The sequence below is a fragment of the Notolabrus celidotus genome, chromosome 16, assembly GCF_009762535.1.
Source record: "Notolabrus celidotus isolate fNotCel1 chromosome 16, fNotCel1.pri, whole genome shotgun sequence".
Taxonomy (NCBI): Eukaryota; Metazoa; Chordata; class Actinopteri; order Labriformes; family Labridae; genus Notolabrus; species Notolabrus celidotus.
In genome coordinates this window covers 4,413,918-4,474,865 of record NC_048287.1, presented here as the reverse complement: position 1 = coordinate 4,474,865, position 60,948 = coordinate 4,413,918, and the positions used below count along the sequence as shown (strand labels likewise).

The following is a 60,948-nucleotide window of genomic DNA, read 5'->3' as shown; positions in this document are numbered from 1 at the left end:
CACCCCCATCATGCATCAGCTAATTTTAGGTTCATTTAAGTGAAAAGTAAAAGGAAGATAAACGAATGAAACATGAGGAGCATGGAAGGGCTGTAGATTTGTACTCTACACATGTAAGATCAGCATGTTGCCTCAGGGCCAATTCTCAAGAAAGAAAAAGAAGCACATTTCCCAAACACTGAAATTCATCTTGATCACTGTATGTAAGCCATAGACTCTGTGAAACATAAATGTAGTCTCTGATGTCCCCTATTGGTTCCTGGAGAAACTTTTCAAGCCCAAAGATGGCAGGAGCCGCTTTGAAAATAGTGATGCAACCTTGCAATCGACACAGATGTGGAGCTGGGGGATGGGCTGTAACGACCAAATTCCACCAGTTCCGTGTCTGTTCCGTCTCCAATCCGGATCTTCTAGTCAATGTGTTAACTTCCACTGGATCCTCTCAGTTGCGTTCTGGCTGCGTTTCTGATCCGGTAGGTCGGAATCCTCCAGATCAGATACACAAGACTTCTATTTTTGCCAGATGATGGAGCACGACGCATCAATCTCAACAGAGCAGATGGAGCGGGACAGGAAGTCAGATTTCACCAAAACAAAATGAAAACATCCGGTTAATTTTCAGAATAAAACACTCTGTGTTATCACCAGATCGTATTTCACTTAACTACAACAACAAACCGTCATGATGAGCGGAGCCAGGCCTGGAGTCAACAGGTCAGAGGTTTTCAGAGGACCATAAAGACAACATGGATGAGGAGAGGAGGAGGAGAATCCTTGATTCAGAGATTACCACAGAGAAACTTCGGTCACATGACTCCAGATGTCCGGCGGTCCTGCTCCGTGCTGCGTTCTGAAAACACAACCAGTGGGTGTTAACGGACGAGAGAGCACAGAGCCGGACACAGATCTGGTTGAAGTCCCAGGTTAGGCTACACCGTCAAATCGACGCAGAAATATAAACCCGGGTTAAGGCTAGGATCAGGTGTGTGTGAATGTGTGTCTCTGTCTGTGTGTCTGTGTGTGTGTGTATGTGTGTCTGTCTACATGTGTGTGTCTCTGTCTGTCTACATGTGTGTGTGTGTGTGTGTGTGTGTGTCTTTGTCTCTGTGTCTGTATGTCTGTCTGTCTGTATGTGTGTGTGTGTGTGTGTGTGTGTGTGTGTGTGTGTGTGTGTGTGTGTGTGTGTGTGTGTGTGTGTGTGTGTGTGTCTGGAGAGCATGGAGCCGGACCACAGCGGATCTGGTGGAAGTCTGATGTGAGGAAAGAATCTACACAGCCAAAGCAGATTGATTTTTTTTCCAGGCTGTAAACATCTTGTTTTTTCGGCGTCAGCCTCAAGTGGACACTTGAAGAACTGCAGTGTTCATGCACGGCCATATCAGGTTTGTATTTTAAAACTGAAAGTTGTTCCTTGATGGAAACATCAGCCTCCATAAAATGATGCAGGAATTAAAGGAAAATACAAATTGTCATGACCATGTTGTCCCAACTCTGCTCCTGGTCCTAAGTATTTATCCACTCACCTCTCCTCTGCTACTCCCAGCCTGTCGGCCCTGCCCACCTCCTCAAGAAGTGCACCTGAGCACCCAGCTGCAGCTCAGCTGCAATCAAGCCAGTCTTTAAACCTCACCTGTCCACCAACTCTCTGCCAGAACAGATGTTTGAAGAGGAGAGAACAGGAAGGTGGTTTTACAGAATTCAAAGGAAAACTGGTAAAATGAAGAGTACTTTTAGATCGCATAGAGAGGAAATAATAATATCTAGACTACATTTTGGACACGTCAGAATAAGGAAACATGCAACAGGAATATGTGACTTTTGTACAGAAGATGAAACGGTTGAACACATAGTCATTGACTGTCAAAAGTATGATATGGAAAGAAGAGAAATGATGAGGAGGCTGAAAGAGAACAAGATGACATTGGACATATGTGATATTTTACTAAATTCAATGGATGGCTGCTACAGATTTTTGTTTAGTTTTGAATACAACACATTTTAATTATTATTTATTACATGTTTTGGTTTGTGTTTGTTTTGTTTTCTTAATCATTATTGTGTGTGTATGTATGGGTGTATGTATGTGTATATATTTATTCTACTTTATTTTATTTTATTTTAATTTTCTTAGAAAAGGTAGTTAGTAGTTCCTGTCCATAACCCATACCAGTAGGTGGCGGTAATGCACCTAGAAGTTGTTGCCAGCCGCCAATAAAAGCCCAACAACAAGAACTTTTTGCCAGATTGTTCTCAGCTTTCATGCAAGACTTTGGAGCACTCTTTTCTGATTTGATTCCCCAGTTCCAACCGCCTGCCTGTCTTCGACCTGTCTCCTGCCTCATCCCTGGTTGGATTGCTGGTGATAACAGACCAATACCTGATTTTGATCCTGCTGCCTCCTCGACGATGTCCTCTGTCCATTCCCCCACGATACTGTTGCCAAGTTTTTTGAACGGTTGTGTGAGTCTTTCTGAGACGCCTCTGAGCCTCACAGATTTTGTTACAGGGTTTGACTTGGTCAGCCCTGAGACTGTACTCTACTGCTCTTACCGAGGGACTGTACTGAGCTGTTTGTCGATTTGCATTCTGCTGTTGCTAAAGTTTCTATTATTAAAGGAAACAACTTGTACTTTATGTGTTTGTGTGCTGCTTTTGGGTCCAAACACCATCCATTACCCATGCTATTTCCATTTTCCACAGGAAGCGTGTGCATCAGGCTCTGTCACTGCAAAGCTGATCTGTGCTTGTGTAGATATGCTCCTTATTTTTTTTTCATCTGAAAATGTGGGGTTGTTGGAGCTTACTCCAGCTGTTATTGGACAAGAGGCAGTGTACATCCTGGGCCCATATGCACGTCCAGCCATTACACAAACAGGACCATTAGTCTTAATGTACCGTTATGGAATGGCCCATGTGACCATAGTGTTAGCCGCATGCACAACTTCAAATAATTGGCCAAATAACAAATTTTGCCATGAAAGCGAGACTGGTGCAAAACGTTATATGTCCAGGGAACCTCCTGGAAAACCCATATCCAACAAATTCAAACTGTGCATGCCTACTACGCATAAACAACAATAAACATGACGAGCGGTACCGCTGTGACTGAGAGAAGATCAAGAAGAAACAATGTTTCAGAGGAAGAAGAAATGGACATTTGATTAGAAGAATATAGAATGAACAAACAGCTGTTATCAGCAAGTCAATCAAAGTCAAAGATAACAAACAAGGAGAAAGGGAAAGTTTGGCTTCAGATCTTGAACCGGGTCAATGCGTGTGGGGATTCTGAGCGCACAGTAGAAGACCTACAAAATAAAATAAGCTACATGAAAGCAGCTTTGTGCAACAAGCACCGCTACCAACGTGGTCCAGGTGGAGGACCACCTGTCCCCCCACTGAAGGATGAGGACTTGATAACGGAGTTGTTTGGGAAGGATTCACTTCACGTTATTGCTGTTAGGTTACCGAAGAATTATGTTGCGTCTCCTAAATCTAAATTTGCTGTTTATTTTGACATCGTCATACTTTTCCAAAGGATTCGTTCGATCCCTAAATATCTGTTGTCTTCTCATATTTGGTCTTAAATGGTAACACATGAGCACGATGTCCTCCATCCTTTAAACAGCCTAACAGGTGTGGTAATCCTGCTGTTAGCACCTGTAATGGTGGGGTCTACCACCATTCAATTTTATACTTTGTTGGGGCGTTACCCTGGCTCATGCATATCGCTTATCAATTTGTTTTTCATCATTAGTACAAACGGCCCATTTTCATCGCTAAAGGCTGGACATGCATACAGGCCCTGGACACTCACCAGCCTCTCACAGGGCCAACATATAGCCCTACTGGTTGATTTAGAGTGACCCCTTAGCCTAAAAAGCAGGTCTTTGGACTGTGGGTGGCAGTCAGGGATTTCTGGAGCCAAACCTTTTCCTGTCAGTCTGGTTGCTCCTATAAAGTCTGTGATTAATGAAAGTATAAGAATGATATTTTCAGTTCAAAACATTCAAGAGAAGAAGAAGAGTTTCTTTTTTCAAATCAAGGTAATCGTCTGTTTACAAAATGATTAGAATGCTTGATTATACAGACTGTTGCTCAATGTCACTTTACTTATCAATAAGTAATCATTTTTTCCTTCTTCACTGTCAAATCTGCTCTGCATAGATTTTTCACAGTGATTAAGTCCTTCAGACGTCAATGGGAGGAACTGGAGCTGTCACACTGATAAGGAATGAGAGATCAGACTCACATGAACAGTGACAGGATCAATTCAAAAGCCTCTGTGAGGAGTTTTTAACTGGTTACTAAAAAGACTGAAATCAAAGGGATGTCTCTTTATGACGCACAAAAGCAAACAATACCACCAGAGACCAAACTGACCTTTTACACTTAAATTTTTAATGCATACCATCACTGCTGCAGGGGATGTTACACCAGAATGCCGGAGTTTAAAAAAGCCTTTCTTCTTGTTTTCCAGCACTGAGATTAAAAATCAGGGAAACATTAGACAGTAAGCAGAAACTTATTATGAATGTTCAGACCAAGATCAGCAGAGATAAAAAAGTACCTCTTTGTCAAAACATGAATAATAGTAGACTCACATGCATTCAAGCTGAGACTAAGATGAGAACATAAGATCTCAACATTGCAGAGAGCAAAGGCTTCACAAATTCACTACAAGGATAATACACACAGTTCCTCTGAAGCTTCCTCATCGTCATATCGCATCATGGGCCTGATCTACTAAGATCCCAAATAACGAGCGCTAATTTGCGTGTGCAAATAATAATTTTGCACGTGTTATTTCTGGGCGTGTTGCGGGTGATCTACTAAGACTGCGTGCGCAAATGATAACGAGTGCAAAAGTGGTGCGGACCGCCCTATTTTAATGAGGATTTTGCGTGTGCTATCGGCTGTCACCATGTAGAGTTTGAGAGAACAGAGTGGTCTTAAGCGATAAATGAAGTTTGAAGCCATGGAGTTGGAGGTCTTTGTGGAGGAGGGAAATAAACACATCGGTGAACTCCAGCAGAGACATCTCAGCGTTAGAAACGCAATTTGGGAGGCCATCTGTGAAAAGGTGAATGCAATTTGATGAGGCTTAGTCTGCCACTCTTGCTCTAGAAAAGTTAGGCGTCACTTGGATGAAGACAGTCGCCTCACTGTCCCAGGGAGCAACTTTCAGGTGAACGTTTTTAATGTTTGATATCATCATCCAGCAACTGTCCCAAAGATTCACAAGCTTAAATGGAACTGGGAACATGTTTGAGTCAATTCACTCCAACACACTGCTGCAAGCAGGAGATGAGGAGTTACGCAGAGCTGCCTGGCGCAGCTCAGTGAGCGCTCATTCTCCAAGTTAAAACTAACTAAAAACCCCTTGATGAGCACGATGGGACAGAATAGACTGAGTGGACATGTCATGTTATTTATTGAGAATGACAGATCAAAGAAAATGGACATACAGTGCATCGTGGTCAAGTCCGCAGAGCTTAAGGCTCGTCCAGACAGTGGTGAGTAGGCCGAGTACTTCATATTGTTTTTTTGTTTGTATGTGAACATGTGTGACGCTGTGCCAATTTGACTAAACTTTATATCTGTTGATACAGTGACCTACTGTGCTCTCATTATGTGAAAAAGTTAAAGTGGGTGTCAGAATGATGCGGTCGCTATCCGTGGTGCTGAACTGCTTTGAATTTGTGTTGTTTTTTTATTATTATTATTTTTTTTTTGTTCTCTTGGTTTGATTGACTAAAACATTTAGTAATGCTTGTAAGCCCAGCTTTTGTGGGCATGTTGTAAAGCGATGTTATGATGAGCGTTACAGTGACCGCAGCCATGTGTGCGTAACGCTGTGCCAGTTTGCACCTGCCTTTCAAACGTGCTAAATATAGACGCAAATACAGCGCGCGCTATCTGCTTCAGTTTTGATAGATCACATTGCGTGTGCTAAATGATTACATTTGCATCTCCTCCTCCCAGTATTTTGCGCGTTCTGATGATCTACATGTATTCTGCATATTCGTGAAGGCAAACACGCTAAATGATTTGCGAGTGCTATTTTGCTCATTTGACAGACGCAATCCTCGTTGCTCCCGGTTAGTACATCAGCTTTGCGCGCTATCAAGTTTGCACGTGTTTTTAAACACGCAAACCTTTAGTAGATCGGGCCCCATGTGTTTAATCCTTAAAGGAGACGTGTTTAACTTAATTAACACATGTCAGTCTGAGACACCTATGGAGTAGCTCTGCATCATTTGCAGATCAAAAATCTCCTACTGGTGTCTGTGAGCATTCTTAATTCCCATGCTTCGTTTTGGCTGCTCTTCAAGTGATATTCTGTCACCCTGTATTCATGTGATGTCAGACTCACAAGAATAATTAATTCCTGAGTTGGTAAAGGTTTGTAACTGTCTGCTCATGTCAGAATAATTCGGAATCCTTGGAAGGAATTTGGTACCCAGTTTACGGACCTGAATGACTTCCTGCCTCTAGAACTGGGACCAAGCGAGGAGCACATGGTGTAACTTTCCACAAAGCTTTGTAGTTATGGAACGTCTCAAAAGTTCTACCTGCACAGAAAACGTCTGCACCTATGCTAGGTCCCTGTTATATGTTAGCTATTGTTACATAACCCAGTGTTATCAGAATCAGAACCAGAATCAGAAATACTTTATTTATCTAGGGGGAATTCAGTCATTAAAGTTGCTCCTATACACAATAAGTAAGAATATCAAATAATATTAATAGAAGAAACTAATTAATAAGATATAAATACAAACACAATGAAAATAATGATAATAAAAGTATGTACAGAAGGCAAAATAAGCTATGTAGAAAATCCATGGTTGAAGTCCCAGCAGATCAGGAAGAGGGCACTCTGGTGGTCTGTCTGGAGTCTGGCTATGGCAGCGTTGAGAACATTGGACGCCGTAGTCAGGTTGGCAGAGGGGGGATGTAAACAGCTACCAGTATGACATGTGAGATCTCTCTGTGCAGATACTATAGTCGGAGGCCCACAGCGCTCTCAGTGCTATCTCGGTCTGCCTGGACAGTCTGGAAGCCGTCAATGGAGACGTTGTGGTCGGGAATATCCTGATGCAGCCACGTTTCTATGAAGCACACCATGCTACATTCCTGAAACTCCGTCTGACTCCTGGCTAGTCCTGTTAGCTCGTCCATCTTATTATCCAGAGATCTCACGTTGCCCATGATGAGAGAGGAGAGACACGGCTTCTATCTCCTCTCCATAAACCTCCTTCTTCTTACACCAGCTCTCCTCCTCTTAGCTCTATGCCTCCTCTGCCTCTGTGTCCCAAATCTCCAGAGCTCTGCAGGAACATCCAGCGACCCAAGCCGACGAGCCGGCCGGCTTCAGCTCAACCAGCTGAGCATGAGTAAAAACAAAACAGAGCAGGGATGCCGGCAACAGTAATGCGAGTAAAAGTCAAAGTTGGTGATTTCATCATGAAAAACAGTTCACAACTCTCACCAACAGAAGGTCAAAAGAGGTCACAACTTCAACAAACTGCCAGAGAAAAATCCGACAAAGTTTGATGAAGAAAGAGAAGAAAAATTAGAAAGAAGAATGGATGAAGAGGAGCGACTCTAACAGGCTGCATGCATGGTTGGCGCATGCGCACATTCGATGTAGATACATAATTACATTCGATGTTGATACATAATTAGGGATGTTAATAATTAATAAAGTATCAATTTATTGATTGTTAAGAACTTACTTTAACCACGCAATTTTGTTTTCAATTTTCTATCACATGGAACAAACATCATGTATGCTCATATTTCGTTCAACTATCAGGGAGTTGTTTCAAGTTTAAAGCATGTTTTAAAGTGAATCAGCTGGTTAAAGGTGTTGTGCACAGTAGAGACACTTAAACAGGCCATTTCCCTACCTTTGGCGACACCTGGCCACGTACACATGCTTAGTTTTCTCAATGAGGAGTAGACTGAAAACTGGACACTGAGTCTGAAATAGGTTTCTGTTCAGTTTGCTTGTTGCAGCAAAACCACATGTTGTAGTCTGAACCTTCATGTTATGAGACTATGTCCACAGAGAATATTTATAGAAGCCTGATCATTGATAATCAGCGTGTTAAACATGTTGTACCCGTATTCAATACCGTCTGTTATATGCATTTTGTTGCTGTAGAAAATATCATTTAGGGGAAAAACAACATATTTGGCATTGTTTTTGACTGAAGAAAACTCAATGATATTTTATTGGTCAATCGATAATTAATCGTTAACATTTCCAAAGATCAATCATGGGGAATACTTAAAATTGACATCCCTACTTATAATGTTACTCACAGCCTGTGGATAAGAGCATTCGTGAACAGTCTGAGATGCAGATCCAGCTCTTACTGGCCTTTGTTTATAAAGGAGTCACCAGGGAAGTGCAAAGAAAAACATCTGTATTCTGGTGCCTTCGTCTTTGGGAAGGGAAAATAACTGGGACTTTCTTTCACAACCAGAAGAACACTTAAAGCAACTATACACTGAAACTGCAACTGCATACTGAGTCAACAAAGTACAGAGGAAAAAGCCATGCGGTGGACTTACAAACTTCTGGGTGGGCAGAAGAGCCTGACGTGAGGTTCAGGGGCCAAGTCTCGTGAAGTTCTCCGAACAAAATGTTCAGAGAAGCTGGAAAACACATCTGGGGATTCCGCCAACAGTTGAATATAAACTGTGAAATGTGTGTCAAATATGCCATGAAGCGACTCCTCATGATAACAACTTTCCCTACAGAATTCAACGCTGTCAGGATGAGACCTCGGAGCGAAGCACAGGGTGGAGATGTGGCAGCTTGTCTCTGTCACAATCAGACACAAAACTGGAGCAAACTGCTCAGAGGTGCAGAACTTTAGAAGCCTTTCATTAGTGAAATTTACTTTGTGATTTAGATGTTGAGACAGAGCAGGTATCAGGGGAAAATGATGAATAATTCTCTGTGCTATTAGTGGCCACATTCAAATCTTGGAAGCAAAGGGGAAAGTTTGTGAAAGGTCCAAGGGACAGTAAGTGAAAGGTCCTGGGGACAGTTAGTGAACCGGTCCTGGGGAAAGTTAGTGAACCGGTCCTGGGGAAAGTTAGTGAACCGGTCCTGGGGAAAGTTAGTGGACCGCTCCTGGGGAAAGTTAGTGAAAGGTCCTGGGGACAGTTAGTGAACCGGTCCTGGGGAAAGTTAGTGAACCAGTCCTGGGGATAGTTAGTGAAAGGTCCTGGGGACAGTTAGTGAACCGGTCCTGGGGAAAGTTAATGAACCGGTCCTGGGGAAAGTTAGTGAACCGGTCCTGGGGTAAGTTAGTGAACCGGTCCTGGGGACAGTTAGTGAACCGGTCCTGGGGATAGTTAGTGAAAGGTCCTGGGGACAGTTAGTGAACCGGTCCTGGGGAAAGTTAGTGAACCCGTCCTTGGGAAAAGTTAGTGAACCAGTCCTGGGGAAAGTTAGTGAACCGGTCCTGGGGAAAGTTAGTGAACCGGTCCTGGGGTAAGTTAGTGAACCGGTCCTGGGGACAGTTAGTAAACCGGTCCTGGGGAAAGTTAGTGAACCGGTCCTGGGGAAAGTTAGTGAACCGGTCCTGGGGAAAGTTAGTGAACCGGTCCTGGGGATAGTTAGTGAAAGGTCCTGGGGACAGTTAGTGAACCAGTCCTGGGGAAAGTTAGTGAACCGGTCCTGGGGAAAGTTAGTGAACCGGTCCTGGGGTAAGTTAGTGAACCGATCCTGGGGAAAGTTAGTGAACTGGTCCCGGAGAAAGTTAGTGAACCGGTCCTGGGGAAAGTTAGTGAACCGGTCCTGGGGAAAGTTAGTTGACCTATGCGGGACTGCTTTAGCCACTGGGCCGCAGCTCAACTCAACCGCGGCCCCAAAGTTTCCCCAAATCCACCGCAGTCAGGGGAATGTAAGAATGACATCAAGCTGTCATCTTCAGCGGTGGATGTGCAGACAGGGACACACGAGCACAGCGGTGCAAAGAGCAGAGAGACAGCTATACAGACTGATTACAGGGAGTACATGATTAGCAAACAAGCTAACAGCTAAAACAACACTGAGGGGAGCTGGTCTGAGACGTCAGGAGACAGTCTGAGCAGGAGCAGTGTAGTTTTGTTGAACATGTGTGCACGTGACTCAGTGTTTCATTTCTGATTGGTTGGACATTTATTATTTAATAAATATCAGGTTAAACCAGCCCCCTTAAAACCCAGTGTGAAAACATGTTAAAAAACCTAATTGAACATATTTGAAAATGGATCAAAGTTGAGTACTAATATTTGTACATAGTTTAAGTATTTACATATGGTCTGAAATGTCATAGGTAGAACGTTTTTGTTGATTTAGGTTCCCAGAAGCTTTAAAGATAAAAAAAAAACAGGGTAGAGTTCAATAATCAGTGAGTAAAATGAATTCATTAGAAACATAGATTACAGATGTTGCACATGATCAGTGAGGTGAGCCCTCAGGCCTCCACTGACCCTCTTTAAAGGTTGTACACATGCATACATTCATTTTCAATACAAGATGCAGGAGCTACTCAGGATGCATTTAATGCAAAATGTAAAACATGAACTAAGAGTTAAGTGGAAAATGATTCCTTCACTTAGTTCAGCAAATACAGATAAATGTCTTGTTATAGCCTGGAGGTGCTGGAGTCTGGACTGATATCAATTTACAACAGAGACAGATTAAGGCACTGAAGCTTTGTTGTTGTACTAATAAGAAGTCAATGTAAGCATGCCTACATATCACTTCTATTCTATTTTAATATTAATTCTATCAGTTTACCACTATGCTGTTTGACATGTCAGGACTGCAGCTGAAATCTGCACTGAATCAAAAATGCATGCCACTTGAATTCAGTTGCTCTACAAATGAATTTAAAAGGATTAGAGGGAATTATTATAATCAGATCTATCCTAATCTAGTGATGGGACATAAGCTTTATATTATGCACATTCACACTCTTCACAAGTTCTGTCTGCACATTGCAAATGCAGCTCTTCAGATTTCCGGCTGGATTAAACTTTAGAGATTTCACATAACATAACTGGATGTTTGTAAAAGATAAGAAAACTGGGTTGGTAGAAACCAGCCTCATGTGACCACTAAGACCACTAAGTCTGATCTCATTGGTCAGGGTTAGTGGTGCCAGGTTACCAAAAGATACCCAGTGTTTGTTGAACTCACTTCTTAGGGATCATGTTTAGACCAAGCTCTTTGTTATCTTTGTAATGTGTCTGCATGTTGCTGCCTCTCTCTCTCTCTCTTGCTCTTAATAGGTGCGCTTGATCTCGGGGAGGTGACGGGTGTGACTTCAGCTCAGCAGGTGATATCCTGGGTCCCTTTACCAGCCGAGAGGTGATGTCACAGCAGCGGCACGGGAATCCCAGCTCCCTCTTCTCCCAACCAGCAGCATTAGCCTTTTGTTCTCTCATGTATTAGAGTGTTTTTATGCTAGGTTGAGTAGAGATGGAACTGTCACTTTATTTAATTTTTGACCAGAGGAACTTTACCCCTGAACTACATGCATTTCCACCGGTGGAACTAGGGTCTAAATTTAGTTCAGGGGTAGATAATCTCCCTACTAAAAAGCCCCTGCTAGGTGGGTAGGACTTTTGAAAAGTCCCGGGGCTTTTGGGGGGCAGTGCAGCAGGCTCCACATTTCTGATTGGTCCGGCATTTGTAGCGTTTTCATTGGACCTGCCATGTTTAAAACACTGCAAGTCGTGCTGCAGTGTTTACTTCTACTTTTCTATCGAATTCACCATGAGCGAGAAGAGAACCTACGACCGGTGGAGCGACGAGGAGGTGCAGGCCTTGCTTGCAGTGTACTCAGAGGAGGAGATCCAGCGGGACTTGCTTACAGCTGTACGCAACAACAGATTGTACACCAACATCTCCAAAAGACTCACAGATTTGGACATTGTGCACACAGGGAAGCAGGTCCGCGAAAAACTTAAGAAACTGCGGCAAGACGACAAGAAAGTCAAGGACCATAACAACCGTAGCGGGTCTGACCGGAGGACCAGCAAGTGGTTTGACCGCCTGGATGCCTTCCTCGGAACGCGGCCAACCAGCACCACCGAAGTCTGTTGAGTGGATTCGGCCGGCGAGGTGCTGGAGGCCATGTCCGAGGAGGTGGACAGTGAGAGTCGGCTGACTGAAGGTAAATTACTCAATACATGACCCATGTTTAGCTTCGTAGGTGCCGTCAATTTAACTTGTGTTGTTGTTGCCTGTAGCCATAAGCTAACAATTGCTACATGCTAATTGATGTTAATGCTAGCAGTTAAATGTGTATAACCATGTGGAAAACACAGGCTACATTGGTCGTATGTCATCTTATTGAGCCAAAACTTGATGTGTTTTTGTGTTTCATTTTCTTTCCAGTTGAAACTGGCCAAGAGACCTACGGTGAGGCAGCTTTTTAGTATCACGGCCCACGCCTGTGGAACACCCTGCCTGAGGATCTGAGGGCTGCCCAGAGCATAAATATTTCTAAAGGCAAACTCAAGACCTACCTTTTTAGTCTTGCTTTTAACTAAGTTTTATTTTTATTCTTAACAGTTTTATCTATTTATTTATTATCTATTTCAAATTTAGTCACTTTTATTCTACTTTATTTATTTATTTATTTATTTATTTTAAGTCTCACATCTTATTTTCTTTTAATGGTTTAATATTTTAGTCTTTTATTATCTTAGAAATGTATTTTATTTTGGTGAGTTTAATTTCCTGTTTTGAGTTTTAACATCTTATTTTACCTCCAGTGTTTCCTCATTAAGATACCATGAGAGCGTTTCCTCAGTTTGTTTAGCAAATTATTTTGTTTTTTTATTTATTTATTTTATTGTTTTATTACTATTGTTGCATATTGTGTTGTTAACCTTAGGATTGTGGGGTGGGGTCGGGGCTGTGGCTGGGATCTTTTTCTTAATTTATTCTATTTTAAGTTGTTTTTCTTGTACAGCACTTTGTGTTATAATGTCATTGTATGAAAAGCGCTTTATAAATAAAGTCTGATTGATTGATTGATTGATTGATTGATTGATTGATTGATTGAAGAGCTGCCTTCAGGGGACACAGCGGCGATTGTTAGCGTGTTCGCCCCACCAGCCAGCAGCAGCCCTCGTTCTGTGCCCTCAATGGATCGTCGAGGTAAGCACAGCTTCCACATACCACATAAAGTTAAAATACTGCCGCAACGAGTATGTGCTGCAGCCTCACACTTCTATTCGTGTAACATTGTATTTATTTGTGTGCTTCGGTGTCTTTTCTTCGATCCAGGAAAGAGGAAAAGGGATTGAGACACCAGCTTCCTCGACGCCCTGAGGGACATGGAATAGGCGAACCAGGCCGTCACACGGCAGGAGCAGTGTGAACGGCAGATGCAGCTCCTGCTGGAGGGCCAGCTGCAGGACATGGAGCTCAGGAGGCAGGAGCTTGCATTTCTCCAGTCCAAGGCAGAGGAGAACAGGCGCAAACCCCACCGCCCCACCACCGGACTGATAATTACGCCGATAATTGCTACAATTGCACTGCACATTCTAAATATTCAAACATTCAAATAAAAGTATAAAGTAAGCATAAATTTGATTTTGCCTTGTGATATTTGACTTGCATCCCCTGCTACACTCACACTGGTATCAGAAGTAAGGTGTGTAACAATGAGAAATTGTATGTCGCCATAAACATGTAAGAGACTTTCCATTGCTTTTGAAACTAGGTGTTGTCACTCAGCATATAGATATGCATGTTATCTATAGAGATGAGAGATTGACAAGATGAATTAAGTGAATTAATATCCGAGTAAACCCTTCACATTATCCTTTTGCCTAATAGTTACTACTCTATTGATGTGGTACTTATCATATCCTCTGTAGGAGCAATAGATGTTTTGAATTCAACTTTTGGATATGGGTCATTTCTGCAGTGTTCAGACCTATCGCTAGGCTCAACTCATCCTCTGATCCATAAAGTAACTACAATTATTACTCTAGCACCTGTATTACATCCAGAGTACTACAGTGGTGTGTGTGTGTGTGTGTGTGTGTGTGTGTGTGTGTGTGTGTGTGTGTATGAGAGAGAGAGAGAGAGAGAGAGAGAGAGGGGAGACAAAAAAAATGACAGTGTTGTGTGAGAGAGGGAAACGGAAGAAGATAACAGATATCCAGTGGAAAATGTTTTATTGGTCAAAGTTCAAAGGTCAGGACTTCACTTACATTACATTACTTATTTTGTCATGTTTAAATGACGTGTCTCAAAGGCATCTGCGTATTGTGTACATAACAGAGAGCAGTACGTATTCAAATTGTAATTTCTGACAGTGACAAGCAGTATTTGTGTGTATTCCTACATTTACACAAGTGCTACACACAGTCGGGAGCAGGTGTAGATTTTGTGAGTAAGTTACACACAGATCAGCGCTACTAAAAGATTGATGGATGTGGAGATCTGCATACATTTCTGCTGCACACGATTTACACACAAATTCGTGCTGCTCACGTTTCATGAATGAGACCCACTGAACGGGGGGGGAATTTTTTTATAACACTGCAATTTTGGAGATATTTAGATTCTGAGTCTTCCAATAAGAGGCACAGCTGACTTGATTAACAGGTGGAACACTGTAGCTGTTGGCTGGGAGGCTCAAAGCCCGCCTCTTTACATCACACTCGCTCGACAGCAGTTTAGTTGAAAACATATCCAACATGGCTTTAGAAACAGATGGGTGACGTCACGGATACTACGTCTACACTTATAGTAAAAAATGTGTAATAACAGGAATAAAAACACGACACAGAGGTTACAAACACCCTCAGTGCTGTGTGAAGAAGCTCAGCTTATTTTATCAGTGGGTTAACCCTCGCTGCATGGGGCACTGATGAGCCTCTGATCAGACTGACTGCCTGGCTTTGCTGCAGCTGTCGTACACTCTAACATCCTCTCTGCATGCTGAGCTTCAGCCCACATGCTGAGGAATACTAAAAAAAGTGCTCAGGGAGCTCCAGGCTGCTTTATGTAGCCGACTCAGACAGCATTTGTACGCCTGAGGATATTTTCCTAATGCCTGTGGGCTTTGTCATGTCTCTCTCTCTCTTCAGTGTTCAGTGTGGTTAATAGTTGAACAGCTCTTAGTGCCTGCAAAGGTTTATCAATTATTTAACTCTTGATTAAATATTTTTAATCTGCAACATATTCAAAAATGAAAAACACTAGATACAATAAGAGATCTTTGCCTTGGTGTACTGATAAAACAGCGCAAGAGCAGAGCCAGGCAAGCTGTTCCTGATGTTTTCAGTCTTGATGCTTTACCCATGAAGGTCTCAGGGAAAAGATGAAGAGAAGGACTGTTTGCAGCACTTTAATAGAGATGGAGCAGCTAACCATGTGTGCAATTGTTAAAGTATTCAGTCTGTAGTCATATCTAAAATACTATATCTCATGAAACTGCAAAACTCAGGGAAGGAGTGAAATGTCTCTAAAATTGAGGTAGAACCTTCAGTTATCAGGCCCCTCTCCTTTGGAATCATCTACCAGTCAGGGTCCAGGAGGCAGACACCCTCTCTACTAATAAGAGTAGGCTTCAAACTTTCCTTTTTGATAAAGTTTATAGTTAGAGCTGGATCAGGCTTGGACCAGCTATTAGTTATACTGCTATAGGCTGAGACGGCTGGGGGAACTGGCACACTGACACACTGGGATCATATCTCACCCCCTTCCGCCCAACCTTCCCATCACTTACGTAGGTCCCTCTGAGCTGCCGTAGACGTCTTCCTGCTTTGGACGTTCTAGACTCCAGCTGATACGGATGTGCTGGACTCCAGCGGAAACACCTCCCTCTCTCTCTTATTCTCCTCTATCCCTCTTTCTAGACCCAACTTGGTCTCAGCAGATGTGTGTCTAACAGGAGTCTGGTTCTGCTCGAGGTTTCTGCCTGTTAAACTCCACTGTAACTAGCTAAATACTGCGATGTGCAATGCTCATGGTGGATTAAGGTGGGGTCAGACTGAGTCTTATCCTGTCTTGGTGTTGGGTCTCTTTATAATTTGACATTGATTGGTCTAGACCTGCTCTGTTTGTAAAAGCGTCTTGAGCATAGACTCTATAAACACTCCTCTCTGTCTGTTAAAGGTTTATTCCGTCTTTCAAATCCACTTTGTAAACATTTGTTTTTAAAGGTGCTATACAAACAAAAGTTGATAGTATAAAACTGCAGAGCTGGGGCACCAGTTGGTCCAGTGGGGTAAACCATAGACTATATAAAATATGGACGTAGTATCCGTGACGTCACCCATCTGTTTCTGAAGAGCTGTTTTGAGGCCAATCGTCGGGGGCAGCCATATTGCTTCTGTCGAGCCAGTGTGACGTAAAGAGGCGGGCTTTGAGCCTCTTAGCCAACAGCTGCAGTGTTCCCACAGGCAGCTGTGCCTCTCATTGGAAGACTAGTAATCTCAATATCTTCGAAATTGCTGCGTTAGAAAAAAAATTCACCCCCCTCACAGTGAGAGGACATCGAGAAATGATCTACCCAGACTACACTCATCTTTTGTACCAGGCTGTAAACATGTTTATTTCTGCTGTTAAGATCGTCTTTTTCCCATTCATGTGTATGTGACTTCTGGTACTTCCAGAGCCAGCCTCAAGCAGATCCTCAATGAACTGCAGCTTTTAACACTTCTGCATTGGACTCATATTTTAAGACCGGAGGTTGCCGCTTGGTCTTGAGATAACATTTGTTGTGATTTGGCGCTATACAAATAAAGATTGAAATGGTCTTGATGTTGTAAAGCCCTGCAGTGTGAGTTAAAACACATAAAAAAAAAACACAGGTTGCAAAAATGAAACTTAATAATGCATATTGAATTCTGCATTTAATAAACTCGCAGCCTCTTTGAAGGGATCCACTCAGTCATACATTTGGGATTACAACCCAATAATCAGAGCAGCCAACAACGAGGCAGCAAGTGAAGAGCTTTCAAGAGGAGAGCTTTGAAGTGAACCAGCATCTATTAAGTCTTTAGTGCTGTGGATGTGTTATATCACATGTGTTAATTGAGATTAAACAAGGAAGCACACGACAAAGAGGAGGCAGTGAATTAGTCGTCTATGATCATCAGTTTTACATATTCACAGAGTTCAGCCTTTCTTAACCTTCGTTAAAAGTGACATAACTTCTCAGCAGACACCACCTCAGCTCAGCCTTAATACGAACATGTAACCACTTTGTTTTTCTGTTATTCTGGATGATGTTTTTGCACCTTAAGCTTTTTAAAACATCCTGTTTAGTGGGAATCAAAACTCTGTGCACACAGTTTTAATGGGTTTCTGCTTAATTTATTTTCTATTTGCGCCGAGGCTGTCACCCTGTTATAGATTTTGATTTTCAATTAGAATTTTGTTTTTGTTAACTTAGCTTCTTTCTCTTCCTCTGAAATGATTGATGTTTTTTCCTGTCTATGCCACCAAAGCAAGCTCCGTGGAGGAGCCTTTGTTCCAGTGCATTAAGCGTGGTACACATCAAGATAAAGAGGGACGGTTTTGGGCCTGATTCCCGCTTCCAACAAAAGTCAGAAAGCCATGTTTTTCTGATGGTTTCACAGATTGTTTTGTCAGATTTTCCTGTGCGGGGAGGTGTGTTAAAGCCTCTGGTAACCCAAATCAACAAAAAGATTCTACTTATGATACTTATGATATTTATAGTCACACGTACATACTAGTATATATATATAACATATCAGAACTGAACTTTAATCAATTTTTGAAGTATTATCAGTCAAGTTTTTCATTGCGTTCTGACACTAGACATATATATATCGAAAAAAATATCTAACCAATCATAAAGAAAACACTGAGTCACGTGCACACATCCATCCATCCTTCTTCTTCCGCTTATCTGGGTCCGGGTCGCGGGGGCAGCAGTCTCAGCAGGGAAGCCCAGACACTCCAACCCCGGCCACTTCCACCAGCTCTTCTAGGAGGATACTGAGGTGTTCCCAGACCAGCTGAGAGATGTAATCTCGCCAGCGTGTCCTGGGTCTTCCCTGTGGCCTCCCCCCAGACCGACATGCCCGAAGCACCTCCCTAGGTAGATGTCCGGGAGGCATCCTGACCAGATGCCTGAACCACCTCATCTGGCTCCTCTCGATGCAGAGGAGCAGCGGCTCTACTTTGAGCCTCTCCTGGATGTCTGAGCTCCTGACCCTCTCTCTAAGGCTGAGCCCATACACCCTGCAGAGAAAGCTCATTTTGGCCGCTTGTTTTCGTGATCTTGTTCTTTCAGTCACTACTCCCAGCTCATGACCATAGGTGAGGGTTCGATCATAGATTGACATAGATCAGCTCCCTCTTCACCACAACAGACGCTGCCCCGATCTGTCTGTCAATCTTGTGCTCCCTCTTCCCCTCACGTGTGAACAAGAACCCAAGATACTTAAACTCCTCTGCTTGGGGTGAAGACTCTCCTCCGACCCGGAGTGGGCAAGCCACCCTTTTCAGACTGAGCACCATGGCCTCAGACTTGGAGGTCCTGATTCTCATCCCTGCTGCTTCACACTCGGCTGCAAACCAAACCAATCACACATGTTCAACAAAACTACTCTGCTCCTGCTCAGACCGTCTCTGACGTCTCAGCTAGCTCCCCTCAGTGTTGTCTTAGCTGTTAGCTTGTTCGCTAATCATGTACTGTCTGTAATCTGTCTGTATAGCTGTCTCTCTGCTCTTTGCACCACTATGCTTGTGTCCCTGTCTGCACATCCACCACTGAAGATGACATTTGTCATTCTTTTATTTAATTTAGTTCTGCCTTCTTGCCTTTTTTAAAGATTTTTCCCATTGAAATACCATTGTGACAACCAACCCCATAGTGTGTGACAACCAACCCCATAGTGTGTGACAACCAACCCCATAGTGTGTGACAACCAACCCCATAGTGTGTGTCAACCATCCCCGTGATGGGGTTGGTTGTCACAATGTGTCAGAGTGTCTTGGATAATTAATTGCCTTTTTGTTACAATGAGTTGGAAAATGAGAGGGATACACATTTCAAGCCAACACCTTAAGCTTCAATTTAATGTAGGAATGACTATTGAAAGATGTTTTGATGATGAGCAATCATCAAAACAGTAAAAATTGTGACAACCAACCCTTTTCTCCCCTACCAAAAGTTAAACAAAAAGGACCACCATGATGGATCCATCCCGACGTCTGCTATGTTTGTTTACTCCAAAGTCACGTTTGACCACACGTGTTGCTTCCACATTTTAATAAGATAACATCTTATGCTCACACAATAACTATCTTCTGTGCACAAGATTGGGCAACACTCGAGCACACAGTATAAATCAGTCAGACAGCTGACGTTATTTTAAGTTTATTAATGCAGCAGAACAGTGTTTGTGCTTGGAATCTAGGCTCTGAAACTCATTACTTCTCTCAGATTAATTTATCTGCAGAAATGAAAGAGTAATGAGGTAAGACTCACCTCCCATCAGAGCCTGCAGGTGAATACTGGGGAGGAGGTGGGGTATAAAGTGTGCAAGCAGCACTGAAGCAGGGCAGCAGTCGCACTGACAAGGTAGAGGCGGAGACAAGAAGACTTGCAGCTTAAGTTCTACATACTAAGAAGTGAAAGTTGTACCAACTTATTTTTTATTGTTCAGAAAATGTACCTAAATGTTACTGCACGTTACTGCACTGGTGCAAGGTAGCTAGCTAATGTTCAAGGCGGCTAACTATTGGTAATGACCATGCCTTATTAAACTAACTAAACAAATTAAAGTGACAGTAACCGGTAATTAACTCACCATCAACTGACCAACTGTAAAGCTAGAGTTTCAATACAATAGTCAAACAAAGTACTCACCTTTAGGACGATCAAATCCACACAGGACAGGAGAGATGGAGCCACATGTGGGGAATTGAAAGTGTGGATGAAGACCCCTGTAGGTTTGAGTTGGAGACCCCGTTCTTTGCCTGAAGCATACTCAATTAATTCAGCCGAGCCTCAAACCCATCATTTTAAGTTCTGCCAACCTAATTTATGAAATCAGACCAACTTTACACAACACACTTAATACAGGTAGTTGAGATAACTACTCTGATGTAGTTTGAAACAAAATGGAACATTTTCTGTTTGCTTTGAATGTGGTCAACTAAAAAGTATGACCTTATTACTCCAGTTTTAAAATCCCTACACTGGCTTCCTGTCAATCAGAGGATAGATTTATAATTCTCTGTGGCTCAGCACCAAAATACATCTCTGACATGCTTGTGTCATATGAACCCACGAGGACACTACGGACATCTGGGGCTGGCCTACTGACTGTCCTAAGAATCAGAACAAAGCATGGAGAAGCAGCATTTTGTTATTATGCAGCACAGACCTGGAATAACCTCCCAGAGAGTATTAGACAAGCCCCGACTCTGACCACTTTTAAGTCCAGACTAAAAAGGTTTCTCTCTCATGATGCTTACACTGCTCAATAATGGATGCAAAACCATTTTTAACCCTCAAAGACCGAGACGGCCGCCGCCGGCCCCAAATAATGATGCCATCACATTTGGCAGCATTGATTCGTCAAGGAGACCTACGTAGTTTCCCCCTCTGAGCCAATTGGCAATGGTTGTAGATGCTTTGTCTCACCCCTGTGTATCCATTGGTTCAAAATGTAAATGTCCAGCATGCGTTTCTATGGTTTCACCACCAATAAATAGTTTTTATTCAGAAATTTGAACATTAGGAGCAGCAAAAAAGGATGCATCTGTAAACAAATTGAGGACAATCGGTGAGTAATAGCTTATTATTTATTGTTTAGTTTGGATATCAATTATTGCTTTGCTTTTTCAGGACAACGCAGACATAATCTGTACTTTTAATTCTCCGTTAGATATGATTTTAGTAATAGTTTGCCGTTTGTACATAAATAGGTTCAAGACTCAGCAGTGTCATATTATATTTGATGGATAATGTTACCCTTTGTTTCAGTAAAAGGCATGACCAGCCAAATGTTTTGGGCATTGCTTCATCAGATGTGCAATTTTGTAGTTTGTTATAAGGTTGTTTATTTTAGATGCATTGAATCACTATTCTGTTGCTTGTACCTTCAAATTATATATAAATGTAAGCAGGGAGATATAGTGTGTTTCAAATCATAAGATTTGAAGTCTGCTTGAATATTAGCTAAGATGGCAAGTAAATAAAAGCAGAGAAAGTTAAATATATGCATATTTTCTTTTCTTTTTTCTTTTTTTTTCAGTCCTCTCTCAGAGAATGAGGGTCCGTGCTGCTTGTGTTGAGCTGAAGGTGGTTTAGCTCACACCAGTCGACAAAGTCCATGATGACCTCCCTGTACTCCAGCTCGTCCCCCTCAGATACACACCCGACGATGGCTGTGTCATCAGAGAACTTCTGGAGGTGACAGCTCCCAGTTAATTTCGGTGAAGACAAGATCTGTTATGATTCTGTGTCCGGCTGGACAGTAAGACTCTGCAAGTTACAGACTTCAGAACAGAGAAGAGGGCTGATAATTTATAATAATCCCTCCTAATTTAAATAAATAATAAATAAATAACAGTATTTACTATGTATGTTAAGTTACATAAGTACAGAGAGAGAGAGTAGATCCAACGTAACTGGCCGCATATAAAATTTAAATGTTTGAAGTGTTTGCTGTATGCTTTTGTTGATTTTGTAACTCTTTAAAGGACTTTGGATAGCTCTATGTATGAATGGTGCTTTATAAATAAACTTGCATTGCCTTGCCTTGCCTGCTTTACCAAAAAATAATTTTCAGGCTAACAATTTTAAGTTTTCATTTTTACAGTGTAGTTTTCTATTGTATCCACCTGATTGTTCTGCTGTAATCGATGTATGTTATGTTAATATGTGCATTAACCCTCTGCAGCCTGCTTGGTAACATGACAGAGGTTGAGTTATTCTGCGGACATGGGCATGTTAATGGATGGATATATGTTGCAGTGATAAATCACATTATACCTCACAGGCAGTCGTAAATCAACATAAAGAGAGAAAATAGTGTGAAGACAAATGAAGCCATACACACTGATTGATGTGTGCTGCATCCATTGAAACCAGCAGCTCTAATGAAACTCTTTATCATAGCTTAAGGGCTCATGATAAAATCATCAGACTGTGAAGAACTCATTTCTTACCCTTGTCTTCATAGATCAGATGTCGCTGCTAACACAACAGCTATCTACATTAGCGACTAATAGGGACACATTTTCATTAGGGACTATAGGCGGTTAGCTGTTATCAGGGCTGCTGTCATATAGGTAATCCTCACGGGATCATTAGACCCCGTTCTGCTTTGGAAGATTTATATCTCTATAAAGCTAAGCTGAAAATCCCTGTTTAGCATGAGCGCCAGGAATCAGAGCGTGTGGTAATTCAAGATGGGGGCTAAAGCATGAGCTTCATGTAACACAGGTGGTCCAGGTTTAAATCCAAGCCAGGCACTTTGTTTCATGGTATTATCCTCTCTCACTCCTACGCATGGTTTCTGCCTGTCAGGTTTGTTATTTCATTTGATTTCATTTCACTTGAATGTTAATTGTAATTGTCTGCTTGAAAGTATTTCCACATAAGAGCCAAACCCAATACATATTTTTTACACGTTATAAATTTCATACAAACTGAAATGTTCTAATTTATTAAAATAACATTAAATAAGTGACATAAACTGAAAATATCCATACATATCATTCATTTCTGCAGTTTAAAGTATTCTTTTTATTTTCAGTGTTTACCCTTCGTGTAAAGCACTTTGTAAGTGTGTTTTGAAAGGTGGTATATAAATGAAATGGATTATTATTTTTATTATGACAGAAAAAAGCCAAAGTCTTCTAAATGTGGATAAAGCTTCAGAGTCCTGAGCCCATATGCACGTCCAGCCATTACACAAACGAGGCAATTAGTCTTAACGTACCGTTATGGAACGGCCCATTTGGTCGTAGAATTAGCCGCATGCACAACTGCAAATTATTGGCCAATTCACTAATTGCGCCATGAAAGTGAGGCTGGTGCGAAATGTCATATGTCCAGGGAACCTCCTGGAAAACCCCTGAAGTATCTGATAGGAAATAAGTAACTGACGTAAAATAAGTTAAAGAGAAACCTATGTTGCCCCAGCCTTTCAAGGGAATTTTGGTTGAGACCCCCTTCCAATTTAGTGACATGCATGGACAAGTTTTTGTTTTGTAACCCTTAGGCTAGCAGAGCCCAGGAGAGTATAATAAATAACTAGAGGTTAAGATAAGTTTGGGCTTGGTAGTAGGCTATGTCATTGGTTCGCAGACCTATAAAAGTTGCTGGTCAACAGCATTCTGGGAGTCAGCAGATTTGCAGAGCTGTTCTCCCAAGCATTCCGCGGTGCTTGTTCGATACTGGTATTGTTTTCTTGTAATAAACGTATTACTATGCAAGCAAGCCAGTGTCACGAAGATTCCTTCTGCATCTACACATCACGGGCGGTCCAGATACAACACCCCTATCCAACAAATTCAAACTGTGCATGTCTACTACGCATAAACAACAATAAACATGGCGAGTGGTACCGCTGTGACTGAGAGAAGATCAAGAAAAAACAATGTTTCAGAGGAAGAAGAAATGGACATTTGATTAGAAGAATATAGAATGAACAAACAGCTGTTATCAGCAAGTCAATCAAAGTCAAAGATAACAAACAATGAGAAAGGGAAAGTTTGGCTGAAGATCTTGAACTGGGTACATGTGTGTGGTGTTTCTGAGCGCTCAGTAGAAGACCTACAAAATAAAATAAGAGACATGAAAGCAGCTTTGAGCAACAAGCACCGCCACCAATGTGGTCCAGGTGGAGGACCACCTGTCCCCCCATTGAAGGATGAGGACTTGTTAACAGAGTTGTTTGGGAAGGATTCACTTCACGGTATTGCTGGTAGGTTACTGAAGAATTATGTTGCGTCTCCTAAATCTAAATCTGTTGTATATTTCAACATCGTCATACTTTTCCAAAGGATTCTTTCGATCCCTAAATATCTGTTGTCTTCACACATTTGGTCTTAAACTGTAACACATAAGCACGATGTCCTCCATTCTTTAAACAGACTATCAGGTGTGGTAATCCTGCCGTTAGCACCTGTAATGGTGGGGTCTACCTCCATTAAATGTAATGCTTTGTAGGGGCGTTAACCTGGCTCATGCAGACCACAAATTTTTTATCACCATTAGTACAAACATCCCCGTTTTCATCGCTTATGGCTGGACGTGCATACAGGCCCTGGACCATGGACCCCAGCCCTAATTGGACATGGTCATTTCAAAAACTTAGTGTAGCTCACACAAATAATCAAATAATACAATTGAATTCACTGGTTTCACACTTATGTAACGTGAGGGTTTGATGTGTGGTGGTTGGGTCACTCTAATAATAGGATACAGGAGGATGGAGAAGGTAACTTTCTCAATAGCACTTTACTGGCGCCACATTCAGATATCATCAACATTAACACTTCCTTGTAACTTAATCACATGTCGGAACCAACCAATCAGAGGCCAGGATGTCCAAGCATCAGGTAAACAGTACTTCAGAAATTATTTTAATATTATGAATACACAAACTTTCCCAAGGGCCGGTTCACCAACTTCCCCCAGGACTGGTTCGCTAACTTTCCCCAGGACCGCTTCATTAACTTTCCCCAGGACTGGTTCACTAACTTTCCCCAGGACTGGTTCACTAACTTTCCTCATGACCGGTTCACTAACTTTCCCCAGGACTGGTTCACTAACTTTCCTCATGACCGGTTCACTAACTTTCCCCAGGACCGGTTCACTAACTTTCCCCAGGACTGGTTCACTAACTTTCCTCATGACCGGTTCACTAACTCGCCCCAGGACCGGTTCACTAACTTTCCCCAGGACTGGTCCACTAACTCGCCCCAGGACCAGTTCCACTAACATTCCCCAAAACCGCTTCACAAACTATTCCCAGGACCTGTTCACTAACTTTCCCAAAACAGCTCAGAGTGGAGACAAACGGCTCCACCTGACACCAGAGCCGAGCTCCTCTGCGTGCACATACTACAATTCAGCCTCCTCTGCTCCGGGCGTCCCATGGTCCTAATGCCCCGGAGACTACAGAGTGATAAAACTAATGAATGGTAGAAGTCCTGATTCTGAAGTATTTTGTGACTCAGCACTCAGAGACCATTGTAAATGAATAATTTTAAGATTCTGGAGTTTTGATGTCTTTAGATTCAGAGTCAGACGGCTCAAACATGCAGGCTGTGAGCTCTCTCTTGACCTGTCAATCAAAGAGTTAGGCCACGCCCACACAGTCCTGAGAAATGCTCTGACCTGTAAAATAAGATGTTTTTGAACAGAGTTTTTGCAGAGTTGTGGACATTTATTTTCACTCAGAATTTTGTTGAAGCTTGATTACATATTTAATTTTGAAATTCTATGTGAACTCAAGTTCTAAATGGACTTTCCTGTTAAAACTTACACTTATAACAACAAAGAAATCTAGAGTATAACACTTAACTCACAAACCTTGCATAATGATCAAACATAAAAGCACCAGATGTACTTTATCATGTTTCATCCACAGGCAGGGCACAGAGAGGGCTCTCTAACTACAGGACCCACTCCTGGAGCTCTTCTGCAGTATTTTTTGTATATCAGTGCACCAGGAGGGGGGTTAGTATACCACTACCATAAAGTAAAAACAATAACAATGAAATTTAAGAGAAGCTTTACAAAACAATAATGTTTATATTGTATGCTTTCAAGTTGCCATTTGCTAGATAACCTATAATGTAAAACTTTGCCTCTAGCCTAAGTATCTCTGACTCTGGTCTCTGCTACTCGGATAAATTACAGTCATAAAACACAAAAGCAATTATCATGGCTGTTCAAACCTTTATAATGCCCCTGAGGAACAAATAACTGCTCCTCCCTCACATGCATACCATAATCATTTACTGAGATGTAATACATTTAAACCTCTATCTTTGTTTGCTGTTCTTTTTCTGTGTTGTGATCTCACTGGACACACTTTGAGGATAACTTCCACAGGATTTAGTTTACACAAATGATGTGGTGTGATGTGGTGTTATGGTGTGTTAGTCAGGAAGGAGGGAACAGCAAGGATGGGACGTCAGGGTTGGCCTGGTAGAAGAGAGAGGTGGGAGGTTTATAGCATGATGTCATCGGAGGGAGAGGTGTGAGTGCATGGGCAAAGTTTGCAAAAGAGGATGTTGAAGATGTTGCAGTTAAAGCAGGTCAGTTGATTGGGATGAGGACACATGAGAATAGTAACGGGTAAAAAGAAAGCTCCCACTTTCTCTCCGTCTTTCCTCATAAAAATTAGAGGCAAGGCAAGGCAAGGTAAGGCAGCTTTATTTGTATAGCGCATTTCATACACGAGGGCAACTCAATGTGCTTTACATTAAAACATTAAAAGCATTGGAGACATTCAGACAAGCATAAAAGAACACAATTAAAATGACAAATATAATAAAACAGAAAAGAAAAGGAAAATTAGAAATATATTAAAAATTACAATCATATTTTAATTTAAAGTGAGTTAAAATAATCTAAGATAGGAAGGCAGTGGCAAATAAAAAAGTCTTAGTCTTGGATTTAAAAGAGGTGAGAGTTGGAGCAGACCTACAGCTTTCAGGGAGTGTGTTCCAGATATGTGGTGCATAATGACTAAACGCTGCTTCACCATGTTTCGTTCTGACTCTAGGGACTGAAAGCAGACCAGTACCTGAGGACCTCAGAGGTCCAGACGGTTCATACAGTAGCAGCAGATCAGCAATGTATTTTGGGCCTAAACCATTCAGTTTAGATGCTTTATAAACCATCAGCAGGATTTTAAAGTCTATTCTCTGACAGACAGGAAGCCAGTGTAGGGATCTAAGAACTGGAGTGATGTGGTCTACTTTTTTGGTCCTTGTTAGGACCAAATACTTATTTTCCAACATAATTCACAAATAAACTCTTTAAAAATCCTACAATGTGATTTCCTGGATTTTTTTTCTCATGTTGTCTCTCATAGTTGAAGTGTACCTCTGATGAAAATTAAAGACCTCTCTCATCTTTCTAAGTGGGAGAACTTGCAAAATAAGTGGCTGACTAAATACTTTTTTGCCCCACTGTATAGGGGGAGGAGGAACCAGCGAAGGTGAGCTCGAGTCCAAGCATGTCTGCTAGCTCTCTTTATTTTCTCCTCTCTGATTTCCCTCATGATTAAGGGGGGCATAAGGGGAGGTAGAGTAAACAGCCAAAGATAACCCAGCAGGTGTGAGCTCATCAGTCATTCTTACAGGGTTGTTTCATACTGAATGATATCTTAACTTAACAAAACGCAGGTCTAGACTGAACTCTTTATTTTATTCTCACAATGACCGGATATGAAGGGAACGATGGGCAGTGCAGGGTCTACTAAAGGCTGAGTGGTATGGTAGTAGTTTTGACCTGGAGCTCACTTTGACAGACTCTGGGTGTGTTGAAGGTGACAACTGTCTGGGCTGCAGTCGCCTTTGCCTTTGAGGACTTTATTGTAGACAAGTTAATGGATTTAAGATATGAATGTTTACAGAGATGATGTGATATTGAGTTACTGTCAGAGTCTCTTTGGTGCTTTAACTCTAAAGGGAGATCGGGCGATCGAAGAGTGACTGCCCTGAGCTGCAGCTAAATCTATCCCCCTGTGGAGTCCACTGATGGTGGAGCTGCTGGCTGAGGATGTTGTCTGACGCTGATGAGATGATGACGCTGATGAAACTGGTCCTGTAGCTGTGTGCAGCTTTAGACTGGGTGATGTGTTTTTAAAGTGTGGATATGCATTACTTGTGGTCTTGTATAGCCTACTGCATGCTGTGTAAGACTTCAGCCTGATACTGGACAGTGTTTCCCCTACCAATATATTGGGGGCGCACCCGACCCCCTCCTTTTGAAGTCAAATTAATTGTATTTTCTGTATAGCGCCAGATCAAAGCAGAAGTAATTTAAGGTTGCCTCTCTCATAGATCAGGTCTATACCTTGTTCTTTTATTTAACAGACTAAATATCCTCGTGTTATTTATCTTATTTACATGACGGGATGGCATTTCAGTCTCTACATGGTCGTGTGTTCACAATTCAAACACAAACACACACACACAAACACAAGTACACCCACACACACATCCACACACACATCCACACACACACCCACACACACTGTATGAGAGTCACCACAATTGTGTCAGGGTAATTTCCACACTGCTCCCGCTCAGTACAGTCATGAAAAAACATAACATTTCTTATCATTCATATGCAGACGATACACAGTTATATATTTCCTTCTCATCCAGTGATCTCAGTCCTGTCAATAAACTACATAAAGTATATCAACTGTTGGATGTCTTCAAACTTTTCAAAACTTAACTCGGAAAAAACTTGTTGTCTGCCCAAAAACCAAGAGGGAAAAGATCCTACATTTGAGTTCAATTTCTTTAAAACACTGTGAGCAAGTCAGAAATCTTGGTGTAATTTTAAGATTCCAACCTTCACTTTGAATACCACATTACCAATATAACAAGAACATCATTTTACCATTTAAAAAAAATCTCCAAACTCTGATCATTCATATTCCAAACTGATGCCGAGAAATTAGTTCATGCATTCATATCAACCCGGTTAGATTATTGGAATGCACTGTACGCAGGTCTGTCCAAACACTCCATAGGACGGCTTCTACTCATCCAGAACACAGCAGCTAGAATCCTGACACATACAAGGAAATATGACCATATCACCCTGGTTCTCAAAACACCTCACTGGCTCCCCGTTCAATACAGAATCACTTTCAAAATCATATTGTCTGGTGAAGGAGCCTTTAGTTACTGTGGTCCTTCTCTCTGGAACAAACTGCCTGCTGACCTCAGATCCATCACTGCTGTCTCCACTTTTAAAAAAAGACTAAAAACAGATTTATTTTCTGAAGCGTATTAATTAATGATATGATGACTGTTGTGACTGGATGCATGTGCAGCAACAATTGCTGTTTGTTTGATTGCTGTGTTTGATGTATGTTGGGTGTATCTATTGGTTTTCTGTTTATATTTATTCTATTTGGAATTTTTTTATTTTTTTTTATTTTATTCTCCATGTACAGCACATTGAACTTGCGTGTAATGAAATGTGCTTTATAAATAAAATTGCGATTATTATTGCTATTTAACAGTGTAGATGCTCTCACAGTCCAATGAGAAATAAAAAAAATGACCTCAAAGTAAATCTCTTATTATGTACATTTATTGCTAAAACTGAAATGCATCTCTTAATCATAGCCAGCATCAACGAGCTCTGTCACCAGAGGACTATAAATTGAAGGCTGAATCGGCTAATTAGCACCTTTTAAAGTTTCTGCTGACAGCTCATTTTCCACGGTACCAAGAATAACCTCAGAAGGGAGGGTTGTAAATCATCTTAACATACATCATAAAATTAAACAACATAAATCATCATCACGTTATTATTATGCGTTTGGCATTTTCACTGAAGGTATTGTTCACAGCATAGAACATGTGCTGCAGGGTCATGCGTGGGCCGAGAGCAACAAAAAAAAAAAAAACAGGCTGCACACTGTTTCTCATTTTTCTCCGGCCACAGGACGTCGTTGCCTTCACAGTGTTCCCTCTGGCCGAGCCGTAGGGAAAGTATCACCCGGCAGGACATATCAAACCCTGTCAGGCTCCGGCAGCTACATTACCACACGCTCGCGCGGCTCCTGGAAACGATGTTTACCATATATTACCTGCCAACTCTGAGCTGAAAGAGCTCCTCAGTAAGGTGAGAACAAGAGTTCTCACCTTTGACCCTTTCCTTGTTGAAGCTGTGACTGATAATCAGAAAACAAGAGTATGACTCCTGTTCCTGTTCCCGATCCCTCGCTCCAGCAATGTAAACAAACATAACAAGAGAAAGGAGAAACACAGGTTTCTCTACATCCCCATGGTGATGTATTCTGAAGACCATGCTCACTCTTTAGGAGGTTGTGTCCAGAGAGAGCATTGCCTTCAATCACTCTTTGCTTCACTACTTATTTAATGAGCAGAATGGACTCAAAGCAGAGGGCATATTTTATCATTTCAAGTTAAAAGATTTCTGCCTAAATCATCCCTGCTGAGCTGTGATTGGCTCGTACTAAGTGCCTCAAAGTTTAGCATCTGTGCTTTTTGATAGAAAGTTATGTGACCATGGACTGCATGATAAGAGAGCTATACTTCTTCATACTTATGGATGGAGGATTAATTGCAGCCCAGTAGATTCAGTAATAAGGTATATCAGAATCAGAATCAGAAATACTTTATTTATCCCAGGGGGAATTCAGTCATTAAAGTTGCTCCTATACACAATAAGTAAGTATAACAAATAATATTAACAGAAGAAAGTAATTAATAAGATATAAATACAAATACAATGACAATAATGATAATAAAAGTATGTACAGAAGACAAAATAAGCTATGTAGAAAATAAATACATGGTTGAAGTCCCCAGAGATCAGGAAGAGGGCACTCTGGTGGTCTGTATGGAGATCAGGAAGAGGGCACTGTGGTGGTCTGTCTGGAGTCTGGTTATGTCAGCATTGAGAACGTTGGATGCCGTAGTCGGGTTGGCAGAGGGGGGGTGTAAACAGCTACCAGTATGACATGTGAGATCTCCCTGTGCAGATAATATGGTCGGAGGCCCACAGCGCTCTCGCTGCTATCCCGGTCTGCCCGGACAGTCTGGAAGCCGTCAATGGAGACGTTGTGGTCGGGAATATCCTGATGCAGCCATGTTTCAGTGAAGCACACCATGCTACATTCCTGAAACTCCGTCTGTCTCCTGGCTAGTCCTGTTAGCTTGTCCATCTTATTATCCAGAGATCTCACGTTGCCCATGATGAGAGAGGAGAGACACGGCTTTTATCTCCTCTCCATAAACCTCCCTCTTCTTATACCAGCTCTCCTCCTTGTAGCTCAATGCCTCATCTGCCTCCATGTGTCCCAAATCTCCAGAGCTCTGCAGGAACATGCAGCTGCCCGAGCTGACAAGCCGGCCGGCTTCAGCTCAACCAGCTGAAACAAAGCGGGGTTGCAGGACAACAGTAATGTGAGTAAAAGTTAAAGTTGGTGATTTCATCGTGAAAAACAGTTCACAACTCTCACCAACAGAAGGCCAAAAGAGGTCACAACTTCAACAAACTGCCAGAGAAAAATTTGACGAAGTATGATGAAGAAAGAAGAAAAATCAGAAAGAAGAATGAACAAAGAGGAGCGACTCCAACAGGCTGCATGCACCGATGGCACATGTGCACCATGATATGGAGCTGGTGAGTATTAATGATTAATCACTTTAAAAAACCTGCCCATCATATGTTTCCTTGCTTATTAGAGGAGACTCTGAGGCAGCTTATACATCCCCCTGCACAGATCAGATAGTGGGAATGTTTGAGTCACCTATATGTTGGGAATGTATATATTTGTCATCTCACTTTGAAAAAGTATCTATAAGCACTAAATGTGTGTCATTATCCGGTTGACACAGAGAGATTGTTATTTATGCTCAGTCTTCCCCTTCAACATGCTGACACATTGTATTTCAGTACACATGTTTTTCTAATTTAACTTCTGCAAATTGAAGAAAGCGGGTTAAACATCAGCGTTCAGTGAGCCTGCAGGGAGCTCTGGATAGTGAGTGATGCAGACTGCAGCCGTATGTGAGCCGCTGGTCTTCTCTGATTCACGGAGGTCCTTAAAGCTGGGGTTGGTAGTCAGATTTAGATTCACTTTTTGTTATACTGGTTAAAATTATCTTTATGTCCCGATCGCAATTGATACATAATGTGTTCTTAAAAAAGTGGTAAAAAAAAGCTGCTATCTACAGCCGGAGTAAACCTGGGAAAACACCAACCAATCCCTGCCATCAGGAGCCAAATGATGAAACCAATCAAATCCCATCCTGCCGTTCTGCCCGCCTCCTGCAAAGCGTACATTTCATGTTTGTTTGTGTTTTTAACTTTGACTATGAGAATGTTTTGGTGTTTTCTTATCGTTGACTGAGACATGAGTTGATGTAGTGCAAAACACAAACCATGTGCTGAGGACCGGTTTTGAATCAGTCACCATCATATGGTCCTGAATCAGCGGCGCTCGTGCATGTGAGCAGAGGGGCGTCGTTTTGGAGGAGCTACATTCAAATTCATGCTAGTTTTCCGTGCCTGCCAACCCTAGCTTTAAAAATAAGAAAATGTGATTACATTTGCAAAGTGAAAGTGTAATCTTCAAAAAGTCATTATTAAAAAAACAAAAAAACAGGAGGAGGCCTTTCTGCATGTTTTACAAGAGAGTGGAAAAGTACTCACTTGGAATTGTAGAGTTGGCAAAATCACAAAAACTGAAATGTTTTGCAGTAATAGAAGACGACTGCATTTGAAAACCTCTGCATGTGTAATTCATTACAGACACTGTGTGAAAGTACCAAGCTTCATCACCGTCTTGTGGCTAGCTGTACAGAAATGCTTTCAAAGTGTCAGCAGCTGTCACTGTCAGATGTAAGGCTGTTATCAGACATGTAGCGCCGACTGCTGCAAATTGGTTCATGCTTTTTACAACGTGTTTTTGATAAACACCTGCACTAACATATAAATTCAAAATGTGATGTGCATTTGCTTTGACACAACAGTTTAATGTCATTTCATCAGAAGCACTTAAGTTAAGTAATAGACCATTTATTTTTATTTATACATTTGCTCGGCTGTTCTGGGAGCTCTGAGAAAATCAAACATGCTTTTTTCTAGTGTAGCATGAAGAACGGCTTTGAATGTAGGAACAACATAGTGACTTACAGCAGACAGCACTTTCCACTTCAACCCCTGATTTAGAAATAACATGCAGTAATCACAGAGTAACACACCAACAGTTTGAGTCCACATGATCACCCATCACTGAGACTCTTTGTGTCAAAGTAACACCTGCTCACATTGTCCAACTGCAATCGATGATTACTTTCACGCCCTCTGGATCTGCCCATGCATTCAAACCTTCTGATTGGAGGTCATGAGCAGGCTGTCTGACATCCTCAGACTCAGCATTCCCAACGTCCAATCATTGCAGTACTTGGCGATAATTCTTCACTATCCATTCCCAAACAATTGAAACCATTCATCCTAATATCATTAGCCTTTGATAAAAAGGTCATTTTTGCTGAATTGGAAAGACAGAACCTAAATATCCATATTCCACTGACATTCACAAACGCTGCCAACAAAGACTCTCTGCCATCCGCAAACTCAAAGCACTTTCTGTCGCCCCCCACCTTCTACTGTTACTGTACCAAAGCATCATCCAACCCATTCTCCTCTACTGTTCCCCCTGCTACTACAACATGCTAACTGTCTCCAACAAAAACAAACTCATACACACCACAAACACTGCCACCAAAATCATCCGCCTCCACACACCCAACCTGTCTGACCTCAACAACAGAGCCATCATACGCAGAGCACGGACTATAACACTGGACCCCCAACCCCCCCCTCTACTCGGTCTTCACACTACTCCCCTCCGGTCGCAGATACAGATCCCCTTACTGTAGGCGAGCCCGGTTTGGCAGAAGCTTCGTCCCATCGGCCATAGCACTGCTAAACAGAATGCCACTGTAATGTATCCGGTGTGTTTATATGTGTCCGGTGTGCATATATGTGTCCAGTGTGTTTATATGTGTCCGGTGTGCATATATGTGTCCAGTGTGTGCATATGTGTCTGGTGTGTATATTTGTGGGATGCGGGGCACCATTGCTGTGAGGCTGGGTGGATGTTTATGGTTTATGTTCATACATGTATTCCTGTACAGACGGTGGCAACAAATCTCCTTATTAGGGACAAATAAAGATCTATCTATCTATCTATCTATCTTACTCACAGACCATACAATCTGGAAAAATAATAGCATCTTTAAAATATGAGATCACTTCTTATGAAAACACTTGCTCCCCCTTTTTATCTATCTATCTATATATATATATATATATATATATATATATATATATATACAAGGCGAACAGTGATGTGCAAAACGGGGCAACGCCACCTGGGGACTTACACCCCAGGATGTAGACAAATTTAAATTAATCACTCAAAAAAAGGGGGCACGCAGTTCGAATGCATTCCACCAGACAAGAGAACGTAATTTCAAAATGCTAAAATACTTTATTAAACAATTGTTAGTTAAAACAGACTAAATGAACTTGCAGACTAAATAAGGAAATCAACAGTGGTATGGGGACTGCCAAAAGGAAATAAGAACAGGGCTGGGGCTTTCCATGACAGCGGAAACGAAAGGGGAGGGATCCAAAACTACACAACACCCCTGAAACAGCAAACCAAAAGTGAAAAAAGGATCCACCACCAGGAAACCGCTGGTGTTATTGGGCCCTCAGCACCTGTAAAACAAAAGGAGGAAACAACAAATCCAATTAAAATCATGCAATAATGGCAGCCCTCATACCACTATGACCCAAAACTAAACAATTAATCACAACGGAAACAAAACAATTTAAACACAATAAATCAAAGCAATCAAAAGACAAAATCAATAATTCAAGAAAGAAAATCAGTCAAACAAATTAACCAATAATTTGTCTGCACATTTCGTAAAATACAGGCCAGCAAGCAGCTGAAACAGTGTGTAGATGGGGCCAGAGCAAAGCCACAGGGCAGTTAGTTTGCCCAACTGGCGTCCTTGGCGTTTCTCAGCCAACACTTCACTTTATTGTTAGTGCCAGCCAAGACAGCAGCACAGCACAGAAACAACGGCAGACGATTAGAGCCATGTACGAAGAGCAAGGTAACTGTACGTCAGGCAGCAGCAGGAGGAAGCATGCAGCCCAGACTCCGCGAGTGATGGCTGGGAGAGAAAAGTGGTTAACTCCCTCATCAGACCATCAACAGCTGAATGTAAAAAGAATAGACAAACTCTGCACCTTACCCGCAGGAAACACACTGCGCACCCAGACTCCTAGGAACAGCTTAGCTCCCAGTCACACCACACTGCTGTAACGGAGCAAAACCGTGGTAAACAAGCCACACAGGTGAATGACTGGATTGAGCCAGACAACGGAGCATGCATATGTAACCAAGCTAGGGCTGGAAAGGGATTTCTGAGGTTAGAAGATAAAATACCAACAACGCCACCTTGGGACTTTCACCCAAAGAGTTTTAACAATATACTTTTTTTTTTTTAGTTACCGCCCCTTTAACAGAGGGTTTCCCCTTTAACAATACACAGGTGAGTTCACAAATGAATACAAAGGCAAGGTTTAGAAAAATATATATACACAATATTTATTTAATTGGCAGACAGATAGTTTTAAAACACAATAATAGTTATAACTTCAACCTTGAACAGACATACTAGAAATCAGTGTTAGAAGGATACCGCTAACTGCAGCCAGGTTATCTGAATCAGGCCTATGAACATGGCACACTCACGACAACAACACACATCTAGTTAATAAATTAGAAGAATGCATGGAACATGAAAAAGCCTGACAGTAAACTGTAGCTACAGCCACGGCTGCCTACACAGCCTGGACGGGGATACTTCAACACTGTTACTGATCAGAATCTTTAAATCACATTGTTACTGAGCAGAATCTTTAACTCAAGACAAGAACAAAACAAAGACAAGCTAAATAGAAAGGCAAAAAGAGACAAAAAGACACCAAAAAAAGACAAGCAAAAAGACAAGGCAAAAGTGGCAATCTCGGCTGTCCGCGACCCTATCACGTCACTACCCCACGCTCGTACCGCGTACTATATGCGTTGCCGGCACACAACGATCAGCCAACCCGAAAGGAACACCGTCCTGCTCTCAACCCGGAGTTCTGCAGAGATTGAAGGGAGCTCCTTCACTCAATTTTATCCCCGCAAACAACCAGGTAACCGCAGGTGATTGGTTCCCACCCAGCTGTGGGGCATGAGCGCTAATAAGCCGGTTACACATACCTTTTGAAACCCGACACCACTCTCCGTGCTGCACAGGCACAACATTGGATGTCAATCACATGTTTGCCGGCACACTGACCCCTCAGTGCAACTCCCTATCTTGCCACACATATATAAAGTGTATATGTTTGTATGTACGTGGATTTGTTTGTTCCTGGTCTGTTTGTCTTTCATGTCTGGTCTTGTCCAGTCCACTTGGTCCTGTCTTGTTTATCTTGTCCATCAGGTGACCTGGCCCACTCTGTTTGACTTGTGTGCTAAATGTCTTTCTTTCACATGGTAACCCACATGTATTATGTGTTCACACTATGCAAAATTGCAAACACACAAAAAAGAAACTCTTTAGAAAAGCTGATTTTCTTACAGCAGTCAAATGCAGACCGTGGGTTTGGTGCAAACCAACATCTTGAAGGTTTATTGGGGAAATAAACATGATCATGTTCACTCAAATCTGTTGAAAGCTTTTGCTCAAAGGATAGAGACAAAGAAAATCTAAAACTAAATAAAAGCAAGTCATGACATTGAACTCCAAGTGCTGAAATATTAAGCTATCAACAGATTGCAAAAGAATTGCAGTGTCCACTGAAGTCTGGCTCAATAATTAAAAGAAACATCAGGCCCTTGTTAAAAGCTTTCTAGAACATGTTTCCAGCCTGGTGCTCAAATCTGTTTGGTCCTTTAGCTAGTTTCTGTTTTTACAGCCCCACAAGGGAAAACTGTGAACAACTGGCATGTTTGAATAATAGAAAATTATTCATAACTGGAGGCATGGTTGCCTTGAGTGACAGCTGGATGAGCCGTCAGAAAACAACTCAGCCTCAGAAGCCAACCTGTGTTTGTGTTGATGCTGTCTTTTCTAGCAAAGTTCAGACTTATAATAATCAGACTTTATATATGGCTTATGACCAAGGCTGCCAGCGTTAACATGTTCACCATGTTAATGTATGGTTAGCAGGTGGTTATGGGAAATACAATCCTGACAGGGTGAGACAAGACCTCAACAAGAAGCGGAGGGGGTTAACATTGACTTCAAAGATTATTTTATTGATTTCAATGATTTCTGTTTACAGTTTGTAAAAATAGTCCCAGTAATTCCTCGTCAGTGATCGTTCCATGGTGATGGATTCTTCTCTGCCTGTTGTGGTGGATTGAACATGAAACTGTCCTCATTCAGCTCTCCTTCTTCTCTGAGCTCTGAGGTTCACACACCTTTAAAAAGAAACTAATGTCACAACTTTGAACCCTGCTGCTATCATCACCACCGCTCATGGATTAACTTTCTTTGTAGAGATCACTAACCTAAAGTTTCTCTCACCTGCTCCGCTCCTTCATCATATTGATGGACAGGATCCATTATGAAAACGTCCGTAGCCTGCTGATTTAGCATGCTAACTGAAGCTAACGTTTTAGCCATAGACTGTATAATATATGGACATAATATCTGTGACGTCACCTATCTGTTTCTGCAGTGCTGTTTGAGGCAAATCCTCGGCGGCAGCCATATTGCTGCTGTTTGAACCAGAATGACGTAAAGAGGAGGGGCTTTGAGTCTCCTAACCAACAGCTACAGTGTTCCCGCCTCTCAATCAAGTCAGCTGTGCCTCTCATTGGAAGACTCTTAACCTAAATATCTTTAAAATTGTAGTGTTACAAAAAAATTTGTCCCCCGTACAGTGCGAGACGATCGAGAAATGAGCTATCCAGACTACACACATCTTTTGAACCAGGCTGTAAACATGTTTATTTCTGCTGCAAAGATTGTCTTTTTCCCATTCATGTGTATGTGACTTCCGGTACTTCTGGAGCCAGCCTCAAGTGGATCTTCGATGAACTGCAGCATTGGACTCATATTTTTAGACCGGAGGTTGCTGCTTGGTTTTAGCCACATTGTTTTGATGCTAACAGAAGCTAACGGTTTTCCCTCACCTTACGGTCTATGGTGTCAACAAGCAGAAGCTAAATGTGTCTGAACTCTTTTCTGTGGATTGATTTGACATGACATGTGATCAGTTTGTCTCTGGTGTTGATCATGTTAGTGAAAGATAATAGCCATTGTAAAGGGGTTTTGACCAATCAGAATCAAGCATCTTGCACAACTAGAAGACGAGTAAGAAAGCTGGGTAATAAGATGGAATAAAGGTAAAAAATAAATAAGGTCATTTGAATTGCATGCAGTATTCCCCCTTTCAACACACTGTAGTAAAGCTGCTGAAGTGGCTTCCTGCTTCCTGCTGCTGTCATGATGGAAGAAAACGACACCACTGAGCTTTTGAACGGCACATTTTGCATTAAAAGCAAAGGTATTCTGCACTTTGTGTCAAACTGATTTGAAATATCCCCAAACTACTTTGAGTTTCAGGAAAGCACACAGGTGCAGCTAGTCAGACTGATGCTAGCAAATAACGACAAGACATATCTGGCAAGGCACTGCTTTGGAGCGTGCAAATCGCTGCTGACATGTGGTTGAAACTAAATTGAAGAAGCTAACTACAGCACTGCAAAATGGATTGCAACTAACTACAGACCAGTCAACATAGTGGGAGACTTGGATCATTTGATTCTCAAATTCTTTACACTCTTAAAAACTGAAATTGAAAATACTTGAATGTAATCATGATTGATTCCGGGTCTATTCCGGGAATTGATCCCAGGCCAGCTGCCTTGAGGGCTATCACCTCTCTACCAAGCGGCAACCTCCGGTCTCAAAGTATGAAGCCCATGTAAAAGTGTTATAAACTGTAATTCATCAAGCGTCCACTTGAGGTTGGCTGCAGAAACACAGAAAACCACATACACACCCATTCAAAGAAGACAATCTTTACAGCATTAATAAACATGTTTACAGCCTAGTTCAAAAAACAGCTTGGCATTATGTAGCTAATGTATCTATCGGCACACACTGTACGGGGGTGGATTTTTTTCTAACGCAACGGTTCAGAAGATATTAAGATTCCGAGTTTTTGCCCAAATAAGGACATGACTGATTGACTGACAGGTGGGAACACATAGCTGTTGGCTAGGAGGTTTAAACCCCGCCTCTTCACAGCACACTTTTACTGTTTGAGTTCAGCATTTCCAATATGGCTCCCGCCGACGATTGGCTTCAAAACATGGCTCAGGAACAGATGGGTGATGTCACGGATTCTACGTCCATTATTTATACAGTCTATGCTCTGTACATGGGGTGCATGATTTAACTGCTGAGCCAAACAAGTTCCCTGTTGCAATATTCATTCATTCATCTATTTGGCTGCCAGTGCACAGAGGCTTGGATTCTTGTAGTCTTCTCCTTGGAGTGATTAAAGCAGGAAGCAGTGATGAGTATAACATCATTAAGGAACTGTTGTTCAACTCTCAACCTGAGAGCAGCAAGTCTGCTTTGTATCACTTGTTCTTTCTGCTTCTTTCCTCTTATAAATAAAACACTCTGAATCAACCACCAACACAAATACAGTCTCATTTTGTGGGGAACACAAGGGTAAACAAGCTCATTAGCCGGCTGATGACTGTTGAGCTTTGATAACTTGGTGTTTGCCAGCCCCTTGCTCTGCTCTACTTCCCGCCTCTCATCCTCATCATCACTTTGGCTCCAGAAAACATGGAGGTGGCTAAAAGCCCAACTCAAGGCTTCATGCTGCAGTCAAGACACCAATTAGGGACATTGTTGTGTAAGAAAGACCAGATATTTATGTATTTATGGGGAAATTTGTTTTGGATTCAGTCTAGTCTGGAGTCCACATACAGCATAGAGACAAATATAACAACACAGCACAACAGCAGTACTCCCATCTAATAATTTCCACTTATAAATGATTTGTGTTCTGACAGCAGTAACATGCTGACATCCTGCATTACCCATTACCCCCAAAATCCACAGGATGAGTTGCGTTGCGTTACGGCTGCCCTGTGCACGTCGCAGCCGATACGTTCCCATTTTAGTCTATGCTTTAGGGTCCACAGGGTGCGCTGCGGCGTGTCTCAGCTCTGTCTGTCATCAATCTGCACAGAAAAGAACGACCTGGACAGGAAGTCAGGCACGTGGATCGCATGCAACATTCGCCAATTTCAAAATAAAACAACCATATACGTTTAGAGATCGTATAGATCAGAAATACTCATCGATTATGGATGTAAGCTACAGACAGCCAGATATCTTTGATTCAGGTCGACTACAACAAGATTTTAAGATGATCACTGTGTCAGAAGGTAACAGGACTTTAAGATGATCACTGTGTCAGAAGATAACAGGACTTTAAGATGATCGCTGTGTCAGAAGGTAACAGGACTTTAAGATGATCACTCTGTCAGAAGGTAACAGGACTTTAAGATGATCACTGTGTCAGTCAGAAGGTAACAGGACTTTAAGATGATCACTGTGTCAGAAGGTAACAGGACTTTAAGATGATCACTGTATCAGAAGGTAACAGGACTTTAAGATGATCACTGTGTCAGAAGGTAACAGGACTTTAAGATGATCACTGTATCAGAAGGTAACAGGACTTTAAGATGATCACTGTCAGAAGGTAACAGGACTTTAAGATGATCGCTGTGTCAGAAGGTAACAGGACTTTAAGATGATCACTGTGTCAGTCAGAAGGTAACAGGACTTTAAGATGATCACTGTGTCAGAAGGTAACAGGACTTTAAGATGATCACTGTCAGAAGGTAACAGGACTTTAAGATGATCGCTGTGTCAGAAGGTAACAGGACTTTAAGATGATCACTGTGTCAGTCAGAAGGTAACAGGACTTTAAGATGATCACTGTGTCAGAAGGTAACAGGACTTTAAGATGATCACTGTGTCAGAAGGTAACAGGACTTTAAGATGATCACTGTGTCAGAAGGTAACAGGACTTTAAGATGATCACTGTGTCAGAAGGTAACAGGACTTTAAGATGATCACTGTGTCAGAAGGTAACAGGACTTTAAAATGATCACTGTGTCAGAAGGTAACAGGACTTTAAGATGATCACTGTGTCAGAAGGTAACAGGACTTTAAGATGATCACTGTGTCAGAAGGTAACAGGACTTTAAGATGATCACTGTGTCAGAAGGTAACAGGACTTTAAGATGATCACTGTGTCAGAAGGTAACAGGACTTTAAGATGATCACTGTGTCAGAAGGTAACAGGACCTGAACCACACTCTCCTCATTAAGCCAACACCAATCACCTGTTTCTCATTACCTGCTGCCAGTATTTAAGTCCCAGTTTCAGCTCACTCAGTGCCAGATTGTTCCCTCTGCAAATGCAAGACTCCAGCATTTTTCCTCGGACTGATCTCCAGGTTTCGACCCTGCCTTTCCCAGACCTTCCTTCCTCGTTTCTGTCCTGGTAACTACCTCAGCCTTCTGTCCCCGACCAAGAGATTTGCCTGCTCCTCGTCTGTTTCCAGCCTGATCCTCCACACAGCGAAACCAGCATCTCAGCAGACATTGTGTGACCTGGTTAGTAAAGACTGTTACCTGCTGTTTCCTCCGGGCTCCAGTGTGCTGCTTTTGGGTTCACCCTCACACCCGTTACAATAGAGCAGAATCATTAATATTAAACTCATTTAAACCTGCAAAATCCAATCTTTACAGTTATGCAGCATACTCAGTGATGATTAAAGCACAAAAGTAATGGAATACCATCCAAATGACCTGAAATTCAACCACAGAAAGGCTCTTTAACCTGTAGTTTCTATGTAGTTCTCTCTATACTGGACCCAGCTGATCCTGCCTGCCCTGAGCTGGCTCTACGCTCCCAACACGCATCCTGTGGAACAGGGCGCAAGCCCTCAGACGGAGCAAAGCCGTGTTGCTGACGGAACACGGGGCACACGCATCCTGTGGATTTTTGGGGTCATTCATAAACTTCAATGAAAAACACTGAAATTAATGGCATGTCAGCCTGCTCTAAGGAACCCTGCATCTTCCACTAGAGGACCAGAACTAGCTGAAGAAGGAGAGTTGGATCAGACAGTATTTGGTTCCAGACGGCTCACAGATCTTAGGAAGGGACAATTATTTCTGAACTCTCAGACTCTAATGTCGTCACTGTGTAGAAAGCGTCTTTATACTGTCTCTGGTTTATATAATAGAGCCAGTGTTAACAGCCCTAACAGAGAAAATCACAGAAACCGTCTTTATACTGTCTCTGGTTTATATAATAGAGCCAGTGTTAACAGCCCTAACAGAGAAAATCACAGAAACCGTCTTTATACTGTCTCTGGTTTATATAATAGAGCCAGTGTTAACAGCCCTAACAGAGAAAATCACAGCTACTTAATGAGGGGGAGGGGACTGAAGGCTCTTTAATGGACCAGGTGGCCATTATTAGAAAATCAGGATCCTAATGGCTTTGATGCATACTGTAATTTCTCTTTTTTTTTCTTGTTACAGTTTGTCCTCTTTAACCCCTCCTGATGGAGACGCAGCTGTAGCATTCCCTCCTCCTCCTCCTCCTCCTCCTCCTCCTCCTCCAAGAGCTGTAGTGGCACAAATGGACAATGGCACCTTGACATTCCCTTTTCATTTTTCGTCTAATGATTCCACTTGTGATTTGGATGCTGAGTCGGGGCCACCTACTCAGACTCATTAGCAGGAGTGTTTGGATCATTAGAGTGAATGCTGGAACTGTGAGACGAGGCGAGTCGGGCACATCAATGCGCCCAAACGGTTCAGAGAGAGATTCTTTCATGTCCTGTGAGAGAATCTGCAGACACGCTTAATGGATTTATTCCTAAACCCTCCTTCAGATAATGGTGGTCAGTTAGAGATACATGAATTACAGCTTATAGTTTTGATGGTGTGTCTCTGCCAGGAACAAGAGGCTTCACAGGATGTTGATGATACAGTCTTAGTATTTATTGGGTATTTTACCGTACAGATTTTTACCTCTTGATGTTAACTTTGAAATACTTCAAGCACATGTTTATCTATCAGATTTGTTTCCTAAAAGGGATTTTCTGTTTGTGCTATGGAAATATCTCCAATTGAGAAGCTGAGTGACGTCTTTACAAAGGAAACTTCATATCATACCTCAGACGACTGTACAGAAAATATTACAGGATAAACGACTGATATAAGGCTGGGCATTTAGATTTTATCATCTAACGAGAAAGTCTAATCCACAAAGCTCAGCGGAATCAAGAGGGCTTGGGAGGAGGACCTTCAGGTGGAGATTAATTATGAGGTGTCGAATAAAATTGTTGGGTCCTGGTGTAGGATGTCTAGGGAAGTTCAGACTCGGTTAATAACATGTAATGAAATTCATAGAGGGTACTGGACTCCCTGTAAGATGGCAAGACTGAAGCTAGGGGATTCTGACATTTGCTGGAGATGTGATAGGAGCAGAGGCGCATTTATACACATGCTTTATGAATGCAAAATGACTTGGAGTTTATGGAATAATGCAGTATCATTTCTCAATCAAGTACTGAGCTTGTCGGATCAGGCCGCTGGATGTTCCTGCAGAACACTGGAGATTTGGAACACATGGAGGCAGAGGAGGCATAGAGCTACGAGGAGGAGAGCTGGTGTAAGAAGATGGAGGTTTATGGAGAAGAGATAGAAGCCGTGTCTCTCCTCTCTCATCATGGGCAACGTGAGATCTCTGGATAATAAGATGGATGGGCTAACAGGACTAGCCAGGAGTCAGACGGAGTTTCAGGAATGTAGCATGGTGTGCTTCACGGAAACGTGGCTGCATCAGGATATTCCCGACCACAACGTCTCCATTGACGGCTTCCTGACTGCCCGGGCAGACCGGGATAGCACTGAGGGCGCTGTGGGCCTCCGACCATATTATCTGCACAGGGAGATCTCACATGTCATACTGGTAGCTGTTTACATCCCCCCTCTGCCAACCCGACTACGGCGTCCAACATTCTCAACGCTGCCATAGCCAGACTCCAGACAGACCACCAGAGTACCCTCTTCCTGATCTCCAGACAGATCTCCCGGGACTTCAACCATGTATTTTCTACATAGTTTATTTTGTCTTCTGTACATACTTTTATTATCATTGAAGGTGTCAGTGTTGCTGCTGATGGTCTTGTTTGCTATTGAAGGTCATAAAGAGGCATCGGTATCATTTTCAGTCTGTTTCTCAGCCAGTTCAAAACTCCTCACAGGGCCTTTAAAATAGAAATGCAGTTTTATTCTGTACATTTGTTTTTTCACTGTTGAATCACTTAAAGGTGCATTTCGACCAAGAGTTCTGGGGTCTTTTAGCTCCCAGAACTACTTTACTCTGAACTAAAAGGTTCCTGTGCCCCCATTGTTTGCGTTTCAACCACGGGCTGAAGTCCCAGGTAGATTGTGTAAATCAGGCCAGTGATGTATGGGCAAAAAAAGTAAATGCACTACACCACCAGACCAGTAGAGGGCAGTAAAACAAAGAAGAATGCCATTCATCACAGATGACACCATAGAAGCAGACAGACAGGCAGGTATCATTATAAGCAACACAACAGTTAGCCTGTTAGCATGAAGAGACTCAGCTGGAGAATAAAAGAGAAAGGTGGGAGGATACATAGAGGGAAAATTGACAAAAAAAAGACACTGACTGTCACCAGTTGACCATATAATTAGGCTTCCTCAGGTGTGGCACTAAGAAGCACACTCTGCTGTATTTCAGTGTGGAGGTTATGTCTTTTCTAACGGAGATGCGGACAGGTCGTGATTGGCTGACTGGCTGGCAGGCTGCTGGTGGGCGCCTCTTTTGTTTCGGCACCCATAGCGCCACTCATGCGATCTGTGAAAGCTGCCTCTATCAGCACTGACAGCCACACACAGGCCAGAGTCAACCCCTGTGTGTGTCTGATAAGTGGCTAGCTAAATGTAAGCTGCAGGGTAAGCCCCTTCATTATGTCCACATTCAGCCTACTGCAAACGATGAGGCCTATCTGCGTTTGATTCCAATCCCTCACAGAGGTTAGCTCCGTGGATTAAAGCAATCAGCAGTCCAGCAGTCACGACTGGAGCCACGCTGGATGTGAACTGGCAGGGCTTTCTGTAGTCATGACAACTTCAATAGAGTCCATGACAAGGCTGAAACACGGATGATGTGCAGCGGTTTCGAGTTTAGCTGTAGCAGCACTTGACAGTATTTTCCTGAAGCACCTGCACCTATATGGATGTAAATCCAGATTTACATGTGTTCAGCATGTGGGTCATCTTTGCATAATCCCTATGTGCTAACTGACACTGATTCAGTTTCAGCAACAACATGCTGCTTCACTAAGTAAATAACATTTCCTCTCGTTATACGTAATTTGTTCATCAGAGAAATTCAAATGTTGTGCCTGAGAACATTTAAGTCACAATCAGATCATTTCTACACCTGAGTATGCTGATAAAATCCTCTGAAGTGGCAGACCTAATCTTTTTTTTTTTTTTTTTTAGAGAGACAGAGAGAGTGAGAGAGAGAGAGCTGGTGTGAAACTGGTACTTAAAAATCGATCAGAAATTTCTGATCCTGCAAACTTGAACCAGTGTTCTGAAACAAGCAATTTTTTCCCCCAACACTTCATCTGAGATTGGGAGAACAGCTACTGTATCCCTCACCAGGCTCCCCACAGTGGCTGGCCTAGGTCAATAGGGCCCCACCAGTCTGCAAAAATCAGACAAACATGTATGACATTTTAAAGTAGAATGGGCGGCAGCACATGTTGCTCAAAAACACTGTATTTATTTTTCAGCATTAATGGAGCCTTTAAAGAGAGAGAATTGAAGCCAGTGTGGATGTGTTGAAAAATGCAGTTTCTCAAGTGTCCACTTGAGGCTGAAACAATCAAAGTCAAAGTCTTCTTTATTGTCAAATAAACTGCAGTATGCACTAGACATACTGAGGATTTGATATTGGGTTTCTCTCTCAGACCCTAGCAACGACAACAGATACACATAGGAAATAGCTAGAGAAAGATAAGGAGTAAGCTAATAAAAATAATACAATACAGTTTAAAACAGTGCAAAAAATTTGCTATAGTGCAATTTCAAATTAAAGTGAATGCGTGCGTTTCAGTCCTGAGTATGACAGAGCTCAGCGTTTATTTGGGGGGTGTCAGTGACCGGGTTTAGTCTGTGAAAGGGGCACTATGGGAAGGCAAAACAGGGAGAGAGTTCAGCATCCTGACTGCCTGGTGGATCAAACTGGCCCTCAGTCTGCTGGTTCTGGCCCGGAGACTACGTAATCTCCTTCCTGATGGCAACAGGCGGAAGAGGCTGTGAGACGGGTGGGAGGGGTCACCTGCTATGCGCAGGACTTTTCGGGTGAGGCGGGAAGAGTAAATGTCATGGAGGGAGGGGAGAGAGGCACCAACAATCTTCTCAGCTGTTCTCACGATACGCTGGAGGTTCGTTCGGCAGGACGCAGTGCAGGCCCCCCGTACCACACAGTGATGTTGCTGGTGAGAATGCTCTCGATGGTGCCTCTGTAGCAGGTGTGCATGATGGGGGCAGGGGCTCTAGCTTTCCTCAGCTTGCGGAGAAAGTAGAGGTGCTGACGTGCCTTTTTGGTCAGTGATGCGGTGTTGGTGGTTCAGGTGAGGTCTTCTGTGATGTGCACACTCAGGAACTTGGTGCTGCCCACCCTCTCCACAGCAGCACCGTTGATGGTCAGAGGAGCGTGCTGGGTGAGTGTTCTCCTGAAGTCCACAACAATCTCCTTCGTCTTCTCCATGTTCAATGAATGTAAACACAGAGGTTGTGATAGGACTGGAGCGCAAATGAAACAATTGTGTCTCTCTGGAGGAAATGAAAACGGTGGAGATCATTACATCAAACGGAGGTGCCCACCAATTTATGTTGTGTTATTGATGACGTGCATTTTATACTTTGTTTTTTCAATGTAACACTATTGAGGAATCAAGTTAACCAAGGTAATCAAACCGAGAGGGGTCCAGCTGCAGACCTCCACTCTCAGCAGGTTTAATCCTGACGTCACTTCCTTCTGACAGTGGAGGGGATCTCAGAGTGGAGCCTGAAAGAGAGTCGGCTGAGAGTAGAGGTCTGCAGCTGGACTGTCTTGCAACAGTCTGCACAGAGGCTTGGAGACCAAAGGAGCACTACTAATGTACACTGCTCAAAAAAATAAAAAGGGAGCACTTAAACAACCCATCCTAGATCACGATTAATGAAATATTCCAGTTGAAAATCTTTATTCATTACAAAGTGGAATGTGTTGAGAACCAAATAACATAAAAATAATCAATGGAAATCAAAATCATTAACCCATGGAGGTCTGGATTCAGAATCATACTCAAAATCAAAGTGGAAAATCAGATCACAGGCTGATCCAACTTCTGTGGAAATTCCTCAAGACAATTCAAAATGAGGCTCAGTAGTGTGTGTGGCCTCCACTCCTGTATACTACAATGTCTAGGCATGCTCCTGATGAGACGACGGATGTTCTCCTGAGGGATCTCCTCCTAGACCTGGATCAGGGCATCAATCAACTCCTGGGCAGTCTGTGGTGCGACGTGGCATTTGTGGATGGAATGAGACATGATGCCCCAGAGGTGTTCTATTGGATTCAGGTCTGGGGAACAGGCAGGCCAGTCCATAACATGAATGCCTTCATCATGGAGGAACTGCTGACACACTCCAGCCACATGAGGTTGGGCATTGTCATGCATCAGAAGAAACCCAGGACCCACTGCACCAGCATATGGTCTTACAATGGGTCTGAGGATCTCATCCCGGTACTTAATGGCAGTCAGGATACCTCTGGCTAGCACATGGAGGTCTGCGCGGCCATCCAAAGATCTGCCACCCCAAACCATCACTGACCCACCACCAAACTGGTCATGCTGGAGGATGTTGCAGGCAGTAGAACGTTCTCCACGGCGTCTCCAGACTCTGTCACGTCTGTCACATGTGCTCAGTGTGAACCTGTTCTCATTCGTGAAGAGCACAGGGCGCCAATGGCGAACCTGTCAATCCTGGTGTTCTTTAGCAAATGCCAATCGGCATGCATGGTGTTCGGCTGTGAGTACAGGCCCCACTTGTGGACGTCTGGCCCTCATACCACCCTCATGGAGTCTGTTTCTCACAGTTTGAGCAGAAACATGCACATTAGTGGCCTGCTTGAGGTCATTTTGTAGGGCTCTGGCAGTGCTCCTCCTGTTTCTCCTTGCACAAACGAGCAGATAGCGGTCCTGCTGCTGGGTTGTTGTCCTCCTACGGCCCCCTCCATGTCTCCTGGTGTACTGGCCTGTCTCCTGGTATCTCCTCCATGCTCTTGACACTGTGCTGGGAGACACAGCAAACCTTCTTGCCACAGCGTGCATTGATGTGCCACCCTGGATGAGCTGCACTACCTGAGCAACTTCTGTGGGTTGCAGACACCACCACATGCTACCTCTAGTGGTGAGGGCACTGGTAAAATGCAAAAGTGACCAAAAATCCGACAGACAGGATGAGGACAGTAAAATGGTCTGTGGCCTCCACCTGCAGAACCATTCCTTTATAGGGGTTGTCTTGCTAATTGCCTCTCATTTCCACCTGTTGTCTGTTCCATTTGCACAACAGCAGGTGAAATTGATTCACAATCAGTGTTGCTTCCTAACTGGACAGGTTGATATTACAGAAGAATTGTAATTTTTAAGTATTCCCTTTATTTTTTTGAGCAGTGGATCTTAAAAGACCCGTTGATCCTTTGTTAAACATTTCATTATGACACATCTCTTTGAAATGATCTTGATTGCAAAAAAGAATTCAGTTTAAAGGGGACATATCATGCTTTTTTCATCAATATATATTGGTCTAAGAGGTCCCCAAAACATGTCTTTAAAGTTTATGCTCAAAAAAACACTTTGAAATCAGATTTTGGCATGCCTGAAAAACCCTCTTCTTCATTCCTCCTCAGAACACTCTGTTTTCTCTCTGACCACGCCCCCTCCGGAAGTGGATGTGCCTCGGCTCTCCAGCACGTTGATCTAATGTTTACATTTTGGCTAAATATACACGGCTGCTCAGAGATCGCGTTACTTCAACCCTCTGAATCTGATCCTGATGGAGAGGCGCCTGTAGCAGGACCTTTCTGAAGGATTGGTCATAGATTTAGTGTTTCTTGTTGTTTTATTTATCAGTATGTAGACGTGTGTCTTGGTACACAGCTACGAACATGTAGCTATGTGGCTATGCTAACTAGCGCTAGCACTTATCCATGATAAATAAAAATCATCCACTAGATCTTCAAATCTGCAGACGTGGGGAGTAAAACTGACCTCTACCAGAAAGGCAGCGGGACCTTTTCTGAACCATTGGTCACAGATTCTGTGTTTCTTGTTGTTTTATTTGTCAGTATGTCGACGTGTGTCTTGGTACACAGCTACAGCTACGACATGTAGCTATGTAGCTATGCTAACTAGCGCTAGCACTTATCCATGATAAATAAAAATCATCCACTAGATCTTCAAATCTGCAGACGTGGGGAGTAAAACCGACCTTTGTGTTTATTAAGACAGCCTACAACTAGCATGCCTCCCTCCTAAGCTCCTTGTTAGCAAACATTTGTGCAGGTAATGAAAAACGGGGGAGGGATTCGGTATTATTTTATACAGTCTATGGGCTGAACAAGCTCCGAGCTCTGACTCCGTGACAGACCGGATATTGTTGTGACGTAACAAAAACACGGAAGTCTGAAACGGCTCGTTTCACACACATTTACAGAAAGGTGGAGAAATCAAAACAGGGGCAGAATGGATTTTTTTCATTCTCGGGGGGTTTGTAGACATGCCAGGGAAACATGTTTCAGGTAGAGAACCATTAAAAAGTCCATTTTGCATGATATGTCACCTTTAAACAAGAAATGCTCCTTTAACATGCATATGTTCTTTATTCCATCTCATCCTTTGTGTTGCGTTCAGCTTTATACCAGAAACCAATTAGACATAATGCTTTTGGTGTAATATCTCTAGAGTCATTACGATTCATACTCTGAGTATAATCACTTTAAAATGCATCATACAGAAGAAACAGTGGAGCAACAGCACAATGTGGTGGAAGCCTTCTCTTTTTCACAGTTTCATAAAAGTCAACTGAGAAAATACATTTAGCTTGAAACCAATACAACAATTAACCCCGATGCTGTGACCTACACTAGACTAGTACACAACAAATGTCCCAGCTGTAATAAGTATGGGTTTTGTGTTGACAGGTGCAGAATAGTGTTGTGACAAAGCTCTGTGGAGCTGTTTCTAAAATGCTCTACAGACTGAAGGAACACTGGTTTAGTTGTCACATGGATCAAACATTTAGATTAGGAGTACTTACATTGGTAAACAGGAGACAAAGTCCTACCATTTTCAGATCTCTGGCTGTGACAGGTAGCTCAGACAGAGGAGGATTTAGAATAGAAAGTCTGAAGAGTGCAGGTAACCTTGGGAGTGCAGATGAGATTAATGGGCGATGTCAATGTCGGTGATAAACGATGATGAGGAGGAGAATGCTTATACAAACCCTCAGCGACCTTGGCCCACAGCCAGTAACTTTTTTCAAGTCGTACTACTTTTATGTTCATTTTCATCTTTATCAAAGGACCACATCTTTTTTTTAAAGTTATTTCTTTCTTGGCGTTCTGCCTTTATTGGATAGGACAGCTGAACAAATACAAGAAATGTGGGGAGTAGAGAGCACGGGAGCACATGCAGCAAGTTGTCGAGATTTGGAGTCGAACCTGCAACCGCTGCAATGAGGATTAAAGCCTCTGTGTCACTGAAACCACTAGGCCAACAGAGCCCCAAAAGAGCTGATCATAAATGCGTTGTCTTTACTGGCCAGCAGGGGGCAACTCCACTGATGGCAGAAAGAGCTTTGGAGCTCTCTTTCACTTTCTGCCTGTAAAGATGAAATGCTTTGAAACACAGCGACATCTGGCGGTTTTACAACTTAGTCTCTTCATCTCAATCTGAAGCCCCACTACACCTCTCAGAAACCCAAAGCTGTGGTCCAATACTTGAGAAATAAAAGTCCAAGAAGTCTAAGTTGTAAGCTTCCCCTTGTTCAGACGAACTGCATTAAATATTTGTACTCAAGTGTGAGCGTGTTGCAAATAAATAACCTTGCATTGTCACAAAGTCCTCATATACCTCTTGTGGATCAACGCGAACCAGGTTTTATTTCCGGGCTGGTGCCAAAGCTGGTTCGGAGCTAGTTGAACTCACGAACCAAACACGGCACCCCTTTGTTTTTCCACCCGCTCGAGGCCGTGGAAGAGGCATGTCATGACGTTAGATTTATGTGACCGCTTCTCCCAGCAGCGCTAGCGCAAACTTTCCCTCACAACAACAACAACGATGGCGGACAACGGCAGCTTGTCTCCTTGGCCGACCACTGCTTTGCCTTGGAATCCATTAGTCTCTTTTATTTTTTCACTGCAGGACAATGGCGGAAACACGTTTGGTTTGTGTTTTTGATCTCGGCAACCCCGCCACTTGCCCCTGACGTAAGCGGTTTGCGGTTCTAGACAAGCAAAGAGTTGGAGCCACTCTGGAACTGGTTTTCCCGGCCAGGAGCCAGTTCACTTGCAGTCGAAACACAAAAAAACAGTTCTCAATTGAGCGCCGGCTCCGAACCCACCCTGAAACTGCCTCGGTCGAAAAGGTGTAATAGTAAATAATCCTGTTTGATATTTGAGTGAGTACTCAGGCTCATGTCTTCACCTTCATGGCTGACGTTTGAACAACAGCTCATAGTTGCAGTTTATGTTAAAGACTGATATTCATTCAATTAAATGAGCAGACCTCAGCAGACCTAAAATATTATTATGTTTATGGGCACCATTTTAATTTTAGTTAACCTCCTCACTTCTTATCTCATATGTAGTGATCAAGCGGCAACCTCTGGTCTAAAAATATGAGTCCAATGCAGAAATGCTAAAAACAGCCGTTTTTAGACAACCAAAGACGAGTGCAGTCTGTCTCCGATCCGTCACAGCACCAGATCTGATAAGTTTCTATTCTATTTAATGTGTTAACTTCCACTGGATCCACTCCATTGTGTTCTGGCTGCGTCTCTGATTCGGCAGGTCGGAGCCCTCCGGATCAGATACACAATACTTCTGTGTTTCAGAGGACCAGAAAGACAACATGGATGAGGAGAGGAGGAGGAGAGTCCTTGATTCAGTGATTACCACGGGAAAACCTTGGTCACATGACTCCAGCTGTCAGGAGGTCCTGCTCTGTGCTCGTTTTGAAAATGCAGCCGGTGGGTGTTGACAGACGAGAGAGCATGGAGCAGGACTGGAGCGGCTCTTAGACAGACCGGACACGGATCTGGTGAAAGTCCCGGGTCACTCTCTTCAGCTCTACCTTCTTGCCCGAAAACTAAAAACAGGGACTGACTCAACTTGAGATCTAGAACCACAAACCAACATATCAAGGACCAGCGTCTCATTGGTTACTCACACTTTTTAAATTGTCAGTACTACTGTTCCCTCATGTCCATGTTGCTGAATGAGACTCCTACTTACACATTGTCATGAAAAAATATATGTGAGAGTTTGTGAGAGGAGGTTAAGACTGAGATAAGCATCCACAGTCAGTCTAATTTTCTCTTGCTGAGTTGTATTCTCATTCTCCACACATACTGTGCCTTAGACATACATTATTCATGACTTCGTGCCCTTCTCAAGCCTCCAACACTTCCCTTTGTGCTAATACTGCACTGTTTGTTCTTCTTATAATCTCTGCACGGTAAAAAGAGCATAATGTCAGTCATGCTGCATGTTATCGATCTCTTGTTTACAAGTTCTGAACCACAGTATTTTCACAGGCACTTACCTACAGCCAACAAATGTTTCTGGGAGGCATTTAGACTCAAGGACCCGACCTCCTTCCAACTCCATTAGCCTATTTTCTCTACATGTTTAAACTGTGAATCAACTAACTGATTGTTTGAACATTTCTCATTCCCATTATATGATCTATCAATTTTCTTGTGATGTGACTTACGGATAACTTTTTGTAAACTGCATTGAAGCTTTGATTCGTTTTTCAGTCTGGCAAGCACAAGGTTTTCTCAGTGCGCAGAACAAAAGTCTGATCATGAAGTCTCAGAGCTAAATTTGGATTTCTGTAGCACATCGCTTCAAGTGTATTTAAAAGCTTGATTTTTTTTCTTCTAGAAGGTACAACGTGTCCCTGAGTTCGTACTATATTCCAAAGTATGGTGAAAAGTTTGAATTCATCTGTGCCCCTGACAACAAGAATGCGATGCACCGCCGCAGTCACATCCTTCCTTACAGAGTGGATGAAGAAACCTGCACATTGGATGCCACCCACCATGCTTCAACTGCTGTGAATGGAACCAGTGGCTGTGTCCACTGGAACCAGTACTATAATGTCTGTTGTTCCGGGGACACCAATCTGCACATGGGAGCTATTAACTTTAACAACATTTTCTTCTCATGGATAGCAATATTCCAGGTGAGAAGTTTTTTTTTTTTTTTTTTTTCAATGGTCTTTTTATTGAACAACACTCATTACAAAACACAAAAGCACATGACAATTGACATACAGAAAGAAATAGCCACAGAATAGTTACAAACGATTAGGTAATGATCAGTTAGTCAAATAGACCAACAAAACAAACAAACAAAAAAGAAACAGGACACAAACAATCAGTTGTACAGTTCAGTTTTCATAAAAAAAAAAAAAGGCCAGGCTGCGTTTAGCACACCATCACAATTGAACAGTGATTAATGTCCTCAATTGTAATAAATCCGAAATTCTCATCATAGGCCCAAAATCCCTCACTTCCACCTGCCCAGACTTCTCACTCACTATTGATAAATCCACTGTTTCAGCATCCACCCACATCCGTAACCTTGGTATCATTTTTGATCAGTCACTTAACTTTCAACAACACATTAACAATATTTCAAAAAACGCTTTCTTCCACCTCAAAAACATTGCCCGTCTCCGCCCCTCTCTTACCTTCACAGCAGCTGAAACTCTCATCCACGCCTTCATCACCTCAAGACTCGATTACTGCAATAGCATCCTCTACAGTACACCCAACACCCTCCTCAACAAATTACAATACATACAAAACTCAGCTGCACGCCTCCTCACTCATACCCGCTCCAGAGACCACATCACCCCAGTCCTCCAGAACCTCCATTGGCTTCCCATCCCCTCAAGAATACAGTACAAGATCCTACTCATCACCTACAAAGCCCTCCACAATCTAGCTCCCTCCTACCTCACCGACCTTCTGCAGCCATATAATCCCTCCCACAACCTCCGCTCCACCAACGCCAACCTCCTCACCCCTCTCACCAAACCCAAGCACCGAACCTGGGGGGACAGGGCCTTCTCTGTCGCTGCCCCCACCCTCTGGAACTCTCTCCCCCAACACCTCAGATTCTCTCCCTCACTCACCAAATTCAAATCTGGACTCAAAACACACCTATTTAGAAAGGCTTTTAAACTATAATTGATTGATTTTTTTCTTGTTTTGTTTTATTTTGCTGCCTTGCTTTTCTTTGCTTTTTTGCACTGTTTTCGTTTGCTTTCCTATTGTATAATTGTATTTTACTGTAAAGCGCTTGGAGAACCTTTTAAAGCGCTTTTATAAATAAAATGTATTATTATTATTATTATTATTATTATTAATGTATAGTAGTAAATCATCGTCTGGTGATATACCAAAGATAGCAGTCAAAGGGTTTGGAACCAATTGGTAGTTAAGGATTTCTGAGATGGTTTGAAAATAAGATGTCCAAAATGTAGTCAAGGTGGGACATGACCAGTACATGTGCAGAAATGAGCCAGGGGCGACTTTACATTTATCACAAGTGGGGTCAACATCAGGGTAAATACGAGCTAATTTGGTTTTAGAAATATGAATTCGATGAACTACTTCAAATTGTAAAAGAGCATGTCTGGCACATATAGAAGAGGAGTGTATGCGTTTCAGAGCTGACTCCCATGTCTTGTCTGTAAAAGTGAAATTTAGATCCTGCTCCCAAGCAGCTCTAATAACAGCCACAGGGGGGGCAGTTCAACTTAGAAATTAGGTTATAGATCTTAATACCTTTAGATGTTGGATTGCTAGAGAGAAGTTCATCAATTGGGTTAGTTGGAGGTTCATGAGGAAAGTTTGGAATTAATCTCTGGACATAATGCCTGACCTGTAGAAACCTGAAGAAATGTGTGCTAGGGATATCGAAGGTTTGGCTCAGTTGAGAAAAAGAAGCAAAATTATGGTCCAAAAACAGATCAGCGAAACACTTAAGATTTTTGTTGTGCCAAATCTTGAATGCACTATCGGCTAATGAAGGAGCAAAGAGATGATTAGAGGCAATAGGACTTCTAAGTGAGACATTTTGCAATCCAAAATGCTTTCTGAAGAGAACTTTTAATAGTAAATGACAATAATAAATTTCTTTTGAAAAAGCAGGTTACAAAGTGCTTTACATGGGTAGCAAATAAAATAGACAGTTAATAAAAAATATTTTTAAATATTTTTGTGAAAACGGTTGAAATCAAATCAAATCAGGAAAGGCTCTAGGATAAAAGTCTGTTTTCAGCAGACCTAACCTCCTCAGGGAGATGGCTCCAGAGTGTCGGACCCCTCACTGTAAATGTCCTGTCCCCTTTTGTTACATTTTTGCATTTTGAACGCACATTAACCCTCTGCCTGAGGATCTCAATACACACCTCAGCTCGTAAGGTACTAAAAGGTTTGCTATATAACTCGGAGAAAATCCATGAAGAGCTTCAAAAATAATCAGTAAAATCTTAAAATCAATTCTAAAACATACAGGGAGCAAGTGCAAGGAAGCTAAAACCGGAGAAATATGGTCGTATTTTGTTCTGGTTCAAACCCTGGCAGCTGAGTTCTGTACAGTTTGGAGACGATCAAGGGATTTTTGTGCAGGCTGCTAAAAAGACTGTTACAGTAGTCCAGGCGTGATGAGATAAAAACCTGTAAAAAAGTATCCGTGTCTTTAAGAAGAGGAGCCTCAAGAGGACTGTTGAAAGTACACTGTTTGACACACTCAACATGTTTGTTGTGGTCCTCAGTATGGTTGCCTTGGTTTTAGAGCACCATGAGCAGCTACATGCTGAAGGGATAGTGTCATGGTTAGGAGGTAAAATGAAGGAAGTAGTGGACCCAAAATGCAGATTCAAAAAATAAAGAATTTAAATAACAAAACTTAATGTTTGAACAAAAACACGGAAGACATGGAAACACTCGAACAATAGGAACAAGAAACACCAGAAAGTACAAAAAGAGACATGGATCACAAAGGATAACTAATACACTAAAACTTATGGCAGGCGTGTGCTGGACGTATGATCTATACGCTGCAGTACGTCGAAAAGTTTTGTACATGCACAAAACTTTTCAACTTCCTTGACGTACTTCATCGTATACCAGCGTGCTCTTAACTTATACAAAACTCACCTATAATTTATGCGACGTACGCCAGCGTACTTGCGCATTTTTTTATACGCCAGCATACGCTGGCTTAATCGTCAAGGTGTGACCGGGCCTTAAAGCTGAAGGCAAACCATCAGTCCTGCGGTCATTGCGTTTACTGCGGTTTGTGAAGCTTCTTCGCTTCCTTCCTAACCTGGAGAGACAGCTGCTCGTGCTGAAGAAAACTATTGTAGAAGCAGCTTCTCTCTTCCTGCTACTGCTGTTTCTCATCTTTGTTTTCAGGTATGTAAACACCGTCAATAATCCGAGAGTTACACATAAGATGCTCATGTTTCAAGAGCTCTGACAGCATGTTCTTGTATACTTTTCTTTGAGCTGATTTAATTTGATTTAAACCCTTTCAGTCCTCTGGCCCTCTTCAAGATCACGAAGAGGGCCAGAGGACTGAAACGCCATCAAAGAAAACAACACGTGGATCCAGAGTGTGTGACACCAGTGGTCAGCCCCTCACCAAATGCTTTGGTGTGCGTTATTTCTCTTCAGAAATAGTCGTTGTGTCCCAACACCATGCAAGTTGTGCCTTTATTGATGTGTGTAATAAATCTTTAACCAGATTCTGACTCAGGAGGACTGGAATCTGGTGCTGTACACCGCCATGTCCATCACATCACCATGGGCCGCTCTCTACTTTGTCGTGCTCATTATGGTGAGAAAACATGTCCTTTTGAATGTTCTTGTGGGCCTAGTGGTCCAGAGCTTTCAGGACATTCCAGTCCATCCAGCGCTTCCTCTGAGAGTGACCCCCCACAGATTGACGACAACAAGGAAAATGAAAGTGTTTTAAGGTGCTGGTTTTTTTTTTTTTCAGCCATACCTGCTGTCCCACACATCCTGTTGTTCCAGGGGCATTCGGGTGCTAGCTTTGGCTCTGTGCCCAGCAGGCCCTCTGTGACAGACCCCACCCCTGAACTTGCACAGCAAGACACCAGTGAGGATGAGGTACGATCCTTGAAGTGAAACCTTTGAAAGTCGGTCTTTTGGTGCACATATTTGATGATAGGTTTACAAAATTCTACTAATTGGAGACGATCAAGGGATTTCTGTGCAGGCTGCTAAAAAGACTGTTACAGTAGTCCAGGCGTGATGAGTTAAAAACCTGTAGAATAGTATCCGTGTCTTTAAGAAGAGGAGCCTCAAGAGGACTGTTGAAAGTACACTGTTTGACACACTCAACATGTTTGTTCTGGTTGCCTTGGTTTTAGAGCACCATGAGCAGCTACATGCTGAAGGGATAGTGTCATGGTTAGGAGGTAAAATGAAGGAAGTAGTGGACCCAAAATGCAGATTCAAAAAATAAAGAATTTAAATAACAAAACTTAATGTTTGAACAAAAACACGGAAGACATGGAAACACTCGAACAATAGGAACAAGAAACACCAGAAAGTACAAAAAGAGACATGGATCACAAAGGATAACTAATACAGAATAAACAGGAAAAATCAAGGCATGAACACAAGCAAAAAACTAAACCAAACATCGACTCATGACTGGATAGAGCTGTTAAGCTACGGGTCTGTTCTTGTGTTTTTCTTTTTGTTGTTGTCCATGGTACATCCTTCTGTTCATGTTAGTATGTTTTCTTTGCTTCTTTTCTTCTTCCTTGTCTTCAGCTTGTGGGAGGTCATTGGTAATGGCCCTGTCACACCTTAATGATTTAGCCAGCATTTTCCCGAGGTTTCAAAATGCCTCCTACGCTGACATACGCTGATGTTTTTTTAAATTTTGGGTGTATAAATAGCTTATTCATAACTTATGCCCAACGACAGTCCACTTGTGCAAAGCACACGGCAGCATAAGAACGCCAACAAAGTGTATAGAAAGGCTGCTGCTCGTTAATGACAATGTATTAGATGCACTTGCATTAGTAATTAAACAACGTGTGTTATTAAAAACTCTGCAGTCTCTTTGTAAGAACATGATGAGCCGTGGAGAGTGTCAGAGGAGTGAAACCAGCAGGAACACAGCCTCTGCTCTTAACAAGAAGTTAAGGCTGATTTATACTTCTGCGTCGCCCCTACACAGCAGGGGCTGACGCGGACATGAGCCCCACATACTTGTGCGTCGATGTGTCCGTGTCACGCAGCAATTCTCCTCCGAAACGCTTGAGGGCAGTGCGGTCTCTCTGATAGCCCGTCGCCTGCTTCCGGTCCTGCTACGATCTCTGTTTACTTTTCCACATCGATTCAGAGCGTGTTATGTTAATCTACAGCTGATACATGTTGCTGTTTATCATACAGACATGATTACATGAAGAAGAGAGAGGAAGAGATGAAATACACGGCCGATGTGTGGCCGATGTCCGGGATCCCGGAAGTCCTGTGAATGTGGGAAAGACAAAGCCGTCGAGTGGACCAATCACAGAGCTTGCGATCCACGTCGGCTCTACGCGTAGTTACATTTTGGAGGAGGTGCACGTCAGCTACGTGCGTAGGCCTCTGCGTAGGTATGGGAGCTACGCGGACCTACGGCGTAGGCTACGCCGTCGATTCGACGCAGAAGTATAAATCAGCCTTTAGTCTTATTGACTGCGATTTCAAAAACGTAACATTTTGAACTTCATTGCATTCAACAACAGCAGATTTATCGTTAAACACCACCAGCCTCCGACATGCTGGCTTCAGCTTGACATTGAGTGAGGGCTCCAAGCAGGGGTCGCATTAACCGAATATTTTCCGTCGTTGACCGGGTTTTTAAAACGGTGATGGAAAAATCTGAAGGCCATCTGTCATTTTAACAGATTGACAGCATGACTGTGGCCAGTCTAGAAGACTTGATAACTGGGGCAGGTGAGGCTGAGAAATAAAATCAACGAGGCCTCACAAGATGGCAGATTCTGTGGTGTCACAATCACGCATGCTTAACAAATATCCAGTGATCTCCACTAACACTTGCGCCATCACTCTGAAAAACCTCATTTATTTATTTTTATTTTTATTTTTTTGAGGTTGAATGCATTATTTAATGTATGGAACCATAACAACATGAAAAATGTATTAACATTTTGCACTTTTAAAGTATGTCACACATTGTGGCCCTTCATTCATACATTTCCTGCCAAAGTGTTCACGATTTGGATTAAATCATAAAAAAGCCCCATAAACAAAGTCAGAATCAAGCTATCTTTTTACATGTTGGTTTTAAAAAAAATTTCAGCTCAGCTTGGGCTTGAAAAGTGTTCAAACAGTCTTCATTAAATGCAGACAATACCTGCACATCTCCAGGTATTGTCCATGACGCTCTTTATAATGTAGTAGTATTCTTCGTTGACTAGTGGAAAAAAATGCACATTTACATTTCCATGTCATGAAATGGGCATGCTTGTTGACATCTGTAAACAAAAGTGAACTGAGTGTTTTACCAAATTACAACACACAATATAAAAAGATAAATATTTATTTCATGCTGAATCAATAATAATTTATTTGACATACTAATCTCAAGAACAATGAAACAGGATAACCTTGATTAGCAGGTGTGCCGACAAGGAGAATTTGATGCAAAAAAGCATGCTGTTGCTTTTTTTTTTTTTTTTAATAAACCAGAGTTGCTGTAATTTTCATTTTATCACACTGTATAAAACATTCAATAATTAAACATACTTCTTTATTACCGTACTGTTTCACCAAGATATTTTGTAGATTCAACAGGGTTCCCACGCGTCCTGGAAAAACTGGAAAACCTGGAAAACAGTTGACCAGTTTTCCAGTACTGGAAAACACCTGGAAAATGGGAGAAAAAGTAAAATGTCCTGGAAAATCACAGATTGTCCTGGAAAATCATTCCAACATGACTGTGTGCGATCTAACAAGATTAAAAAAACACATCCCCATTCAACATTTGTGGCCATTTTTTTCATTCAGATCTATTTAGGTCAATTTAGGTCAATTTATGCACTGATCCTCTGATTATTATTATTTATTTATTTCACCAAGGCAGCTTCCAGAGTCCTTTGCAGGCTTTTTTGTTTTTTTCTTAGATAATTTTATATTTTTTGAGAAAAGAGAAAGCTGAGATGAGAGTTGCCCATCATTGTTGCTTGGTTGCACTAATAAAGTGAAGTGCTGTATATTTTCGGTTGCATTATTCTATAATCAATTTGCCATCATTTTTAAGCATGTAAGAGATGATTTCATCGATAGCCATAGACTGCATGTCTTCAATGTAGACTTCCACTGAGAGGAACATATTAGACTATTAAGGAACTACATTTGGAACTCATTTTAGACTGTCATACCAGCTTGATCATCACTGAAAATGTCCTGGAAATGTCCTGGAAAATGATCTCTGGAAAAGAGTGGGAACCCTGTTCAAAATCCCATACAGAAAATAATTATCACAGACATGCAGTTGTACTTTCAACCAAACAAATAAATATTAATTTTGTTTATATATTGGAATGAAATGTGTCTTCAAACTTTTTTTAAGTGTTTTTATTTTAAGGAGC

The 60,948-nt window shown here is 42.2% G+C and overlaps 1 long non-coding RNA gene across 1 annotated transcript; it reads left to right on the top strand.

The window, feature by feature from the left end:
- The first annotated feature begins 11,579 nt into the window (after nucleotides 1-11,579).
- LOC117828268 lies at nucleotides 11,580-13,577 on the top strand. The gene is made up of 3 exons (XR_004634372.1): nucleotides 11,580-12,188; nucleotides 13,088-13,180; nucleotides 13,310-13,577. It is a non-coding gene; the product is annotated as an uncharacterized LOC117828268 (long non-coding RNA).
- Nucleotides 13,578-60,948: the final 47,371 nt, after the last annotated feature.